Source organism: Salvelinus sp. IW2-2015, unplaced genomic scaffold (genome assembly GCF_002910315.2).
Source record: "Salvelinus sp. IW2-2015 unplaced genomic scaffold, ASM291031v2 Un_scaffold16496, whole genome shotgun sequence".
In the NCBI taxonomy this organism is placed as follows: domain Eukaryota; kingdom Metazoa; phylum Chordata; class Actinopteri; order Salmoniformes; family Salmonidae; genus Salvelinus; species Salvelinus sp. IW2-2015.
The window spans coordinates 371,332-443,420 of NW_019957613.1; positions in this window are offsets into that span (position 1 = coordinate 371,332).

The window sequence follows — 72,089 nt, forward strand, 5'->3', positions numbered from 1 at the left end:
TAGAAAATGACTAAAGTAAAAGTGAGTCACCCAGTAAAATTCTAGTTGAGTAAAAGTCTAAAAGTATTTTGTTTTAAATATACTTAAGTATCAAAAGTAAATGGAAAAGTATAAATTATTTCAAATTACTTATATTATGCAAACCAGAGGAAACCATTACATTTTTTATTTATTTAGGTACAGCAAGGGGCATGCTCCAACACTCAGACACCATTTACAAACAAAGCACGTGTTTAGTGAGTGTGCTAGATCAGAGGCAGTAGAGATGACCAGGGATGTTCTCTTGATAAGTGTGCAAACTAGATCATTTTCCTATCCTGCTAAGCATTCAAAATGTAATGAGTACTTTTGGGTAATTATAATTGTCTTTAGGAATGTAGTGAAGTAAAAGTAAAAGTTGTCAAAAGTATAAATAGTAAAGTACAGATACCCCAAAAACTACTTAAGTAGTACTTTCAAGTATTTTTACTTAAGTACTTTATACAACTGAAAATCTCCCAAAACACAATCTGGTGACGAAACTTATAATTGGTTTTTAGAACTTCAAAGACATCCGAGCCAAAATAAAATGTATCCTGAAAAAAAGAAGCAATTTGTTTTCAATAAGTTGTAATTGCAGTCTGCTCATCAAGTGAAGCCAATCAAAGGGAGGTTTATTACATTTTGAAATTAGTCGATATTATTTTAAAGTTGGTCTACTACCAAGCAGGGAAATTAAATTGTGCAGAGTAAAAAAAAGAAAGCAGTCCTGCTAGATGAGTATGCCCTTGTTCTAGTGATTGGGATCCCCCGCCCCCCAAAAGCCTTTACAGAAATGTTCACATTACGGTTCCATTTGTATTAATCCATTGCTAAACCAGCTAAACCATCGTTGGATAGACCAATATGTTCAATGATTTCCCAATACGGCTGTATTCTGGACTGTTGCTTGCCCTGTGTTTCTCATCATAGTTGGAAACAACAACGTAACAACATTTATTTGACAACTTTAACATACGTATTTGACAGCTTGTACATCTATTTTTCAATACATAATTCGATACAACCAATAATGAATCCATGAGTACATTTCATGGTTGGACAACCGTAGAAACCTGACTGAGCGTCTAATTCTTCAGCATCACATGTTCTTGTTGATTGGTGATTGGTGATTGTTTTGAGGGTGTTGATGAGTCATCCCAAAATTTACAGCTATTGATTATGTATTCCCTGCAAGACGCCTACATACATCACGTTGATCCACCTCCGGAGTCATTAACAAAATCACTTTAGCGCAGTTTTGACAAGCCTCAGTGATTGCCACTAATGAACATAGCACATCACAGATAAATCAAAGCACCGAAAAAGCTATGTTATGCACATCTCTAAGGATGAGCCTGGAAATGGAGGTATAACTTTAGAGAAGGCCCCTTGAAGATCAGAAGCGTATTGGCCAAAACCAGTCACTGTCAGTGACCACAGACCAGGCCAACTGAAAACGAAGAGACTTGTATTAAATCAAGTTTAAAAATAATCCTGGATATTACTAAAATCACCCATCATTAGTTTTATTCAAAATCATTCATCACTATTCAATAGAAATGAAACGTTGCTATTCCTTTGATCTCGAAACTGACTGCAACGGAATATGTTGGCGCAGTGTATGCAGTGTGCAAGTTTAATAAACGCAATCCACCAATGCCCCGGGGAAAATATATAAGCATTTTACATAAGTCAAGCGGGTCGTGAAAATTCCTTGCATTTTGAATGATTAATATTAGGATTCCTCAATGTCACTGTCTCTCATTTGTGTTACTAGCCATCGGTTTCCCAGCCACAGGTCTAACTTGACTGAAGCTTTCCTAATATTGACACTGTATGCCCAAAGATGGAGGGGGTCACAAAAACTCTAGACTCAAACCTTCCCTGTGATCCTTGTAATATAACTTCATTTAAATAGAATTTTGTATTTCCATCCCTCATACATTAATATTTCAGCACCACCCTTGTTGGTTATAAAACATACATTAGTTCAAATATTTGTCCACGTTGTATGACTTGTGTATCGTTTATATTATAGGTCTATCAGAATGCTGGATGTCACTCACTTGAATCCAGAGGTCAGCAGAGGTGTTTTCAGAGGAACAGTATGCTCGTCATATGACTGTTGCAAACCTAGTCTCTTTGCCTTGATAGAATAAGAGAATCAAGTATCTTTGGGATGGAACAAAAAATAATTGTAATAGCTAGAATACAATACAACTGAACACAATTGTATGACTTTAGATGTACGCCATCACAGGAATCTCAATTTCCATGGCAATCCTAACTCTCCTTGGCACTGAATTTGTTGTTGCAAGCATACTACAGTTTGTACCCAGCTGGTCATGCATCTGCAAAGGTGTATTTCCAAACTCAAGCCATTCATCCTAGGCCTCTTCCTGTTGCCTGTCTTTTCTACAAGTAGATAATGAATCATTTTTGATGAGTTATGTTTTATTTTGGCTCTGACAAAGCCCAACAAGTAAACCCCCCCCCCCACCTCAAAACTTTTTAAAATGGAGGCAAACAACGGCACTAGTTCTTTCCCTCTTATCTATCATCTCTGGCTTGGGCTTGCATCATATCATAGCACTCTCATAATTTGCTCTTGAAATGATAATGATTGAGACAATTGACCCTTTTCACTCCATAGAGGCACAAGCCCTGCATGCATTCTCTATTCTTCTTTTGACATCACTCGATCCTGCAGGCCCCTGAATTTCAAATTGGCTCTGGCGCACAAAGGCAGATCCCCCAAAAAGGTGCTTAATGAGACACAAAGGGCTTTACACTACGCTGCTGAGAATATATCTGGCATGTAAAACAGCTACTTTGATGAGCTCAGTCTCTCTCGAACTCGTCTCTCGCTCTCTCCCTTTATTCGACTCCCGTTCTAAACTCTTGGGTCCACACCACTGCTACTTGTCTCATCTCGCAGGGAGCCAGCAGCAATGATTGTCAGATGTTGATAAGCCAAGTGGCGATTTCGAAGAATCATTTGATAATTAACTCATGCATATGATATGTGCTTTATCTCTTAGGGGGGAATTCTGTCCCGAGTTAAGCATGCACAAATGGAACTTCATTCCCTTTGTATGCACTTTTCTCTCTATGCGTATTCTGACCATGAACTTAATCTCTTAGAAAACAAGTAATAGTTTAAACCCACTTTTAGTCGGGTTCTTATGTTGTGTTACTTTGTTAATTAAAAAGTTACAATGGCATTCATTTTGGAGCTCTGGAAACAACCTTGGAGGGTGTCCTTAGTCGCAGTTTCAAATTATGCAGGGGAATAATACAAATGCTTTCTGAGGAAAAAGTCACACATACTGAAGAGCCAACTCCAGAATATCAGCATATTATGGATGCTATGGTATAACCTGCAGTGGTAGAACAGAAGTGATTAGAGTAAGGATAATCGATAACACTTCATTTGAATAGTTCATCTGTAGATGCTCTACAGACTATCAGTAACACTTCACCTATCTATTAACCCTGACCTAAAACCTTACCCTAACCCTTATTCTTAACCGTATTAACAGATAGTATTGGACTATCCAAATAAAGTGTGACTGGATAATTTTGTAAAATCACTCTCCGTAGTATGCAGTGAAGGATGATATATGTTTGCTTGTACCTGAGCCTGTGGATATGTGTGTGAAGTGGTTGCATTGTAACTATCAGCCTCGTTCGCCAAGCTTCTGAATAAAACATTGCAGCTCACCCTCTAGGCTCAGCACCACTTCCATATGAACGCTAACTCTTATTATGCAACTCTGATTTCTAGAACATGTCACATCTCCAAATATAGAAATCTTAATTGCCTTTGCAGAATGGTTCTCTGTGGAAGGCAGTGCAGGACTGTTCTCTAGTTCCTGTCCCATTTACAAAAAAAGAGGCTGACGCTGTAGTAATCTCAGAAATATTTAATTATACTGCAAGTGTGTTTGTGTGTGTGTGAGAGAGAGAGAGAGAGAGAGAGAGAGAGAGAGAGAGAGAGAGAGAGAGAGAGAGAGAGAGAGAGAGAGAGAGAGAGAGAGAGAGAGAGAGAGAGAGAGAGAGAGAGAGAGAGAGAGAGAGAGAGAGAGAGGATTCACAACTGTAACGTTAGGTAATCAGAATTTGAAATCACATTATCGGGAGTCTCGCCCGAGCCGCCAGCCATTGAGCAACCATCTTCTCAGTGTCAGGAAATGCAAACAGCTCCTGATAATGTATTGATACCTTTGATTAAGTCTCTGTATGAGAACGGTCGGCGGCTTCTTTTTCGAGAGCGTGACATTTCATTAAAGGAAAATGGTTCCTCTGAATCCTATAGGGAAGTGTTGACCTGTATTTTAGACATACATTTATTACTTGGGTACTTTCTTTAAATTCATCATAAAAGGCTTGTAGGACTCAGGGGGCTCTGGTAGTTCCTGAAGGTATAACATACTTCCTTTCAAATTTCACATAGGCAATGTCCCATAGGCAATGTGTGAGCTCAGCTTTATCCCCATGAAATGGTGGTAACGCTGACCTTATGTCTTACATGTTGGCAGGGGATCAGGCAGGGATCTGAGGAGACACTGACAAAGAATGAGGTAAACCTTTGTACTTGCATTTGATGATTCAGCCAGGTACTGTATAATCAATGCTGAGTCAATCTAGACAAGCTTACAAAGGAGACTGATACAGGTAATTCGCTGATGTGTAGTTAAGTGCAGATTCCAGAGAAATGGAGATTCTAAGATTTGTGTTGTTTTGTTTTCTGATGTTCAGAGGTCCAAACCTTATTTGGAGAAGACATCGTGTACTCTCTACCCTGTTGTTTCGGGGAAACTCAGTCAGCCCAGCGCTTCCTCCTGCTGTTGCATTCTGGGAGGATCAATATTTCCTGAGTGTGTGCTATAACAGGCCTCATCTTGCGCATAATAAACCTCGGAGCGAATGCCTTTACCGACTGCAGGGATGACATGGTGCATTCAGAATCCACCAGCTCACCAGGAAAGATGTCTCAGCGCAGCGGGTCCGATGCCCGCTCAGATGAGACAGCAGGGTAACGTCTGCGCCACAGGTTGCCCCGAGACAAAAGGTTTCTCGCAGAGTGAAAAGCGCAGCTGCTGTCTCTGTTATTAGCATTGGCTTCCAGCTCTGACTGTTAGCTCTGAAGGTATTTCTTAGGGCGCACTGGTAGTGTGTAGTAGTGTAAAGTGTGCCATTAGTGCTGGAGAGGCTCGGCGCGGCTCTCGTTCAAACACAAAGACAATTTGTAAGGCCATTTTTTTGTGGAAGCCCTGTGATCGTGTGGGTTTTGTGGTTTGCAATTGATTCTGCTTCCTCAAGACGGAGAGCTGGTTACTTGTTTGACTTGGTTTGGGGGATTATCTGGCTTGCAACGGGGAGAGCTCTTTCGTCTGAAAAGGAAAAATCCTTTTTCCCTCGTTTTGTCTATTATTTCTTGTGTTGGGTTCATCCTTAATTAGACGATCAAGTGAGTTATTCCAATCAACTCTGACAGGGTCATTAACTCACTAAACATCACATGATTGCCTGCAGTAGACCAGAACGATCTAGAAGAAACAGAAAATAAACAACCTTACGTTAACTAATTGCGTGTGAAAATTAAACACGCTGTGTCGTAGTCCTTTTTCTACATGCCAAGTGAAACTCAGTAGCAGTAATTGGTTCCCGTGCCCATCATTACCATCATTACCGTTCCATGGAAAAGAAAGAACAAAACAGAGAGATTCCCAACAATTATCTGTCCCTCGTGAACAATGCCTGGAGAAGTACTGAAGCAAGCGAGTGGAGAGGAGACACATATCAAAGAGACCGCGTTTCTCTTTTAGTCATGCAAATGTACCGTCATTTTACAAAAAAGGACGAACCTCAGAGAGAAGAGGAGGATTCTGGGAAGAAAAGCTTGCTATTCTCACAGTATTGTCTTCTGGAACAAGAGATTATTTTTAAGGAGCACAAAACCGTGTTTGTTTTACTAAGAGACAAACTGGTTTTCTGGTGGAAACTCACAGAGGGACAATCCGTGCCACAGACATTTGTCTTGTCTGTTCTCTGTGTCATACTGTATCTCCCACAGCTTCAAAGGAAAATCATTTGATATAAATTGATTCGGTGAGATTAGCTTTTTGTATGGGGCTGTGAATTGATTATTTGATTCATTTTACATGGACTTGGAGAAGAACAGTCAAAACATATTGTCTCAGAAAGGTTCCATCCTGTTTCAAAAACAGTACAGAACTCATTCACTGCCACGGTCACATCAATAGTTTACACTCTCACACTCAGCTCCCCAGAGCCCAAGCACAGCCAGGCTATCAGCCCAATAAAATAGAATGCAGCTCCAATGCACTTGTGAGGACACTGCTGTTTACTCTTCCCCCAGCATTGACGTACATATGAATGAGCCGTACACTATCACCTAACTTGATGTCCCTGGACAACCCTGCCCTTCCTCCCACCCTTCCCTTCACAGCTCACTGATCAAACATTCTCTTCATCTTCCTTTCCCTTCCTCTCTCTTCCCTTTTTATCAGTTTACTCCTCCTCTCTTTTACTCTTTCTTTCCCCCTTTCACTTCTTCCTGATTCTGTGTGTTGGTGTGAGTGTGTGTGCGTGTGTGCGTGTGTGCGTGCATGTGTGTGAATGCATACGTGTGTCGAGAACAAGTAGGTAGCTATTCATCATGCACTCACTGAGTGTGTCACTCCCTGATCTGTTTCACCTGTCCTTGTGCTTGTCTCCACCCCCCTCCAGGTGTCGCCCATCTTCCCCATTATCCCCTGGGTACTTATACCTGTGTAGTCTGTCTGTCTGTGGAAATTCATTTTGTTTGTTCAAACCTATCAGCGGTTTCCCTTGCGCCTGGCTTTGCTATTGTCCCTGTTGTCTAGTTTCCCAGTTTTGACCTTGCCTGCCTGCCTGCCCTGAGCCTGCCCTGAGCCTGCCCTGAGCCTGCCCTGAGCCTGCCTGCTGTCCTGTACCTTTGCCTCTACTCTGGATTACCGACCTCTGCCTGACCTGACCCTGAGCACACCTGCTGTTCCGGTGCCTTACACCCTCTCTGTATTATTGACCCCTGCTTGCCTTGACCTGTCGTTTGCCTGACCCGGTGAAAAGAAAGAACTTGCGTTTCTTCAACACTGTCTGCACCTGGGTCATACCTTAAAAAGTGATAGAGTGGGTACATTGGGAATATGGGACTATTTTAACCTTGCTTAGAGAGTTGTTGACAAAGCACTATAATACATGGAAGTATCCTTGGGTACCTTTTGAACATTCTACAAACATTCACTTTGTATTCATGTCATTTTACATTTGAACAAGTTTAATTGGGGTCATTCCAAGTCAATATTGGGGAAAATGTACTTGCATTTATAATTGTTAGAGAGGAGTAACGAACACACTTCATTGTTAGATTGCCTTCATGTTAATCAACATTTGTGTTAAACAATGTTAATCTAAGATTATTCTTTTTTTGTCCATCTGTGGTCATTCAGAAAACTAAAATTAAAGCTTCAAAGCAGATATCAGGAATTATGCTGCCAACTAGAACTAGATAATCTCACGTCTTACACGTATACTGATCAATGTTCACTACTCTGTATTTTGAATCGTCTCCTAGAATTCCTTAAAGTGCAAATTGCAAATTCCTTGCATTTCTACCTCAAACCAATGCTGTTGACAAAGAAGAGTCCTTTGACTGAGATTCATACTTCTGAAAGCAAGTGGCCCTCGAGTAATCTGAGAGGGCCTCATCTTCAGACATTGTGGACCAGTGACAGTGATTCAACCTTTTGATCACACATGAGCCAGTCTGTAGATTTGACCCCCAAAGACAAGTGGGCATTGAGAGTACAAGTACTGTAATGAACACTTAGAGCTACAAGAAGATATGGCGGAAATATCAATGATTCCTGAAGAACGGGAATGCTTTGCATTTTACATATAAAATTATTAGAAAATTACTGTCCCGACAAGTAACATCCAAAATGCACACCTGATAAAATATGTCCAATCATTGATATTAGTTCAGTATTTGGAATACAATATCTGTTCAATGTTGTATTCAATGTACAGTTGAAGTTGGAAGTTTATATACACTTAGGTTGGAGTCATTAAAACTGGTTTTTCAACCACTCCACAAATTTCTTGTCAACAAACTATAGTTTTGGCAAGTCAGTTAGGACATCTACTTTGTGCATGACACCAGTCATTTTTCAAAAAATTGTTTACAGACAGGTTATTTCACTTATAATTCATTGTATCACAATTCCAGTGGGTCAGAAGTTCACATACACTAATTTGACTGTGCCTTTAAACAGCTCGGAAAATTCCAGAAAATGATGTCATGGCTTTAGAAGCTTCTGATGGGCTAATTGGCATCTCTTTGAGTCAATTGGAGGTGTACCTGTGGATGTATTTTGCAAGTATATACACCATGGGACCCCGCAGCCATCATACCGCTCAGGAAGGAGACGCGTTCTGTCTCCTAGAGATGAATGTACTTTGGTGCGAAAAGTGCAAATCAATCCCAGAACAACAGCAAATGACATTGTGAAGATGCTGGAGGAAACAGGTACAAAACTATCTATATCCACAGTAAAACAAGTCCTACATCGACATAACCTGAAAGGCCGCTCAGCAAGGAAGAAGCCACTGCTCCAAAACTGCCAGAAAAAAAGTCAGACTACGGTAACTGCATAAGGGGACAAAGATAGTAGTTTTTTGAGAAATGTCCTATGGTCTGATGAAATAAAAAAATAACTGTTTGGCCATAATGACCATCGTTATGTTTGGAGGAAAAAGGAGGAAGCTTGCAAGCTGAAGAACACCATCCCAACCGGGGGTGGGATGGGGTGCTTTGCTGCAGGAGTGACCGGTGCACTTCACAAAATAGATGGCATCATGAGGGAGGGAAATTGATGTGGATATATTGAAGCAACATCTCAAGACATCAGTCAGGAAGTTAAAGCTTGGTCGCAAATGGGTCTTCCAAATGGACAATGACCCCAASCATACTTCCAAAGTTGTGGCAAAATTTCTTAAGGATAACAAAGTCAAGGTATTGGAGAGGCCATTACAGAGCCCTGACCTCAATCCTATAGAAAATTTGTGGGCAGAACTGAAAAAGCATGTGTGCGAGCAAAGAGGCTTAAAAACCTGATTCAGTTACACCAGCTCTGTCAGGAGGAATGGCCCAAAATGCACCCAACTTATTGTGGAAGCTTGTGGAAGGCTACTCGAAACATTTGACCCAAGTTTAACAATTTAAAGGCAATGCTACCAAATACTACTTGAGCGTATGTAAACTTCTGACCCACTGGGAATGTGATGAAAAAAAAAACTGAAATAAATCATTCTCTCTACTAATATTCTGACATTTCAAATTCTTAAAATAAAGTGGTGAACCTTACTGACCTAAGACAAGGAATCTTTACTAGAATTAAGGTCATGAATTGTGAAAAACTGAGTTTAAATGTATTTGGCTTAGGTGTATGTAAACTTCCAACTTCAACTGTAGCATTACAGTAGCTGCTTTTCCAGAAAAATGATGTGTGTGTGTACCTCCTTAGCTGTTGTGAGGAATTCAGTGTGGACCACTGCAAATTCCAAGAGTTCACATCAAAGCATTTTCGAGCCCTAAGAGGCTTTTTTAGTGCACAAAAGTACTGAGAGGAAAAGAGGGACAGCTAACTCCAAACACCATTGAGAAATAGTCAGCACCTTTGGCACTTAAAGCCCTGATCCTTTGTAGTTTAATCACAGGTTTGTCTCCCTCTACCCTGTACAGCGATCATAAATCGTATGAGTGTCCATCCACCCATGAGCAAAATTGGACCCATTTTTTCCTGCCAAAACGTCTCCCCGTTGCTTAATAAGTGGAAAATATGCATGAGTGACCACACGTCATCAATTTAATTAGCAGAAAAATACCTGTTGTACTTTTTCAAATGATTGACCACTCACTCGATCTGCCTCTGCAGACAGCCCCTCGCAATGCAGTTTAATTTGAGATGACCAGGCATATGGTTGGAGAGTGTCTCGGAGATATGGTGGGGGGTTGTGTAGTGAAAATGTGCAGCACTACGGGACTTCATAATAACTGAGCAGAACTGAACAGAGCTCCCCTGGGATCCCCACCTAGGTAATTACTTTGTATTCGAGCCCCTAAGATAAGCTACACATTATCACTGTGTTCTGTAAGGAGGAACTGCTTTATGTGAAATTCTCATGAGCCTCCATCAAGGAACAGGCACCTACTGCAGAGGATAGTGAGGTGAGGGAGGCTGTTTGCAAGGCTGTGAAGGTTCCCACTGAAAACAGACTAACACATTAAAATAACTACTACTACTATTATTAAAGTACAATTGTTCAAGGTCTATTTGGAGCTGCATCAAGTGGTCGGCCTAATTACCTTGGTGCCTTCCATCTACAGTAATTATAGATGCCGATTAGTCTACTGAGGTGTAATCACCTTAACATGTGTTTATCTAGTGTACTTGTGTACTGCACTCAAATACCCCTATACTCACTCACTCACCCACACACACATACACACATACACACAATCATGCACACACACAAGTCTAGATGCTACAGTACGCTGTACTACTCAACACATTCTGTGGGTTTCCAAAGTCTTGGCAAAATGCTGTGACACTGATCTGAGCATGATTAAAACAGAGGAACGACGCCCCCCCCCCCCCCACTCCCCTCTCTTGTCCATGCTTCAGCAGTCACATATTCTTTGAAGGAGAGATTTAATTGGATCGCTTCAGAAGGTGCTATCGGATTAACCATGCAGAAAAACTGGGTTTGACTGGTCATGCTTCCATCAGGGCCTCGGATTGCATCTGACAGACAGTGATCCGCCTAATTCCATAGCGACATGATAAAAGGATGAGATACATTAGCTCAAAAAAGCATGTACGTTTTTAATGCGTTCTGAAGGCATCGTAGGTGATTTTGAGATACATTTATGGTATGATGCTGTGCATTACAATAGTTGTCCCTCAGTGGGGAAAAAGAGATCTTCCCATATGAGTGGTGTAGTACATCTGGTACTGTATACAGTATCTGGTAAACCTGAGAAATAGAATATCATTTCATTGAATAAAATGTATTAAACCTGATAAATAAATATAATATAATTGAAAAAACTTGATTAAACCTGAGAAATATAATTGAATTGAATACACTTGATTAACCTGAGATATAGGAGCTATTGTATGAGAGACAGTGTACCACAATCACGATCAATGGACAAAGATGAGTACAGATGATTGAAAAGCCCTCTGCTTATTTAATAAATCAGTACCGCGTTTGTTCGGGCACCGTTGCATAGTCAACAACCTCAACGATACTCAACCTCCAAGCAGCTATAGATTGCCAAAGTTGTGCAAATTGAAAAGCTACTGGGTTGCTATACGATATCCATATTCAAAGGCATTGAGCTTTCTGAAAAGGCAATGATTTTGATATGCAGCTTGCCTTCATTCTAATGCTTTATTTTCAATGACTTAGACCACTGTGATGACACTCAAGGTAGCAATCATTGTGACTGTTTCATGACTCAGTTGCACATCCATTCCTTCATCTTCCGTTGTATTGCTCTGTGCCGTTACCCTGCATTTAAGGTCAGCTATAGAAATTACATTGCCATCCAACATGCTGCTTTTAACAAAATATATTGACATTGGTGGTTGTATGAGTTAATTGTTCATTGGTAGTGTACAGTATATTCGACAGCTAGTAATGAGTCAACTAATACTAACTATTATGCCTTTCCTTAATGCTAACCTTAGCCGTACTGAAACTATATAACCTTAACCAAACCTTTGTTTCTAAACCTAACCTTAATTCATTTGGATCCCTATGCTTAAATTTCCTTTTTGTTCTGCATGTCAAATATGCACTTCCTTAATTTGCCATATTTCAGTCAATTGCTGGCATATCATTGGCCCATATCCATAGTGACAAGGAGCTGAACGTACTGTTGGTCGCAGTTCACAGATTGATGCGTTGATGACACTCTTATGCAGAGAGTGCCAATCATGTCACAGTTCAGCTGTGAAACAATGACAACAATGTGATCTGGCACTCTCAGGCAAGTTGGTAAGCTGCTAAATTCGGTCACATTGTTCCCACGTCGGCTGTATATTGAGGGTGCTTGGATGACTGTTGCCATGGGAACAATTGAGGAAGCTGGCCACCTCTGTTCTCGGTGAAAATGTCCTGTGCGATGCTTGAAAACCAAGGACCAGCCTGCTTTAAGGAACATATTCAGCCGCTCTTGGTGGACAATATGACTTTGTCTGATTTCAGAGATGCTCTCTGTAAAAGTGTGTTGTGTGTCGCTATCATCAAGTTTTAGAGATCAAAGAAGACAAGTTAAAATATTGAGAATTGATGTCATTACTGGAAGAAAATGTATCTCACAGGGTTTTCTTAGTAAGTGCATGTATAAGTGGTCATTGCACGCAAAACAAATTATTTTTGTGTGTGTGTGTGGTGTGTGTGTGTGTGTGTGTGTGTGTGTTGGTGTGTGTGTGTGTGTGTGTGTGTGTGTGTGGTGTGTGTGTGTGTGTGTGTGGTGTGTGTGTGTGTGTGTGTGTGTGTGTGTGTTAGCGTAGTGTGTGGTGTGTGTGTGGGGAGGTTAATGCTTAAGGATGGAGCAACAATAAACGAATATATAATGATTTTCCTTTTAGGAGATGATGAATTGCATTATGAAAAAGTGATGCCTTTGGGAAGCATGAGATATACTGTGTCTCCTTGTCCCCATTGGTTGCTTCGCGTGCGTCGAAGGTAGCCTGATTGGGTACACGGTAATGTATTAAGTACACTACTGACAAATGGTTGTGCACATTGACATCACCCTGTTTTTGCAATGAACCACCTTCCTTCTGGCTGTGATTATAAACTGCCTATGTAATTCAGATTCACAATATGTATAGTTTATGATAATCATGCATCATTCTATTGGTATTATTAAAACAATGTCCTCTCAGCTTAGCGCAGGGAAACTGCTTAGTCAAGAAAACGAGTCTTATATATGATGCAAGTGCCAATGGCCTTTATTTCCTACATAATTATCTGGAGGTATCATTAGGGCTGCCACTCGTATTCACGTTATCAATAGCCTGATCATGGCTTTTCCTCTTGAGTATATTGCATCTGTGCTGAAAATATACGTACATGTGCCTCGACATCAGCTATTATTGACTATTGTGAATATTTATAAATGACACCAAAAAAGTGGATGTCAGTCAAGTTGAATCAAGCGCACCCAGGGACGGAATTAATGATTTGGAGGAACCAGGCAAGTGTGACAGGTTAAAGAAGAATACTAATAGCCTGTTATACATTAAAAAGTATTAGTAAATTCATAGTATGTGAGGATCTTAAAACATCTAAGGTTAAGAGATCATGCATTCAGATATAGTTGATAGATTGATAACATTTATATAATTCTGTTAAAATCCGTCAAGCATACAAAGGGTACGAATTGTGAGAGAATGTGTAAACGTTTATGTGATTACTTTATGTTGTCGTGGATAAAAGTGTTAATCTGTGATCTACTAAATGCTCTTAATCTATGAGCCTGAGATCGATTGCTCTGGTCTCCACTCAAGTTCACGAGAGATTCGCGGTCTTTTTCTCATTGCACTAAACGTTCCAGAGTAAACATTCCGTATTCACGCTCTCGTGATTCTTTTCTACCCTTTTTCAGGTATGTTATTGGTGATTAAAAAGAGTAATTTAAAATGTAATAACTTGCTAACATGTCAAGAGTGTTTAAGGTTTGTTTTAGTAACATATTGAGGAAATTAGTTAAGTTTGGCAGAGAGTAATATGAGCCGTGCTCGGTTGCAGCTAGCTTCGCACTGCTAGGTACTGCTACGTAGCTGCCATTTTATGTAAATTGTGAATGAACCTGTGCACTGTTTAATAAGATATTTTGCCGGCCATTATTTGTGTAATTGTTTTTCAAACACTTTATTGCCTGTTGATAAATTGTGTTTTTGGTTTACTGAGTTAAAGCTTTGCTTGACAGTTATATTGAAAATAGTTATTTGTTTCAGTGATGTACAGTGTATACTGTTATGATTTGAATAAGCCTTTTACCCTACAAAACTCTATTTCCTGTAGATCTGTATTCTGTAAAATGTGTTACTTTTGTAAAATATTGCACTAAACGTTCCATGAGTAAACATTCCGTATACACCTCTCTGTGTATCATTTGCTACCCTTTTTCAGGGGTGTAAACATTTTGGAGCTCCGCTGAGAATGCTGCTCAGATGTCAGTTTCCACATCCTGGTCGCTGATTCCGAGCCAGCTAAATCCCCACATAAAACTCAGGCAGGCTGCGTGAGGAAAGTGTTGCTGTTCGAGGAGGCTGGAGTTGGTGGTTAAGTACGTCACCTGAGGCCATTGATCGACCATCAGAGACAGTAAGGACCATCTAATTCAGAGTCAACTCCTGCACAGTAAAAAGTTCCTCCTGTTCTGTCAACATGACAACGCTTGGAAGAACTACAGGAAGAGGTAGTGAGAGAATTGCGCACCCTGACTAAAGACAAGTTACTAGAGATATGTGATTTCCTTGGAATCATGCAGGGCGGACAGAGGAAGAGATGTTAAAGACAAAATCCGCATAGCATTGATGACTCACATTATGATGTTCCTTGAAAGAGAGGAAAGTTGCAGAGGTTAGAAGTGGTGGCATGGTCGGAATTGTTGCTACTTAAGACAAAATGACAGAGAATGATCAACTGGCATAGATCAGCCCTCAACCCGCATGCCAACTTCAGGGGAGAGTCGAGTGCCCTACTCACCAATGCACAGCCCAGCTCATTAACGTTGGCGCAAGAGAGTTTAAAATTTCTGGTCAGATAGGTGAACCGGGCCAGAAAGATAAACTGGATTTTTTCCAGGCCTTGCCCCATCAGACCGAGAATGGACTTAACAGAGGCTATCCTGAGGTAGAAATAGTAGAGCAGTAGTCAGGGCTATTTCTCCAGGCTCACAGCTACGCAGTTACTTGGAAGGTAAACCCCAGCTAACTCTTACCACACTTAGATGTATCCTGCGTTCCCACTTCCAAGAGAAGAGGTGCAACAGAGCTTTACAAACAGCTAGCTTCAGAAGCACAGCATAGCAAGGAAACCCCTCAAAGCTTTCCTTGATGCGCGTCTTAGATTTGAGGCAAAAAGTACTGTTTGCATCCCAGGAGTCAGAATCAGGGCTTAAGTATGACCCTGCTCTAGTCCAGCGCATGTTTACACACAGTCCTTACAGGTCTCCAGAGTGACAGTATCAGGATAGACATGCAGCCTCTCCTGCTAGATAGCGAAACATCAGATGAGGTTTTGCTAGAGAAGCTTAACATTGCTTGTGCTAATGAGATAGAAAGACGAAACAAAAAGCGGTTTCATGCCCCACAGCCTGCTACAACTGTAAGTGTAGTCCAGTTTGAAGATACGCCATCCACAAAGTGTCCTATGAAGGAAGCCAAAGCTAAGATACCCGCAGAACTGTTAACAGAGTTAGCTGAACTTAAGACAGGTGTAGCTTCTCTAAAAGGTCTCAGTGCAGAGATTGCTCAGATTAAGGAGACATTACAGCAGCCTATGTTTCGGTCACCGCCTTGTGCCTATGCCCCACCTCCAGTTAGGAGGCCAGATAGGGACCCCCAGCCACCTGTGTCCCAGCAGCAGTATTACAGCAACTACAGTCAGTCCCAAGCACCTGACCCTGCGCAGCATCACTATGCACCTAACCGGTATGCCAACCGCTCTGTTCAAGCTCCAAGGAGGTGTTTTATCTGCCAGCAGGCCAGAACAGATGCACGSTGCACACACTGCTTCCGATGTGGGAGTGGAGAACATTTTCAAGCTGGATGTAAAATCCGGGGAGTCAGACCTTCAAGGGAGGCCCCTTTAAACGGGCAAAGGTTACCGCTGAGGGACGAGTGTTAACCGTAGCTACCAAAAAGTCCCAGAAATGTGCAAATTGTGCCAGAGAAGATTCATTTGAGAACCTGAAACAATGTTCATCATGTAAAGAGACACTGTACTGTTCCAAAGTATGTCAAAATCAACATTGGATKAAACATAAGGAAAAATGCACTCACCTGAAAATTAACTCTACCAGTGAAAGGTTTTCCTGCACAGAGGAAAATGCCCACTCCTTACCATCCCTAGCTCAAGGTYGCCACCCCCGTAAGGTCACCTCGCTAGTCGGCAGACAGTGCCTTATTGAGTGTCACCTGAATCGCCACCACCTCCAAGCTCTATGGGACACAGGCTCTCAGGTATCGGTCATTGATGAACAATGGAAAGAGGAATCTCTCCCAAACGCAAGGCTGAGAGATGTTTCAGAAATCCTGGACTCACCTGCTGATCTAAGGTTGACTGCAGCAAATGGGACTGAAATGCCGTACCTGGGATGGATTGAAACAACTTTTCGGCTAGCCTCTGAAACTGACGAAACAAAGGAACTGATCATCCCAGTGCTGGTAATGAAAGGCTGTCACCTATCTCATCCCATTATAGGTTTCAATGTWATCGAGCACATCCTGACAATGACCGAAAAGACTAAACGATACAGTACAATAAAAACAGCTTTCCCAAGCCTCAAAAGAAACAAGGTGAGTGCTTTTATACAGGCTGTTAGCGCAGAACAGACAGATGAATACGCAGTGAAAACCAAGAAAGAGAAGGTTGCTATCCCAAAACACAGTAGCATTCAGATTGAGTGCCGCGTAGCTTCCCAGCCTTTCAAAGAGGACATGACAATGCTTTTCCAGCCAGACCTGAACCCGCAGTGGCCAGACGACCTTGAGTTCTTTGACACACTAGTCAGAGTCAGGAAAGGTGCTTTTCCAGTTATCAGGCTTGATGTCTCTAACCCTACTGACCACGACATTGCCCTGATAGGACGCACAATAATCGGTACAGTACAAACCATTATGACTGTGTTACCTGCCCAAGTCTTTGAAAAAACTGTCACCCCAGCCACAGTGAATCACACCAGCGTTCGAACCCCATGTACTGCTACTGAACAGTGGGATCCACCAGTAGGTTTAACTCACCTAACCGAAGAGCAGAGAGAGGTTGTTAGGCAAATGCTTAGAGAAGAGTGTCACTCCTTCTCCAGATCAGACAATGACATTGGCTGCATTGAATGATTGAAAATGACTATTTCTCTAAAGGACTCTGAACCAGTCAAGCGCACATACATGTCAGTGCCCAGGCCACTGTATCAGGAGATGAAGGGTTACCTTTATGACCTCATAGCCCAGGGCTGGGTTAGGAAGTCAAACTCTTCATATTCTTCACCTGTCGTGTGCGTTCGTAAGAAGGATGGGACCCTCCGGTTGTGTATAGATTACAGAGACCTGAACAGAAAGACACATCCCGACCGCCAGCCCATCCCTCGGGTCCAAGACATCATGGACAGTTTAGGTGGTAATTCCTGGTTCTCCCTCTTAGATCAAGGGACAAGGCGTATCACCAGGGTTCATCTCTGAGAAAGCAGACCACTGACAGCATTTGTGACCCCGTGGGGACTCTATGAGTGGATACGATGCCATTCGGCCTCATGAACGCTCCTGCAGCTTTTCAGCGGTGTATGAGGAGTGTTTGGAAGGGCTCCGGGATACATCTGCATTCTTATCTGGACGACAGGCTGTTTTCAGTAAAACTTTCGCAGCCATGTGAAGATGTGCGAAAAGTTTTGCAGCGTCTCAGAGAGTATGGCATTAAACTCAACCAAGTAAGTGTGATCTCTTTAAAACCCCAGGTCCGTTATTTGGCAAAGTAGTGTCTGCAGAGGGCAGCCGAGTTGACCCAGCCGATTTTGAAGCAGTAAGAGCATTGAAAGAAATCAGACCAGAGACTGTGGGCCAGCTCAGACAAATGCTTGTTTACTCACTTACTAAGAACAGTACATCAAAACTTTTCTAGGAGGGCCAGCTGCCTGTATGACCTCCTGAAAGCAGATTCAGAGAAATTACCTGACCACCCACGGAAAAGCAAAACAAGAAATAAGTATAGTGGGTGCCCTCAACACAAGCCAATCCTGTGCACGCCACTGCATCCGCAAAACAGGACCTTGAACAGCTGATTGAGTGTTTGCTTCACCCACCAGTCTTAGGTTTCCCTGATTCACTCCAGCCATTTTGTTGTACTACATGATGCGTCACACCAAGGCTTGGGGAGGAATTCTTACCAAAAGCAAGATGGGAAGCTTAGGGTCATTGCTTATGGCTCTCAAGACCTTAACAGCAGCTGAGAAGAACTATCATCTACCACTCGGGCAAGCGTAGAATTTCTAGCTCTAAAATGGAGGCAATCACTGATAAGTTTCATGATTATTTTGTACTTATGCTCCGTCCTTTCACTGTATACAGCGATAACAACCGCTCAGGCTACTATACTTGTCTACGACAAAAACTTGAACGCAAACCACTTCCAGGGTGGGTTTCAAGAGACATTGGCTGCATCGATTTCCATTTAGCAAAAAGTACAGGCCAGGCAGAGAGGCAACGGTGATTCGGCTAACTGCGTTAGCTCAAGGATGCCAACTGATACGAGAGTCATCATCGGAATGAGACAACTGTCTCTGAGGAGCTTACCATCTAGACACCAATTGCCGGCCACCGATACAAGCAGTTGAGGTACAGAAAGAGGCTGGAGATTAGTACCTTGGTCCTTCTCAGCTGGCAGCATATGATTCATGTTGCACGCTGAAAGGTGAAGACAACCAACTGGGGACCAACAATCGACCCCCAACAGAGATGGTGATAAGAGAAAGTACAAATCTCTCTTATTCCGGATCTCATCCCGTCCTGTGCTCAATTTCAAACTGTCTGGGTTTCAAACCACCAGTTTAAAGAGCAAAAGGAATTCAGTCAGAAGACAAATTGCCTATTCAGAGAATGGGACAAATTGACAATAGACAGTGATGCGATTCTGTACAGAATCACTACAGCCCCGCAAGCAGTTAGTTCTACCAGAGCAGTACACAAGGTAAAGTGATGGAAGAGTTGCACAATACATGGACACCAAGGACTGACCGCACTGTATCACTAGTTACGTGACGCCTTCTTCTGGCCATATATGCAATCTGACATCGAGCACTATGTGACTAAAACTTGTAGCTGTGTCAAGCAGAAAAAGCCAGCCCATGAAACAAGAGCTCCTCTGACAAACATTGTGACAACACAGCCATTTGAACTGGTATGTATAGACTTCCTTCATCTCGACAGATGCAAAGGGGGATATGAGTACATCCTCGTGATTGTTGATCATTTTACACGTTTCACTCAAGCCTACGCCACCACATCAAAGTCAGGTAAAACTGCTGCAAATCTCATCTTCAATGACTTTGCCCTGAAGTTAGGGTTCCCGTCCCGCATCCACCATGACCAAGGGGGAGAATTTGAAAATCAGTTGTTCCATCAGTTAAAGAAACTCAGTGGCATGGCGGGGTCCAGAACAACAACCTACCACCCGGTGGGGAACGGTCAAGTGGAACGCATGAACAGAACATTGTTGCAAATGTTAAAGACACTAACTGAGACACAAAAGTCAAATTGGAAGGAGTCTCTGAACAAACTGGTTTATGCCTATAACTGCACCCGTTGCGAAGTGACTGGCTATTCACCATTTTATCTTCTGTTTGGGAGATCACCCAGGCTTCCAGTTGATATGCTCTTTGGATTGTGCACAGAGGCAGGTTCCAGTAACCATCGAGACTACGTGGAGAACTGGAAATGAGGGATGGAAGAAGCATACGCCATTGCAAATGAAAATGCTCAGAAAGCCGCTGAAAGAGGTAAGAGGTACTATGACACTAAAGTTAAGAGTTCAGTGCTACAGCCTGGTGAGCGAGTTCTGATTAAAAACCTGACACCAAGAGGAGGACCAGGCAAACTCYGTAACTATTGGGAAGATACAATTCACACAGTAGTGAGACAAATGGGTTCAGACCTGCCGATTTATGAATTGAGACCAGAAAAGGGTAGGGGACGCTCCAGGGTCCTGCACAGAAACCTGCTCATGTCCTGTGACCACTTACCCTTTGAGACACAACCAGAAATGACCAAAGATGACAAAAGTCAGAAAAAAAGGAGACATCAGCCTGCATCACATCCTCTAGATTCTGATGAAGACAGCGGGGATGAATATGACCTTCATCATGAGCCGCTACAGGTTCCCACATCTCCTACAGTAMCTGAGGAGAGGAATGCTGAACCAGCGAGAGAGTGGGAACACAGGCCCCCACCAGTGAAACAGACAGTTGCGGTGCCAGTCCCTGATACACTACCAGCACAGCCTCTTGTTGAAAAGCGGCTGGAGGAGACAACAACAGTTCAAGACCTGCCTGCTGAGGAGATGAACTTGCCTGCTGAAAATTTGCGTGATGATCGTCCACCAAGTGCCTTTCCTTCATTAACTGATGCTGCTGAACCTGAGGAACCAGCCTACCAGCTGCCACAAAGAGAGAGACACCCTCCAAGACGTATCACCTATGATCAGCTTGGTATCCCTTCCTGCTACAGTATCCAGCCACAGCCACAGTTGTTCCCTGTCTACTCTGCACCAGGACTGGTTCCATGGCTGCCATTACTACAGCAATGTTACTTTCAGCCACCTTACATGTATGGGCTTCAGCAAACATGAGGCTACAGAGTTGACATGTTTGACCATGGACTACTGACTGATTTCACAGACTGTCACAAGAGACAATTTGCAGACTATGAATTTAGATCATTAAAATTGATGGACTGTTGATCAATAGTATGAGAAAGGACTGTTTATGTTATATAGCTGGTCAACAGATATGGACTGTGAATAACTTGTTAGTTATATTTGAACTGTGACCCTTGACCTCTGCTCAAGTACTACCTTACGGAAGAGGATTTTCTAGGTCCAGTGCATACAGACTGTTGAAGAAGACAATGTTGGTAATGTTGGGACAACATTTATTTTGTCGGGGAGAGTGTGACAGGTTAAAGGAAATACTAATAGCCTGTTATACATTAAAAAGTATTAGTAAATGCATAGTATGTGAGGATCTTAAAATATCTAAGGTTAAGAAGATCATGCATTCAGTATTAGTTGATAGATTGATAACATTTATATAATTCTGTTAAAATCCGTCAAGCATACAAAGGGTACGAATTGTGAGAGGAATGTGTAAACGTTATGTTGATTACTTTATGTTGTCGTGGATAAAAGTGTTAATCTGTGATCTACTAAATGCTCTTAATCTATGAGCCTGAGATCGATTGCTCTGGTCTCCACTCAAGTTCACGGAGAATTCGCGGTCTTTTTCTCATTGCACTAAACGTTCCATGAGTAAACATTCCGTATCACGCTCTCGTGATTCTTTCTACCCTTTTTCAGGTATGTTATTGATGATTAAAAAGAGTAATTTAAATGTAATAACTTGCTAACATGTCAAGAGTGTTTAAGGTTTGTTTTAGTAACATATTGAGGAAATTAGTTAAGTTTGCAGAGAGTAATATGAGCCGTGCTCGGTTGCAGCTAGCTTCGCACTGCTAGGTACTGCTACGTAGCTGCCATTTTATGTAAATTGTGAATGAACCTGTGCACTGTTAATAAGATATTTTGCGGCATTATTTGTGTAATTGTTTTTCAAACACTTTATTGCCTGTTGATAAATTGTGTTTTGGTTTACTGAGTTAAAGCTTTGCTTGACAGTTATATTGAAAATAGTATTTGTTTCAGTGATGTACAGTGTATACTGTTATGATTTGAATAAGCCTTGTACCCTACAAAACTCTATTTCCTGTAGATCTGTTATTCTGTAAAATGTGTTACTTTTGTAAAATGATTGCACTAAACGTTCCATGAGTAAACATTCCGTATCACGCTCTCGTGATTCTTTCTACCCTTTTTCAGGGGTGTAACACAAAGGCCATTTAACTGTAAAGATGTCTTATATTTTAATGTGCCATCAACACAATCAGTCATGGTGTTTTCATCAGATTGTCAAATAAATCACTTTAAAAGTAAACTACCTTTGCACGTTCATCTAAAATAATTAAATCGTCCAAACAGTGCACCGCCAACTTTCCTTCAATTCAAAAGTGGCTGAAACTATTTCAACGGAGAAAGTATCCGAGTTACTATATGTAACCCATGTACAGTTGAAGTCGGAAGTTTACATACACTTAGGTTGGAGTCATTAAAACTCGTTTTTTCAACCACTCCACAAATTTCTTGTTAACAAACTATAGTTTTGGCAAGTCGGTTAGGACATCTACTTTGTGCAAGACACAAGTATTTTTTCCAACAATTGTTTACAGACAGATTATTTCACTTATAATTCACTGTATTACAATTCCAGTGGGTCAGAAGTTCACATACACTAAGTTGACAGTGCCTTTAAACAGCTTGAAAAATTACAGAAAATGATGTCATTGTTTTAGAAGCTTCTGATAGGCTAATTGACATAATTTAGTCAATTGGAGGTGTACCTGTGGATGTATTTCAAGGCCTACCTTCAAACTCAGTGCCTCTTTGCTTGACATCATGGGAAAATCAAAAGAAATCAGCCAAGACCCCAGACAAAAATTGTAGACCTCCACAAGTCTGGTTCATCATTGGGAGCAAATTCCAAATGACTGAAGGTACCACATTCATCTATACAAACAATAGAACGCAAGTATAAACACCATGGGACCACGCAGCCATCATACTTCTCAGGAAGGAGATGCGTTCTGTCTCCTAGAGATGAACGTGCTTTGGTGCGAAAAGTGCAAATCAATCCCAGAACAACAGCACAGGACCTTGTGAAGATGCTGGAGGAAACAGGTACAAAACTATCTATATCTACAGTAAAACGAGTCCTATTTCGACATAACCTGAAAGGCCGCTCAGCAAGGAAGAAACCACTGCTCCAAAACTGCTATAAAAAATGCCCGACTACGGTTTTCAACTGCACATGGGGACAAATATCATCGTTTTTGGAGAAATGTCCTCTGGTCTGATGAAACAACAATAGAACTGTTTGACCATAATGACCATCGTTATGTTTGGAGGAAAAATGCTTGCAAGCCGAAGAACACCATCCCAACTGTGAAGCACGGGGGTGGCAGCATCATGTTGTGGGGGTGCTTTGCTGCAGGAGGGACTGGTGCGCTTCACAAAATAGATGGTATCATGAGGGAGGAAAATGATGTGGATATATTGAAGCAACATCTCAAGACATCAGTCAGGAAGTTAAAGCTTGGTCGCAAATGGATTTTCCAAATGTATAATGACCCCAAGCATACTGTCAAAGTTGTGGCAAAATGGCTTAAGGACAACAAAGTCAAGGTATTGGAGTGGCCATCACAAAGCCCAGACCTCAATCCTATAGAAAATGTGTGGGCAGAACTGAAAAAGCATGTGTGCGAGCAAGGAGGCCTACAAACCTGACTCAGTTACACCAGCTCTGTCAGGAGGAAAGGGCCAAAATGCACCCAACTTATTGTGGGAAGCTTGTGGAAGGCTACCCGAAACATTTGGCCCAAGTTAAACAATTTAAAGGCAATGCTACCAAATACTAATTGAGTCTATGTATACTTCAGACCCACTGGGAATGTGATGAAAGAAATAAAAGATGAAAGAAATCATTCTCTCTACTATTATTCTGACATCTACTATTATTCTTCACATTCTTTAAAAAAAGTGGTGCTCCTAACTGACCTAAGAAAGGGAATTTTTACTGGGATTAAATTTCAAGAATTGTGAAAAACTGAGTTTAAATGTATTTGTCTAAGGTATATGTTAACTTCCGACTTCAACTGTGTCTGATGCTGTCTGGCCAAAAAGAGTGTGACATGCCATATACTCTTTTTGGCCAGACATTATCAGATTCTGTACATGGGCTACACACACATGTCCTCTGCCTCGCCGACGATGGCAGCATTATCAGCAGCATGGGGTGGGGGGGGCTTCAAGCGGAACCAATTATTTGTAAAAAAAATGTATTACAAGGACTGAGGCAATTCCCTATTCTGCCTAATAACTCATCCACGTATTTAAAACAAAAACAAAAACATATCTGACCTAGGTCTGGGGTGTAAATGAACTGAGCCCTCTCTGTAAATGTCTGTGTCGTAATACCCCAGCATGTCCCATTTCTGAAACCATACAAAATGTCTATGATGAACACAACACATTCACTCTCATTGCGGACTTGCTATTATCGCCAATTGGGGAGATTAAAACAAAACGTGTGGGAACATCATCATGTGTTTTAGAGCTCTCTGACACCCTCATAATACCATTGCAATTAACCTTTTCACCAGCTGGGATATATGACCAATTACAGCTCAGGACGAGTCGTGACAGTAGAACACCAAAGATGTAAAATGGAGGGAAAGCTATAACCACCGGCTTAAGCGAGAGCTTGTTTTTCAGTGACCAGTCTGAACAACATGAGCCCATCACCTATTTTTATGATTCATTTTGATTAGGCTTTCACACTGGATACAGTTAATCACTGAGAAGAACTACTGAGAAATAACTCATGAACCCCATTAGCCAATGGTGTATTATGCATAGGGTCCGCGAGGAGTATGATAAACTCTCCCGTTGGAAATTAGTTTTGATAAAGGTCATATGGTTAAAGACTTCCTGGATGCCTTTCACAAATTTAATTTGCTGCGTCTGATACTGCAGCACTCATTGCACTGTTGCCCGTATTTTGGCTTGTCAGTAGTTGAGGGGAAGGTTGTTAATATGCGTTTTATAGAAGTAACCCAACCCATCAGCATACATTACAATAGACACTCTCCACATCTGAGGAGATATATTTACTATTTACAATCTAGAGCACTTATCATTTGTGCAACTTCTAAGAGTCTTACATGCTGACCACACCGCTCGCGTTGCAAAATAAATGTACACATACATGTTATTCAGTCATTGCACCCACACTGATTGCGCACTGCAAATCCCGCCTCTCCCATCTCCTCATTGGTTTTTAGGAGCATATATCCACGTGGGTGATTGAAAGATGAACTGAGGTCCACACTCCAGTCCAGTTTGTACAGTAGTGGTAATGCTCTTAAAGTTGGTTGCCATATGAAGTCCAAAGAAGAAGAAGAAGCCTGAAGGAGGAGAGATTACTAGAAACAAACTCAGTTTACCCTTCTATCTGTGGATTAATTGTCGGAGTAGAGGACCTTGTGCATTTCAGCTAAAATAACAATCCAATGTTTATAGCCCAGGACAAATTAGCTAGCAACAGCAAGCTAGCTAGCTAAATTGCCATACATGTTTAATACTATTCAACCTGTGCCCAAATGTATATAGTTGGTTCAGAGTTTGTTTTGATATTTCAACCTGCGTGTCCTGTTCGCGTCTGATGGGGATGGACAAAATCAACATGCACGCAATGACGCACGCACGCTAGCGGTCTGGTCAGCATGTTAGATGGACAATGGGTGTTATGGCTGTGATTTAAAACAGGGGACTTTTTTACTATGGGAAATGGAATTCATATAATCTTAAACTGGGAGCATATTAATTTATGTGTCCCTATGGGGCTCAAAGGACCGGGAGAAAGATGGCCACCCAGTGATTGGTGGACCCTGAAATAGGTGCAGATTAAAGGTGTAAGAACACCCCTAGGTCTGCGATTAGAGCAATAATGACTTAATATGAGAGAGATATAGAGAACACAGGTTTATCGCCAAGTCACATAACACACACTATCATTAACCCCCCCCCCCCCCCCCATGCTTTAATGCTATTTTTAAATCATCACTGTATGTCTAATAAATCACTGTATGTGTTTATTTCATGAAAATCAAAATATGTTTTTTATAATTTATTTTCCTGAGCCTTTTTTTACCATTGAAATGCTCAGTCTGATCGTCTGGGTTTACAGATACAATTTTTTATATATTTACATACACATTAAAGTAGGAAAATACATATGTAAATTAAAGATGACTGGTCATTGGTCAGAATAATCAGATCAGATTGTGATGTCAAGATCTGGGCCAAAAACTCCATTCCACCTGAACAGGCTGAAATTCCAGGCATATCTTACACAAAAAGTGCATTATCATAATTTTCACAATTTCAGAGTGTTATTTCGACCTCATAGTGTGGAAATATCATTAAAAAAACAGGAAAATCATGTATTTAACTGCACTGCCCATTTAACACTTTAACTATTCACTGTTTCCTTCAAATCATGCTATTGTTTGTCCTGATGCAGCTTGGTAATAAAACTGTGTTCTGTTTATTTGCCCAATGGGGATGTGGTACTGTATATGGCCAATATACCACTGTTAAGGGCTGTTATTAGGCACAACGCAATGCGGATATACCACAGCTGTCAGCCAGTCAGCATTCAGGGCTCGAACCACCCAGTTTATAATAAAGAATACTACCAACCTCTCATCTTCTCTGTGTATTAGTGAATAACAAACTCCCTCTGGTACATCAGGGCTAGGTGATTCATCTTAGTCCTGTTGTCATGTTTCTAAATGGCGACAACAATTGTCTCATGATGTGATGTGTGAATGGGTCTCATGGCTTCTTGGCTGGGTTTGCACTCCATCTGCCAAGATTAGCTGGCCAACTGAGTTGCTGGGATTCCTCCATGTGTCCCGCAGCTCTTTCCAGAATGGTCTGAGCAGAGAGCCCTTTTCAATCAAAATCAATCACCAGATTTCATGGGAAAAGGTGAAATGTCTCTCATCACTCATTCTCATTTGTATGTTGCCCTTCATCCTCAAATTGACCTTGAAATGCTTGCTTACTAGCCCTTCTGAAAGATGCAGAGTTAGAAAAGAATAGCAACACAAGAAGAATAAAATACACAAGAATTTACATATATACAGGGAGTACCAGTACCAGATCAATGTGCAGGGGTACGAGGTATTTGAGGTAAATATGTACTTATAGACAGGGTAAAGTGACTGGGCATCAGGATAGATAATAATAAGGTATTTGAGGTAGATATGTACATAAAGACAGGGTAAAGTGACTAGGCATCAGGATAGATAAACAGAGGAAAATAAAGCGAGCAGCAGCAGCAGCATATGATGAGTGTGTGTGTGTGTGGTGTGTGTGTGTGTGTGTGTGTGTGTGTGTGTGTGTGTGTGGTGTGTGTGTTGTGTGTGTGTGTGTGATGTGTGTGTGTGTGTGTGTGTGTGTGTGTGTGTGTGTGTGTGTGTGTGTTGTGTGTGTGTGTTGTTTTGGTATGCGTGTGGGGTTTGTGTGAGTGTGTCAGTGTAGTGTTTGTGAGTGAGTATATAGTGTGTATATATAGTCCTGTGAGTGTGCATAGAGTCAGTGCAAGATAGGTTTAATGCAGATAGTCCTGGTAACCATTTAATGAACTATTTAGCAGTCTTATTGCTATTTAGCCATCATGGCTTTGGGGTAGAAGTTGCCAGACGTTAGCAGAGTGAACATGGCTTGGGTAGCTGAAGTCTTTGGCAACTCTCCGGGTCTTCCTCTGACATCGCCTCATATATTGGTCCTGGATGGCAGGGAGCGCGGCCCCAGTGATGTACCGGGCCATCTGCACTACCCTCTGTAGGACCTTGCCATACCAAGTGGCGATGCAGCCAGTCAAGATGATCTCGATGGTGCAGCTGTGGAACTTTTTGAGGATCTGAGTGCCCATGCCAAATCTTTTCAACATCCTGAGGGGGAAGTGAACAAAAAATGTATGAAAATGTATGCACTCACTACTGTAATTCTCTCTTGATAAGAGAATCTGCTACATTACAAAAATGTAAATGTAATGTAAAATGAAGAGGTGCTGTCTTGCCATCTTCACGATCTGGTGTGGGTGGACCATGTTAAGTTCTTAGTGATGTGGACGTCAAGGAAGTTGACGTTCTCGACCCGCTCCACTACAGCCCTGTCGATGTGGATTGGGCGTACTCCCCTCTTTCTCATGTAGTCATGATCATGGTCCTACTGATTTTGAGGGATAGGTTGTCCTGGCACCTCCAGTATTCACTAGTACATTCACTAGTAAGAATAAGAAATATTGTAACAATAAAAAAAAATTGAATCTCAATTGGTGAGAAGTCACATCCACTAGATTCCTCTGAGTTATAATTTATGAAAAGGTATCCTGAAGAGATCATATTCAATTTGTCTGTAGGAATCTATTGGTATCATCAGAAAGATGAATGGTTTGCTTCATCAGGCTTGCTTCCTAACTAAATACTATAGCTTAATTTATCCATATCTCATTTACTGTAATATTGTCTGGGCCAGTACATATGCCTCCTACCTACACAAATGACTCATTTTACAAAATACATTTGCAAGACTATCCACCTCTAATTACCTGGTTCCATTTGCACCTTTGCTTAAGAAACTCAATGTCTTGTCTAATTCCGACATTAATGTATGCCATTTACGTACTTTCATCTACAAATACTCATACCTCCCAGACAGTTTACCTAAACTCTTCAATAGATTCTTCCAGGTTAATTCTGAAATTCATCTATATAACACAAGACACTGCGATAACCTTCACCCTTCCCAGTGCCGCACCTCACATAGTCAATTCTCTATCAGATATAGAGGTACCATACTCAGGAATTCTTATCTTCACATTGCCAAAACATCATTTTCCCTCAATAACGAAGACTGGGGGTCAGCCTGATGACCAAACTACTCAGTAATCTCCTCCATATAGCCCAACTCTCACACTCTCACACACTCACATTACTGATTAATGAATGTATACATTAATAATTAGTAGGTTTTGTTATCTGTTTTAACAAACCTTTTTTATTTTTGTACTTATGTATTGTATGTTGGTTTTGTGTGGTGTGGTTTTCATGTAAACCCTTGGGCTTCTAACCACACCTGCACACCATTTATTATTTCTTTATTAGTTTTATCTGTATTGTTGTTTATCACTTGTTTTCTTTGGTGCAAATACATTAAGCTATTCTTAAACTAAACCACACTGCCAAGTTTCTGACCTCCTCTCTGTAGGCTGTCTCATCGGCATTGGTGATCAGACCTACCACAGTCGTGTTGTCAGCAAACTTGATAATGGTGTTGGAGTCGTGAGTGGCCATGTAACCAAAAGGTTTCTGGCTTGAATCCTGAACCAACTTTGTGAAAAAACTGCTGGTGCCCTTGAGCAAGGCACTTAACACTAACTGCTCCAAAAAGTCTCTCTGGATAAGAGCATCTACTGAAATGTAATTCGTTATTGTCTGCAAGCCCTACCACGAACTCTGGTGTAGTTGGATTTCCTCTTATACTGTGCTTTTGCATGTTTGATGTCTAGTTGGAGTCAAACCACAACTCAGGGTTGGCCCATATTGTACTAGTACAGTAAATGCAACATTTGTCTAATTAGGATAACAAAATCCCGGTAACTTACGAATAATGTACAGTTGAAGTCGGAAGTTTACATACACTTAGGTTGGAGACATTAAAACTAATTTGTCAACCACTCCACAAATTAACAAACTACAAACGGTTAACAAACTATAGTTTTGACAAGTCGGTTAGGACATCTACTTTGTGCATGACACACATATTTTTTCCAACAATTGTTAACAGACAGATTATTTCACTTATTCACTGTATCACATTTCCAGTGGGTCAGAAGTTCACATACACTAAGTTGACTGTGCCTTTAAAAATCTTGGAAAATTCCAGAAAATTATGTCATGGCTTTAGAAGCTTCTGATAGGCTTATTGACATAATTTGAGTCAATTGGAGGTGTACCTGTGGATGTATTTCAAGGCCTACCTTCAAACTCAGTGTCTCTTTGCTTGACATCATGGGAAAATCTAAATAAATCAGCCAAGACCCCAGACAAATATTGTAGACCTCCACAAGTCTGGTTCATCCTTGGGAGCAATTTCCAAATGCCTGAAGGTAGCATGTTCATCTGTATAAACAATAGAACGCAAGTATAAACACCTTGGGACCATGCAGCCGTCATACCGCTCAGGAAGGAGACGCATTCTGTCTCCTAGAGATGAACGTACTTTGGTGTGAAAAGTGCAAATCAATTCCAGAAAAACAGCAAAGGACCTTGTGAAGATGCTGGAGGAAACAGGTACAAAACTATCTATATCTACAGTAAAACTAGTCCAAAATCAACATAATCTGAAAGGCCGCTCAGCAAGGAAGAAGCCACTGCTCCAAAACCACCATAAAAAAGCCAGACTACGGTTTGCAACTGCACATGGGGACAAAGATCGTACTTTTTGGAGAAATGTCCTCTGGTCTGATGAAACAACAATATGACTGTTTGGCCATAATGACCATCGTTATGTTTGGAGGACAAAGGGGGAGGCTTGCAAGCCCAAGAACACCATCCCAAATGTGAATCATGGGGGTGGCAGCATCATGTAGTTGGGGTGCTTTACTGCAGGAGGGTCTGGTGCACTTCACAAAATAGATGGCATAATGAGGGAGGAAAATGATGTGGATATATTGAAGCAACATCTCAAGACATCAGTCAGGAAGTTAAAGCTTGGTCGTAAATGGGTCTTCCAATTGGACAATGACCCCAAGCATACTTCCAAAGTTGTGGCAAAATGGCTTAAGGACAACAAAGTCAAGGTATTGGAGTGGCCATCACAAAGCCCAGACCTCAACCCTATAGAAAGTTTGGGCAGAACTGAAAAAGCATGTGCGAGCAAGGAGGCCTACAAACCTGACTCAGCTACACCAGCTGTGTCAGGAGGAATGGGCCAAAATGCACCCAACTTATTGTGGGAAGCTGGTGGGAGGCTACCCGAAACGTTTGACACAAGTTAAACAATTTAAAGGCAATGCTACCAAATACTAATTGAGTGCATGTAAACTTCTGACCCACGGGGAATGTGATGAATGAAAAAAAGCTTAAATAAAACAATCTCTCTACTATTATTCTGACATCTACTATTATTCTTCACATTCTTAAAAAAAAGTGGTGCTCCTAACTGACCTAAGAAAGGGAATTTTTATTATTCTGACATTTCACATTCTTCAAATAAAGTGGTGATCCTAACTGACCTAAGACAGGGAATCTTTACTAGGATTAAATGTCAAGAATTGTGAAAAGCTGAGTTTAAATGTATTTGGCTAAGGTGTATGTAAACTTCCGACTTCAACTGTGCACGTTTTCGGTTGGAAAATTCCTGGATTCCCTGGATATTCCCTGGGATTTCTGTAAAACCAGGTAATTTTGGGAAGTAACTGGAATTTTAGAACCCTATGGATCATTTTTACAAAACCAAACCCCAGGTAAAGCATTGAATAGGAAATGACGAAAACTTCATCAGGGAAATTCACTGCAGAAAACAATGACATGCAATTGAACTGAATTCATCGGTGGAGATTTGTATACTGCTCACCTTTAATATCAAATAACATTTGTGACTTGCTTCTTAAACAACAGGTGTAGACTAACAGTGAAATGCTTTTTTGGGCAGAACCCCATAGAAAATCTTTGGAGGGAGTTGAAAGTCCGTGTTGCCCAGCAACAGCCCCAAAACATCACTGCTCTAGAGGAGATCTGCATGGAGGAATGGGCCAAAATACCAGCAACAGTGTGTGAAAACCTTGTGAAGACTTGCAGAAAACGTTTGACCTCTGTCATTGCCAACAAAGGGTATATAACAAAGTATTGAGATAAACTTTTGTTATTTACCAAATACTTATTTTCCACCATAATTTGCAAATAAATTCATTAAAAATCCTACAATGTGATTTTCTGGATTTTTTTTCTCATTTTGTCTGTCATAGTTGAAGTGTACCTATGATGAAAATTACAGGCGTCTCTCATCTTTTTAAGTGGGAGAACTTGCACAATTGGTGGCTGACTAAATACTTTTTTGCCCCACTGTAGCTATATACATATAGGTAGGGGAAAACGTGACTAGACAACAGGATAGGTAATAGACTGAGCAGTAGCAGCAGCGTATGTGGAGCAGTAACAGCAGTGTATGTGGTAGGTGTGTGAGTGGTGTCAGTATGCATGTGTGCTCATGTTATGTGTGTATGTAGTGTGTGTAGCAATGCTCATGCCTCGCCCACCTGATGATCTGTCTTTTTCAGTCATCTATTTCCTGTGTCACTTACACCTTGTTAGATTGATTGCGTTCATTTTATTCCTGCGACTCTTTCATACGCATACTCTTTCATTGCGTGTGCCTGTCGTTTTTTCCCGTGAACGTTACGACCCTGGAAATGTTTGTAATGACCTGTCAAACACACCCCAGTAATGGCTGAAATGGGCTTAACAGAATACATTGTATAAAAGTTTGGAGTATCTTCATCCACTGTTTTATGTATTATAATAGTTTTTAAGACCTTTTAACAATTTTGATGATCGTTGGTAGTGTGCGTGTGTGTGTTGGGGTGTCAGTGTAAGTATGTGTGAGTGGGAAATGGAAAGGAAATGGGAAAGGGGGATACCTAGTCAGTTGTACAACTGAGTGCCTTCAACTGATATGTGTCTTCCGCATTTAATCCAGCCCCTCTGAATCAGAGAGGTGCGGGGGCCTGCCTTAATCGACATCCACGTCTTCGGAGTCAGTGCAAGACAGTTAGTTAAAAAAAGGGTCAATGCAGGTAGTCTGGGTAGCCATTTGATTAGCTATTTAGGAGCCTTGTTTACCAGTATTATGGCTTGAAGGTAGAAACTGTTCAGGGTCCTGTTGGTTCCAGACTTGGTGTACTGGTAAATCTTGCCTTGCTGTAGCAGAGAGAATAGTCTATGGCTTGGGTGACTGGAGTCTTTTAATTTTTGGGGGGACTTCCTCTGACACCGCCTGGTATACAGTGCAGTCTGAAAGTATTCAGACGCCTTGACTTTTTCATATTTTGTTACATTAAAGCCGTATTCTAAAATGGATTAAATGTTTTTTTTCCCCCTCATCAATCTACACACAATACCCCATAATAACAAAGCAAAAACAGATTGTTAGAAATGTTTGCAAATGTAATAAAAATACCTTATTTACATAAGTATTCAGACCTTTTGCTATGAGACTTGACATTGAGGGGAAGGGTACCAAAACAATTCTGCAGCATTAAAAGTCCCCAAAAATACAGTGGCCTCCATCATTCTTAAATGGAACAAGTTTGGAACTACCAAGACTCTTCCTAGAGCTGGCTGCCCGGCCAAACTGAGCAGTCGGTGGAGAAGGGCCTTGGTCAGGGAGTTGACCAAGAACCCGATGTTCACTCTGACAGAGCTCCAGAGTTCCTCTGAGGAGATGGGAGAACCTTCCAGAAGGGGAACCATCTCTGCAGTAATCCACCAATCAGGCCTTTATAGTAGAGTGGCCAGACGGAAGCCACTCCTCAGTAAAAGGCACATGACAGCATGCTTGGAGTTTGCCAAAAGGCACCTAAAGGACTCTCAGACCATGAGAAACAAGATTCTCTGGTCTGATGAATCCAAGATTGAACTCTTTGAGCTGAATGCCAAGTGTCAGGTCTGGAGGTAATCTGGCACTATCCCTACGGTGAATTATGGTGGTGGCAGCATCATGCTGTGGAGATGTTTTTCATTGGCAGGGACTGGGATACTAATCAGAACTGAGGGAAAGATGAACGGAGCAAAGTACAGAGAGGTCCTTGATGAAAAGCTGCTCCAGAGCGCTCAGGACCTCAGACTCGGGCGAAGGTTCCCCTTGGCACATAGCCAAGACAAGGCAGGAGTGAATTCGGGACAAGTCTCTGAATGTCCTTGAGTGGCAGAGTCTGGATTTGAGCCCGATTCAACATCTCTGGAGAGATCTGAAAATAGCTGTGCAGCTACGCTCCCCATCCAACCTGACAGAGCTTGAGAGGATCTTCAGAGAAGAATGGTAGAAACTTCCCAAATACAGGTGTGCCAAGCTTGTATTGTCATACCCAAAAAGACTTGAGGCTGTAATCGCTGCCAAAGGTGCTTCATCAAAGTACTGAGTAAAGGGTCTGAATACTCACGTAAATGTGTTATTTCAGCTTTTTATTTTGTATAAATTTGATTAAAACCTGTTTTTGCTTTGTCATTATGGGGTATTGCGTGTAGATTGATATGGGGGAAAAACAATGTAATCAATTTTAGAATAAGGCTGCAACGTAACAAAATGTGGAAAAAGTCAAGGGGCCTGAATAATTTACGAATGCACTGTATAGGTCCTGGATGGCAGGGAGCTCGGGAAAGCTACAATTCTCCTCTCAGCCATCACTTCTGCCATGTGTCGTCTTGATTTGATAATCAATGTAACGCTCTTCGTTGGGAGAAAGAGAGGAGGACCAAAGCGCAGCGTGGTAAGTGTTCATGATGAAACTTTAATAGAACAAACTGAACACTGAAATACAAAACAATAAATTGAACAAACGAAACCCGAAACAGTTCCGTGTGGAACACACAGACACGGAAGACAACCACCCACAAAACACAACAGAAAACAGGCTACCTAAATATGGTTCCCAATCAGAGACAATGACTAACACCTGCCTCTGATTGAGAACCATATCAGGCCAAACGAAAAACCCAACATAGTGTCACGGCTCCTCCTCTGCAGTGCAGGGGGCGGTTCCTCCTGCAGGCAGAGGAGGGTCGTGAGTGATTGGAGCCACCTGGGCTCAGGGTATAAAGCTGTCACTAATCACTTCTCTCTCTCTCTCTCTCTGCTCCTCCAGGTATGCTCATGATTTGTTTGTTCCTTTGTAGTTTTGCCTAGTTTTCACTCAGTCATGTTCACACACACATATTCACGCATCCATGCACTTTACATACACCTTACATCATGATACTTCCACACCTCATTCCTTTTTCTTAGTTTAAGTTAATAGTTTGTTTATAATAAAGAACACTTTTAAATTGGCCTATACCTGTTGTTCGTGTCCCCTCATTTTTGTCACAGGCTATGAGCCGGCTTGTGACAAGAAACACAAAACATAGATAACCCACCCAACTCACACCCTGACCATACTAAAACAAAGAAAATACCAAAGAACTAAGGTCAGAACGTGACAATCAAGTACAATCAGACAGAAATATACACAAATGTGTTGTTTATTCTATGACCTACTGTAGGTAATAGGTTTAGATAAGGTAAATATAATCACACCTTGTAATGTACTCCACAAGAAAGAGTATAGGGCTTTATCCCGGATATGTGGAATATAAAAAAACGACCAAAGCAGAAAACAACACACTGTAAGCCAAAAACAGAGGCATTTTTCTGTCAATTAAGTGTCCAAGAGATTAAGCGATAACAGTATCTAAGCCTCATATCAAAGGTGAGCAGACATGGACAGTGCAGTGCACAATACCATTACACAGCTCTCATCAAAACAGGGTGAGGGCTTTGAAAAGTTGCCGTTTCCGAAAGGAGTAGCCATTGATCTTCTCTTTCCTCTCTCGTTTTTCATTGCTTTTTTTGCGCATCCACTTCTTCAGGATGTGACTGCATTCTCTTGTTCAACACTTTAACTATGTCCCTACATTACAAAAACCGACTTTACAAGCATTACAAAATCAAATAGGTTTGCTCGCAATCATTAAAGAGAATGGAACTTATTTGACAGGATAAACTGGCAAAAGTAATGGAAAATAAACAGTGAAGTCTAGAAAAAGAGGCATGCATAGGCACATAGATAAGGAAGAATATAAAATATTTAAACATGTAATCAGCCAACAGTTAATTGGAAACCGACTAAAAATAATTATTGCTGATGTCTCCAGAGAGTGGTTAACTAACTCCAATCTGAGGCTGATTATTCCTCAAGATGCTTTACTTTGATGTTGCGTGTTGTGAATATGCTTTATATAACTTTTTTCTAATGTGAAACATTGTTATTATGTTTGTCACTGTTTCAAATTGTTGTACAATTATCAATATGAGTGTTTGTTTAATGAATAGCGTGTAAAATTGATTGAAATGGTGATTGCAGAGACACACACCACTCTTACTAGACAAAGAAATAAACAAGCAAGTGTTGGACATTTTTGCAGAATGTACAGTTTTATTTTCCCCTCCAATAATCTTTTTTTTTTAGCATCTTGAATACATCCTTGGAACGCTGCACATGTTTTTACATTGACGAAGGATCATGATTCTATCAGGTGTCCAACGCAATGTCACGTTCTGACCCTAGTTCTTTTGTTATTTCTTTGTTTTAGTGTGGTCAGGGCGGGAGTTGGGTGGGTTATCTATGTTCGTTTTTCTATGTTGGTTTTTTCGTTTGGCCTGGTATGATTCTCAATCAGAGGCAGGTGTCGTGAGTTATCTCTGATTGAAAATCATACTTAGGTAGCCTTTTTTCACCTGGGTTTCGTGGGTGGTTATTTTCTGTTTCAGTGTTTTCACCATTCGGGACTGTTTCGGTTTTCATTTTGTTTCACTTTGTTAGTTTTGTATTTTGTCGTATTCATTCTCATTAAAAGACATTATGGATACGTACCACGCTACATTTTGGTACTCCTCTCTTTCTCCCAACGAAGATCGTTACACCCAACCCAAACAAATCTCTGCATTCATCCGTCATGTTTTAGCCATTGCTCAGATAATATGCTAAGAGGAAGTGCTGAGGGACATAATGTATTCATGTTTATCAGTAATATGTATTAGATGATAATACAATGACTTTTCATTAGATTTATGCAAAGCGCATTGTGCATATATATTTGAGGTTTAACTCTCTTTTAAAATAATAATGGAATGTGTATTCCAACAGGGTACAGATTTAAATGACTCACTCTCCAAACAGAGTTGACTAATTATGTAAATTACCTTGCCTGATTTAAATTTAACTCATTCCGACTCATTTCTTGTAGGCATTCTGCTAATTCCCTCTTGAAGTACAATGTGGTATCTATGTTGCTGTGGAACTTGGCAAAATTTCACACAACCTGTCCATGAGAAAATATGTTGAACATTCCAGAAGTAGGCTAATCATTAAAAATGAACACAACATTCCGAATGCCTGTATGCTTGTAAAATGTGATACCATGAAAGCATAAAGTGATAATAACATTTCACATTGCCCCTAAAATAAATGAAATGAGGAAACTATGAAAATAATTTGTTAAAGAGTGTATTTGGCCGAGACTATGGTATATCCCAAATCTGTCTTGTCTACTACTTACTTAAACTGCATACTTTGAACTTACATTACTACAGACTTTTTTTTTTCTCCTTGAGTATTCCGAGCTTTGCTCTCGGTGTAGATTCCAGCGCAGGGCGCGGCAGATGTTTAGTAGGAATCGTGGTCACAGGCAGGCAATGGTCAAACACACGTAGGAAGTCAAAAACAAACAATACCTCACAACCATACAAACAGAAAGAGCTGAACTAAATAGGGAGCTGATGAGACCAGGTGAGAAACGAACACAGATGAAATCATTGAACAAAAATGAAAGACAGGGTTCACGAACACAAAGAAAAGAACACAAGGTTGACAAAGAAAAGCAGAACCTTACACGTGGGTCTCGAAAGACAAATCTCTTCCTCAATAGTGTGCAGATAATTCTACTATATGATGTCTAAATAATGAATCAAATCCCTGCACTGTATTGTGATGATACGTTAGTTTAAAGCAGTAGGCATTTTAAGTTTGTAGGTATGGGTGTGGTTGGAGGCGTGTCCAACACACAGGTGTCCAACCCACATATGCCAATTTTAATTAGGTTGCAGTTTTTTTTTTTTTGCTACAAATGAGGATTTCAGGCCTCTTTTCACACATATTCCACACTGCTTTGGTGGAAAAAGAGACATTGAACAGTTCAGAGCCCTCTGTTTCCATTGGACATTTTGAATTTCTGTTATTGTTGACTTTATACTTGGGATTGTGTTGTTGTTTTCCCACTTTGGGTTATACATTTCCTTGGACTTCAATTCGGACTCAAACAGGGCAACGTTTTCCGATAGCAATGGAACTTAGGAGTACGAGTGTTTTAATGTTGCATCTTTCCTACAACAGCCGAAGATGTAACGTTTTTACCAAAAACACCACTCAGAAAGAAAATTCGATAAGTGTGTCAATACGGATAGAATCAAAAGGCAGCTTTGCTCTCGGATCAACTTTCACCATTTATATCTTACCGTAACATATTATTCTACAATACGGACAATGGATCAGCTCCTAGAGAGATACGGTATTATCACAAATATACAGTTGAAGTAGGAAGTTCACATACAAATAGGTTGGAGACATTAAAATTTCTTGTTAACAAACTATAGTTTTGGCAAGTCAGTTAGGACGTCTACTTGTGGATGACACAAGTCATTTTTCCAACAATTGTTTACAGACAAGTTATTTCACTTATAATTAATTGTATCACAATTCCAGTGGGTCAGAAGTTCACATACACTAAGTTGACTGTGCCTTTAAACAGCTTGGAAAATTCCAGAAAATWATGTCATGGCTTTAGAAGCTTCTGATGGGCTAATTGACATAATTTGAGTCAATGTACCTGTGGATGTATTTCAAGGCCTACCTTCAAACTCAGTGCCTCTTTGCTTGACATCATGGGAAAATCAAAAGAAATCAGCCAAGACCTCATAAAAAAATTGTAGACCTCCACAAGTCTGGTTCATCCTTGGGAGCAATTTCCAAATGCCTGAAGGTACCACGTTCATCTGTACAAAAAATAGTATGCAAGTATAAACACCATGGGACCACACAGCCATCATACCGCTCAGGAAGGAGACGCATTCTGTCTCCTAGAGATGAACGTACTTTGGTGTGAAAAGTGCAAATCAATTCCAGAACAACAGCAAAGGACCTTGTGAAGATGCTGGAGGAAACAGGTACAAAAGTATCTATATCCACAGTAAAATGAGTCCTATATCGACACAACTTGAAAGGCCGATCAGCAAGGAAGAAACCACTGCTCCAAAACCACCCAAAAAAGACCTACGGTTTGCAACTGCACATTGGGACAACGATGATAGTTCTTGGAGAAATGTCTTCTGGTCTGATGAAACAAAAATAGAACTGTTTGGCCATAATGACCATYGTTATGTTTGGAGGAAAAAGGGGGAGGCTTGCAAGCCCAAGAACACCATCCCAACCATAAAGCATGGGGGTGGCAGCATAATGTTGTGGGTGTGCTTTGCTGCAGGAGGGACTGGTGCACTTCACAAAATAGATGGCATAATGAGGGAGGGAAATTTATGTGGATATATTGAAGCAACATCTCAGGACATCAGTCAGGAAGTTAAAGTTTGGTCGCAAATGGGTCTTCCAAATGGACAGTGACCCCAAGCATACTTCCAAAGTTGTGACAAAATGGTTTAAGGACAACAAATCCAAGGTATTGGAGTGGCCATCACAAATCCCTGACCTCAATCCTATAGACAATTTGTGGGCAGAACTGAAAAAGCATGTGCGAGCAAGGAGGCCTACAAACTTGACTCAGTTACACAAGCTCTGTCAGGAGGAATGGGCCAAAATTCACCCAACTTATTGTGGGAAGCTTGTGGAAGGCTACCCGAAACGTTTGACCCAAGTAACAAAATTTTAAGTCAATGCTACCAAATACTAATTGAGTGTATGTAAACTTCTGACCCACTGGGAATGTGATGAAATAAATAAAAGCTGAAATAAATCATTCTCTCTACTATTATTCTGACATTTCACATTCTTAAAATAAAGTGGTGCTCCTAACTGACCTAAGACAGGGAAGTTTTACTAGGATTAAATGTCAGGAATTGTGAAAAACGAAGTTTAAATGTATTTGGCTTAGGTGTATGTAAACTTCCGACTTCAACTGTAGCTGCCAATATTGACGTGGCTTATAGTAATGTTTAGCCTAACTTCTAATAATGCACAAAATTATTGATTTGGCACATCATTGCACACGTGTTATCCCACATATCATGAAATATATTGAGTCAAAAATGAAACAGTCTGCAACTAGCACAATAGAACTCAATTGAATGAACATGAACATGAAATTGACTTCAATATGATTTAAATATGTAGCCTAATGTATTTTTCCCAATGCAGTCATCCTGGTTTATATTTAAAGCATCATTTTATCCTTTGCTTGTTTGTAACAAGTTAAATAATATTGTTCCCAGACACTTCTGCCCAAATGTTCAAAGAGTCTGGCACGTTTAACTTGGCCTTCGTTAGCCAATACAGAAAGCCGGGAAAAACTCCCAGCCATAAGCATTTGCTTAATCTACCAACCAATTATCTCCCACAACACCTTCCCACTAACCCTCCCTCATATGCTATCAAACCACAAGCACAGAGCCATGTCGTATGATTTGTTAAAATTAAATGACAAACATTTTACTCAGTAGGTGACATCCATAGAATTCTAGGATCACTCCCACTAAGGCCATCTTTGAGTGGTTGATATCCCAGGCTTATATGTGCTGTGTGCAATAGCCTGTGGGCGAGGTTACAATTGCAAAGACATTGGCGTCTTTGTATTTGTAGTCAACCTCTTTATAACATTATCAGTGGTCACAGAGAGACAGATCAACATATTGATTCTATGTTTAGCGGAGATCTTCTGTGTATAAACTGACGTGGAAGGGCAAAATATCTAACGATCCACTTAGCCTTTCTAGGAGTGGTCTGAGGCAGTAAGAAGTGTTTTCAAGTGGGAAACTCAGAGCTCATCTTTCTATGAGTTTTCAAGTAAAACATTTCAGAGTTTGAGTTGTCTTGAACACGGCATGAGTTCTGACTTCTCACACATGCTGAACTCTGATGTCACCTACTAAGGAAATTACCTCGATAATAGCAGTTAGTGTAAAAACAAAAAATCCATCTATGAATATGTTTTTTGAACACTCTAATGTGTTTACAAGCATGATAGCTGTACTTTTAGTTTATGGTTGTCACAGCTTGCTGACCAATAGCCAATTTGCGTTTCTCAACTAGTTCAAATCATGTGAATGCATGCAACTTCCCAACTGGTAATTACCACCTTCCCTCTTGGTTATGAATGCAGAGTGAGGTTTTAAAATTATATTAGGGATAGGCATCCCTCTAGCGGGACACCAGTCGACAACATCCGGTAAAATTAAAGGGAGCGCAATTCAAATAAATAATTGTAAAATTCAACATTTATGAACCTACAAGTATCTTATATCTTTTAAAAGCTGAAATTCTTGTTTAACACTTCTTGAGAATACAGGGGGTGCTATTTTCCCATTAGCATAATTTGCTCTACAGATTAAACTGCCTCTTATTCAATTATTGCTCTTACTATATGCATATAAATAATACCATTGGAAAGAAAACAATCTCTAGTTTCTAAAACCGTTTCAATTTTGTCTCTGAGTGATACAGAAGTCATTTGACAGCACTTTCCATGACCAAGAAGAAAAAAGCAAGATGTGTATGCCAGCTTCAACGCTCTGCCTATATATGGTCGTGCCCCCTATGACCCGAAACACACCTCATTGGCCTTTCTCTGGGTGTCAAGAGGAAGTCAGAGGAAAAATATCTTGTTTATCTGGGACTGACGTGAAATGAGAGCTAATTCTTTGGCGTGACCGACAACTTCYGGTTCTCTAAATCGTGCGACTTGTAGCTGCGATTGTCTTCTGTTGTGCGGCCATTAWGGATGAAAACTATCTCCGTCTCGAAGTTTGTTTGATACATGTGACCAGATCATCGTAATGTATGTTTTTTCAATATAGTTTAATCAGATTATTTGAATTTYTTCGGGAGTTTTGCGGTGTTCCGTTGTCTGATTTTATTATCGTTTGAGAGATCCGTGCCACTCGACCAGTACCTATGCTAAATGGAGTGGGAAAGGAACAATTCTGAACGGAACCAACGACTCATCTTGACAAAGGACACTTTGATCAACATTCTGATGAACGATCAGCAAAAGTAAGTCCCAATTTACGATGTTATTTCATATCTGTCGTGCTGGTCGTGGGCGCCCAGCYGATTCTGCCTGGTATAGCTATGCTAATTTAGCGCTACATTTTGTTTTCGYTATAAAACATTTAATAAATCTGAAATATTGTTTGGATTCACCAGATGTTGGGCTTTCAATATCTGTACRCTGTGTATTTTTCTGAAATGTTTTAAGATGAGTAATTAGTTATATGACGTTGGTCTCTGTAATTGTTCTGGCTGGGTCRGCACTATTTCAGATTGCAGCTGCAATGTAGAACTGTGATTTATACCTGAAAAATGCACATTTTTCAAAAAAAAACTATGCTATACCATAAATATGTTATCAGACTGTCATCTTATGAAGTTGTTTCTTGGTTAGTGGCTATATATATTTTTATTTAGTCGAATTAGTGATAGCTACTGACGCAGGGAAAAACTGTTGGGAGTAAAAAAATGGTGTCCTTTGCTAACGTGGTTAGCTAATAGATTTACATATTGTGTCTTCCCTGTAAAACATTTAAAAAATCTGAAATGGTGGCTTTATTCACAAGATCTGTATCTTTCATCTGGTGTCTTGGACTTGTGATTTAATGATATTTAGATGCTACAATTTACTTGTGACGCTATGCTAGCTATGCTACTCAGTGGGGGGGGAGTGGGGGGTGCTCCCGGATCAGGGTTGGTGACTCGTGAAAGGTTTTAATCTAACTCCGTTGTCCGATTTACAATAGGCTTTAGAGCTCAAGCATTCCATGCGATTGTCTGAGGACAGTGCCCCACATCAACATATTTTTCAACCAGCACAGGCTTCATAAAATCACAAATAGCGATTAAATAAATTACTTACTTTTGAAGATCTTCCCCTGTTTGCAATCCCAAGGGTCCCAGCTACAAAATGAATGGTCATTGTTTTAGATAAAGTCCTTCTTTATTTCACAAAAAAGTCTGTTTAGTTGGCGCCATCGATTTCAGTAATCCACTTGTTCAACAGGCAGACAAAGGAGTCCAATTAGCTACCGCTAAATTTCATCCAAACAAGTCAAACAACGTTTCAATTTAATCCTCAGGTACCCAAAAATGTAAATAAACTATAATATTTCATATGGAAAGTAGTATGTTCAATAGGAAAGTAAAATTAGTAAGCACGCGTCCTCTTCCTTGAGCGCCGAAAGACTGATATTGTTATGGTGCTCTCTTCACTAAAACTCAAAATTCTTGCTTGTTTTTCAAGAAACAAGCCTGAAAAATGTCAAAAGTATTTTTTCAAGTTATTGGAAGCCATAGGAATTGCAATATGCGAGCCGGAATCACATAGTACCCATAGCTTTCCATTGTAAGAGCCTGGGACCTAAAAACAAAACAAAAAATCTGGTTGGTTTTTCTTCTGATTTTTTCCTGCCATATCAATTCTGTTATAGACTCAGACATTATTTTAACAGTTTTAGAAACATCAGAGGGTTTTATATCCAATGCTAGCTTCTGGGCCTGAGTAACAGGCAGTTTACTTTGGGCATGTCAGTCAGGCGGAAATTCAGGAAACTAGACCCTATCCCAGAGAGGTTCAATAGTCTTCCAATTAAGAAAATAATGAGACCAACAATATTAATTGTGTTTCTTAACTTCAAATAAAATTGTTTTGAAGTGCAGTGTAATGCTTTTACCCTTAGTGTGAAGATGGAAATGTAGCCTCCATTGTCTGAAGGAAATTTCTCATCCATATCATAATCCCAAAGCCATGGTTTAAAAGCTTTCCCTAGTGGTTTAGATTAAGTAAACACACCCAACGGCGGCCAATTAGTCGCTAGCATCTTTCAGCTACACATAAAAAGCACCCCAGATGCTGTTCAGAATCACCATTGATTGGTGGTGAACAATTTGCTGCAAATTGCTCTGAATGACAAACATCAAAGAGAAAGAAATATGTGGTTTCGAGCTGGAAAAGTAGCAGTAACTGTAAAAGTAATTTTAAATTTTAAATTTGATTGTGTGACTCACCCAAACTCATATAGTTTTCAGAGCCAATGTTATTTAAGCCAAAACAAAATGGCCACCCACTGCAATTCTTTCTCTGAGTTTAACATTGTACTTGTGGGGAAAGCTTTCTCACTTCCTGGTATCATTGTACATTAATGTTACATTAAGGTAATTTCCATTTCCTCTTGCCTTCTAGGCAGAGTTGCACAGAAAAAGCCATATCTCAGACTGGCCAATAAAAATAAAAGATCAAGAACACAAAACAGACACTGGACAGAGGAACTCTGCCTAGAAGGCCAGCATCCCGGAGTCGCCTCTGAGACTGGTGTTTTGCGGGTACTATTTAATGAAGCTGCCAGTTGAGGTCTTGTGAGGCGTCTGTTTCTCAAACTAGACACTAATTGTACTTGTCCTCTTGCTCAGTTGTGTACCGGGGCCTCCGACTCCTCTTTCTATACTGGTTAGAGCCAGTTTGCGCTGTTCTGTGAAGGGAGTAGTACACATCGTTGTACGAGATCTTCAGTTTCTTGGCAATTTCTCGCTTGGAATAGCCTTCAATTCTCAGAACAAGAATAGACTGACGCGTTTCAGAAGAAAGTTCCTTGTTTCTGGCAATTTTGAGCCTGTAATCGAACCGACAAACGCTGATGCTCCAGATACTCAACTAGTCTAAAGAAGCCCAGTTTTATTGCTTCTTTAATCAGAACAACAGTTTTCATCTGAGCTAACATATTTGCAAAAGGGTTTTCTCATCAATTAGCCTTTTAAAATGATAAACTTGGATTAGTTAACACAACGTGCCATTGGAACACAGGAGTGATGGTTGCTGATAATGGGCCACTGTATGCCTATGCAGATATTGCGTAAGAAAATCTGCCTTTTCCAGCTACAATAGTTGTTTACAACATTAACAATGTCTACACTGTATTTCTGATCAATCTTATGTTATTTTAATGGACAACAAAGCAAGGCCATTTCTAAGTGACCCCAAACCTTTGAACGGTAGTGTACATTTTGTTTACCAGATCAGTAACAGAATTTCTGAATGTCTGCAGTTGAATTGTCAACAATGGGAAATCATAGTAGTCACAAACCACAGTTGTGTCCACAAGCTTGGACAGTACAGCACAGTAAAGTACAGCAAAGAAAAGTACAGTATAGTTCAGTACAGCACAATAGAGTACAGTACAGTAAAGTAGAATACAGTACTGTAGAGTAGAGTAGAGCACTACAGTTGAACTATACTGTACTCTACTGTCATGTGTTGTACTGTACTCTACTCTACTGTACGCTACTGAGCTCTACTGTGCTGTACTTTATATTTTTTATTTATTTTACCCTTATTTTACCAGGTAAGTTGACTAAGAACACTTTCTCATTTACAGCAACGACCCTGGGCACTACTTTGATGTCCTAACTTGTAAAACCATAGTCGTCTATGATTGGTTCAGATTTGATCTGGACCCAAATATGTAAAGGAGGATATTGCATATAAATACCTTTTGTGTAGCTATTTAGGATACATCACCATGAAGAAAATGACATAATTATGCACTTCTGTGTAGTAGAAGATCAAGGACCCATGATGACATTTCGTTACTGCAATTCCGTTACCAGGTGTAAATCCATTTCACTTACTAAGTCAATATGTCATGTCTTACACCCCATTCTTTCTGCAGACATTGTTGAAGCTTAATTCGGAGCAGATATTTAAGAGTGTGGACACCAAAAACACTTTTACTGGAATTCTTCCGGTGAATGTGTTTTTGTCAAATGTTCAGTGGAAATTGATAACAGTCATTCTTCTGTACAGAGTTGGATGGTTTGTTAAACTTCAAAATCAATGTTTTTTGTTTGGTGGACATTTTAAGTGAAAAACCTGCATCTCAGTGCAATTCCATTTTCGTGAAATTGCCATCATCCCTTTAAGTAATTAGCTCAATTATGTGTATCCACATTATTGCTCATAATTTGACCATTTATATTATTACAGCAACTTGTATCCATTTCTGGCGGTAAATTAGATATACAATCGAAGGAAACAGGTGGTTTTTGTTGAATTTATGGGAAAGTCATATATTCATTGGTGAGCATGCTTCAAGGACATTGTGATTCCCTTGTGTGCACAGTCATAAACTCACATACATACAGGTTGGTAGGTCTACTGTTCATATATTCAAGGCTCCCACATAAAACAGAAGAGATGTGTTCAGAGTGGACAGGTTCCATTTGTATTGCATCAATATTGCTTTTGAACTTTTCTTTGTTAGTCGCAGGCACACCTAGCAATACGTCAAGGAATGCACATGCTTGGTGACATACCAACTCATAATTAACAGCAAAAATCAGTTTTGAGACACTCAAACAGTTCACAGAGCAATTACGTCTGCTGTGTTGGAGTGCAGGATTTCACTTTAGAAGAGTGCTACCAAGTGCGACGCTGTCCCTTTGTTTGGACTTGACATTTGCGTGAACTCAATGGTAACGCTTCGCTGCCTTATTCAGGAATTATTTTGCGCATGTTAATGACTGACCTTAAATGGCTGACCATAAAGAACAAGGCCTCTCAAACTCATCCCCCTTGAGAAGCTGAAGGACGATCACTCTATGTTTCTACACTAAGGTTGAAGTAGTCTGACGTTGTGAGCTGTGTAGATTCCTATATGTATTCAGGTGCACCGGGTGACGTTTTGCTTATTAGGGCACAAGCTATGAAGGTTTCACAGCTTTTAGATTTTCTGGGCTGCTTTCAACACGGGGAACATTTAAAAGACGCAATTTCAGTTTGTAGGTTGATGTTCATTTTAAACACAGAATTTGAATGTGTTTAACATGGTTCCATATAGCAGCTTTGAACTTAAATATTGACCTTTCATTCATGGTGGTGCTCTCACTTTCATTTAATTGTTCCTCTCAGTATTTATATTTATATTTCTTCTCAAATTCAACTTCAACATTGACACGTTTTAATGCACAATATGAGAACATTCCATGTTGAGAATACGTTTGAGGAAAGTGCGGACAGAGGCTGAATCCCAAATCACCCCCGTCCCCTCGCCCTTCAATGTCTGCCTTCACGCAAATGCAGTCGCCACATGCACAAGTGTCCCAAAGAGGAGGGAGTGAAAATGATGGAGGGTGTAGGGGCTAAATAAATACTCGAAGTGGTATTCCATAATGCACCGCGTTATTTCACACAAAAGAACGGAGAGGCATGCCTAGTTATGAGCCATTTGTTTGTGTCTGATTTCGAGACGTGACACATGTCACATTTGAAATACCTCTGAAATGTTTAACTGTTACTGAGGCTTCTATCTTGTAAAACGACAGGGGGAATGTTGTCATTAAAATTCCATGCTCGTTTTCATTATTTCAATGTGGAACATGAATTGTATCATTCAAGTCACGTCCCGAAGTTGATGGGTTTATTTTATCCCCTCGCCACGCCACTCATGAAGTAACCCTCGGAGTTTCGTCAGCAACACGTGACAACGGAGGTGCTTCCGAGTTAGCTGGTAGGGGTGAGAGATTGGATTGGGATTCACCAACACTGACATCATTATGTTTTTATTCAGTTTACTGAATACATGAATAGACAGTATACCTGATAACAGTAGTACTGTAGATTCAAATAAATCATCTGCATCCAGGGGAGATATGCAAAGGCCTGCTTTGTTAATATTGCAGGCCAACACTTCCCCTAGAAACACATAGTAAGGGATGGGCATAAACATGCTAGTAGAACCATAATTCATGAATGCAATCAAGCACACTGGGAGGGGAACAAAATGGCTGCCGTGAAAAATGGAGAACCACAAGGTGAGCATAGAGAATGATAGAGGCCTCTAGTTGCCAAAAGGCCGTATTAGCATGGGCAGCGCCATTAAGGGCTTCCACCATTTTAATGTAGTCAACTGGGTGGGACTTCAAACTTCATTGGCTGATCCCTCCTGGTGACCTTGTTGGAGTCATCCCGAGGGATCGGCCAATCGTGAAGAAAAATTGACTACTTCAAAATGGAGATTGCCTCAATGGCGCTGCCCATGCGCTCACAGACGTTATAATGGGAACTACATAGGGATGTTTTCTCTACGGGTGAGACAGAACCTTTTAGGACCAATGTGTTATGAAATGTAAGTTGTCAAATTAATTAAAATGGATTATTAATTGTACAAATAATATATTTCATTATACTTTTTATGTTATTATTTAGTGAATGAAGTAAGACACACAGTAATGGGGAATAAAATACAACACAATGATACAACATGCATCATTTATTTGGATATGGCCTTTTTTTTACCCAGAGGTCAACATAGTATCTGCTGCTGCTTGTCCTGAAATCTGCTTCTTTCTGTAAGCTGCACATTCACATTCATTAAACAACTCAATGTTTCTTAAACTTCTCTGCGCACGGATCCCTTTTACGGGATCACTTTCCTAAACAACCCCTAGAATTGCAGGGCGCCAAATGCAAAAATATTACAAAAAATATTTATAATCATGCAATCACAAGTGAAATATACCAAAACACAGCTTAGCTTGTTGTTAATCCACCTATCGTGTCAGATTTTGAAAATATACTTTACAGCGAAAGAAAAGAAAAAAAACGCCATTTGGGTTGCGCGTCATGTTCAGAAAACCAAAGCCTTGTTCCGTTCGACAAATTCCAAAAAGTATCCGTAATGGTCGTAGAAACATGTCAAATGTTTTTTTAAATCAATCCTCAGGTTGTTTTTAACAAACATAATCGATAATATTTCAACTGGACCATAACCTATTCAATAAGAGAGAAAAGCAAAATGGAGAGCTCCCCTCTGGCGCACAGGCACTATTCAGAGGACACCTGACTACTTTTGAAAAATCTCGTTAATTTTTCAAAATAAAAGCCTGAAACGATGTCTAAAGCCTGGTCACAGCCTGAGGAAGCCATTGGAAAAGGAATATGGTTGATACCCCTTTAAATGGAAGAAAGACTGGCCAGGAAACACAGAATAAAAAATATATATATCACGTCCGGGTTATATTTTCTCAGGTTTTCGCCTGCAGAATCAGTTTTGTTATACTCAGAGACAATATTTTGACAGTTTTGGAAACTTTGGAGTGTTTTCTATCCTAATCTGTAAATTATATGCATATTCTACGATCTGGACCTGAGAAATAGTCAGTTTACCTTGGGAACGTTCTTTAAAAAAAATATATATATATGACCCCTAGCGTCAAGAGGTTTTAAAAACTAATATTTCAAGTGGAAAATAAATAGGGAAATCCCTATTACCTGAAAAATGTATTAAATGGTTGTTGACATTTCCATCCTTAAAATATTTCAAATATTAGTCTTTTGCGAGAGTCTATGACATTTTCGCATGAAAAATCCAATTAAATACTTATACCTAAAACTATATATATTTCAAATATTTCATGCATGTATGTTTCGGATAATTCAGTTTTGTATGCAATTTTCAAGAAATATATTGCGATTGAATACCAGCCAAAGTTGGTATGCCACTTCATTTCCACACTTCCTAATCTATCCACAGCACCCCCCAAAAAGGAAATGTATTAATGGTCACAATAAGGATTTAACTTACTTAGTGGCATGTCTAGGGTTTAAAATTGCTACTGTGGTAAAGCCAGTGTCAGTGTCTAGCCTCTCTCTAAAGCAATAGTGGGAATTCTGTCAGGGAAGTGGAACTGATGCTTTTATCTCGCACTGTTTGTTTCTGGTACAGCGGTTAAGTCAATATTGCTTTGTAGCACAGGTACCCAAAGACAGGGCTATTCAGGTTGGCTTTGATAGTGACTCTTTCCTGTGCCCTGCCATTCCATTCCACACCAACCTTCCCTGCACACAACTCAGTCTACCGTTGAATAAGGGAAGGTAGGGAGGGTAGCTGGGCATTCTCACACTGCTGCATGCCTTTTTTCCACCCTCTCCTTTCAGTTTCTCATTCAGCTAAGGCAGAATAGCTTGTTATCAGTGTGGCCATGCGTCCAGACATGGTGCCCGCTCCCAATCTGTTCTCTCTTAAAGGTTTCATGGACTTTTCAAGAAGTCAGTCCTTTACTTTGTCTGTCTGCATCTCTCTCTCTCTCCTTTTCTCTCTCTCTCTCTCTCTCTCTCTCTCTCTCTCTCTCTCTCTCTCTCTCTCTCTCTCTCTCTCTCTCTCTCTCTCTCTCTCTCTCTCTCTCTCTCTCTCTCATAAGGAGCTCTTGAGTTATTGCACACTCTCTCTCTCTCTGGCATAAGGAGTTCTTGAGTTATTGCAAGTATTTAATCTTAGTGGGTAGAAACAGGAAGTACAACTTCAAAGATGTGAAAATACAAACTTGGATTGTTATACAGTCCCACAGTACACCAACTTTTATGATTAATAATGTTGGGCGTACCTTACTTCATCCATCAACCACCAGAAGAGGTTCTAAGTGTTGTTTGTCTTTCTCCATGTCAGGCAGAACAAAATAAGATATCAGTGAGTTCTGAATTAATGCGGATCCATTACAGATCATTAGTCATTGATGAGAAATTGCAAGACTATTTTCAGTGTGAGTGGGCAGACTGGTTGTCTGTGAGGTGAATTAAGTGGAACTGAATTAACTGCAGTAAAACGTATAATATCCTCACTGATGGGTGGAAAGACTTAAAGGACTGATGTAAGCAGTCAAAATGCAATCAAAATAGCTCCAGAGCCATGGATGGAGCGCTATCTATACAGGATGGCTCTGAATGGCTCCATGTGAATACAAGACCATAGTGCTTGCAGGATAATAATATCAACAGATATCAACAAATCCCTGAAAGAGGGCATATAGATCCGAAGGGAACGCAACTGTGGATGTTATTTTTTGCCTGTGTTTTTACCCTTCATAATGAGAGAGTTAGAGTCATTTTGGATGGACTTTCCGCTTCTTTCAGAAACAATCAAAGCTTAAACCGACCAAGTTGTGAACTACTTTCGATTTGCTCCAAATGTCAACATACAAAATTGCCTTGCAAAATTAACCAGGATAAAGACGTATAAGAAATATGTTACGGTATGCGCAACAAATATCCACACCACTTGAAATATCTACGAGTTCCATGTAATGACATTGCTTTGAGAGCTGTTCTGTTAATTAGCACTTTGTGAACATTATCTTATTGCCATGATTCCTTCAGGTGGCTCAAAATACTGTCAAAAAAACATACTGTAGGTCTTTCTATAGTGGGTCTTTAGATATATCAAAGCAGCCATGCATAATGACCATACCTGAGGCCATCATGGGAACTCCCTTGTCAATAATTGCCTTGCATTGGCAGTATCTTAAGCCCTGACAGTGGTCCAAACACCAACTGATAAATCCAGCCGATAAGCGGGCCATTTCTCTTCAGGGCAACCTATTATAATACCATATTGCAGGCTGAGTCGGTGGCTAGTCCTATTCCTACTCAGAGCCATGAGAGTCCATGTCCAGTGTCGAATACTACTCACGTTTTAATTATGTGGGGCTGGAGTGGACTGCAAACCGATTATTCCCCCCCTTAATTTTGGGCATAATCAATGCTAGGGGGATGACAATGCCAACAAACAAATTGTCTCCCGTTCTTGCAAATCAAGTGGAAAGCCTGAAACTGATTGGGATTGAAATGTTGTTATATATTGGCTAGACTGGAATTGCTATAAGGCTTTGTAGCTGTCGGTCATACAAGTTGCTCCACAAATGCTTACTGGTACATGTAGTCATTAATACTTCCTGTTTTATATACAATGTAGCTAAGCTGTAACTGGGCAGTCTATTTCTGGTTGCCTGTCTGGAGTTATATATCCACCGATATAGCACATGTGGTAGTACTACATACAGTACTTCATCATGCCCTTCCGCCAACACCTAAGTATCTCTGCATTCAGTGATCCATCAACAGCATACTGTGGAAAGATATTGAATGTCTTGACTGTGATGTATGATGACTCACCTAGAGATTGTATGACAGGCCTTACCTGTGACCCACCTGCGGAATTCAACTTGTGATCCATTAACTATGATATTTGTGCTATGTGCAAGGTTGCTGATTCTTCTTCTTGATAGGAAATTAATGGATTGTGTTGTTTAGAAGGATTCACCAAAACAAATGTTTCATATGTTCGATTTTTCTCAGCTGGTTACTAGGCACTTTCACTGCCCTTATGCCCATTGACAAACCAACCTTGTGATTTTTCCTTTGCTTATGTCTCAATAGTCAGCTTCCCTTCCACGTCTCCATTTCCTGGTTCCCACTGATCTGAAAGTTCTAGATTGGCCAAAGCAAAGTGGTATCTGTAATACCACCAATTTCAAATGAGTGTTCACCAGGGTGAAGAGACAGCCAATCAAAGACAAGTTAAAGTGAAGGTCACTGTCTTTCTAGTGACTTTGCGTCTTCCTCACCTACGAAGTGTTTCACCCTAGACCTTTGGTATATGCAAGGTGCATGAGATGAGAAATGATTAGGTCTGTGATGGCGGCTAATTGGTGGAATGGCTTCAGTCTCGCTCATGAAGACCTAATGAAAGCAAAGTAATGATCCAGTGGCGTGATGGCATTTCAATTCCCTCTCTGCATTAAACCGAGCATCTATCATGAACTCTACAGGCCTTTTTTGGGGACTTGTTTGATGCTTCCTCAACCTGATGCTCCTTTTAATGTCACTTTAGTACATTGATTAACAGTTGTGCTGAATCCCTTAAAGAGCCACTGAACACGCCGATTGGCAAGTGTGTTTCTCTATTGCTCATTGGAAAAACAGATTTCAGTCGTGGAGGTGTGTTTCCTGACCGATTCCATGTTTCGTTAATGATGTTTGTCCCCCATGAGACACTGTAGACGGGTAAGCCTATTTCACTTCCTCAAAATCCCCAGAATTAATTTAAGATAACTCAAGAAATGTGTAATAAATACTGAAGATTTTGCAGAGGATGTTTTAGTTGCACAATTTAACTTTTAGGGTATTTGATCCAGTATTTCTCAAGTTAAGTGTGCGACGTGTTGTTTTATGTAAACAGTAGGAGCTGCTGGGCATGTCTGTCTCACTGTCTATGCTATTGGGTAGAGATCAATCACTGCAGCGGTTCACCCCATGTTAGTGGGCAAATGGACATCATCAAACCAAAATCCAACCTTTAATTACCCGTTGTGATGCATGGATGTTCCAAACTCCGTTTTAGACGACACTGACTTTATCACCAAAATTATCCTATGTGCACTTTGTAGTCAATTTTTGACACTAGAATAAATTATTCTGACTCATATCGATGCCACATAGGCCGTTTGTGTGTGACGACTGATCCAATAATACATGTTGGCCATATTATGCATTTATATATCCCTTCTACTGTGTCAGCAAATAACAACATATTTTGTATTTATTTAACTAGGCAAGCCAGGGGCAGAACAGCAGATTTTTATCTTATCAGCTCGGGGATTTGATCTAGCAGCCTTCTGGTTACTAGTCCAACGCTCTAACCACTAGGCTACCTGCCACCGCAATATATATTATTTAACACAAATGTTACAAGCTTTCCTCTACTCTCCACCTCAGCGCATCACCATCTCAGTGCAAGAGGTCAGATTTATGGTCAGATTTGCCAAATGGAGTGTGAGGGAGAGCTTTGTATGTGTCTCCGTGTGTGGAGTAAAGGTGGTCTAGAGTTTTTTTCCCCTCTGGTTGCACATTTAACATGCTGACAGATTTAAGTTTCCCTGCATTAAAGTTCCCAGCCACTAGGAGCGCCACTTCTGCGTGAGCGTTTTCCTGTTTTCTTATGGCCGTATTCAGCTCGTTGAGTGCAGTCTTAGTGCCAGCATCGGTGTGTGGTGGTCTAAATAGACAGCTACGAAGAATATAGATGAAAACGCTCTAGGTAGATAGTGTGGTCTACAGCTTACTCACACCCTAGAAGTGTACAAAAGGTAGGATGACTTACAGTTGCATATCACCACAACCCGCAGGATAACATTTTTGTAACTGTTATTTTAGAATTGGAACATGTGAGCCAAAGGCTCTCAATCTTTTACGTGATGTATCTTTAAATTGAACTGGGCATGATATATTGCACAGGATCAAGCAAGAACGCTTTCATATTAGTTCTGAAAACATTTCTCAAAGGTGTTTTAGCTGTGCTGTCTTGTATCACAAAACAGTATGATAAATGTTCCATGAGTGTTGCAATGTTGACCTTTATCGGTTGGAGAGGAGAAAGGTACCAGCCAAGTATCCAAGACGTTTTCATTTACCCCCGTCTTGCACCAATCGTTTTCAACAGTGCTTGTTGAATGACACGAGGAGACAGTCACCATGCTATTAAGCTTTGCCCATTCTCAGCCTATATCTGTAAGTGTCACTGTGGAATCCCATCAGACACTTGTCATGCCATATCAAGTCTACGTTCAGTCAGCGCAGGTAATACAGCAGTCATGTTTACCTGTATTACCAGTAACATACAGCCAGATCAGCTCTCAGTGGCTAATAATATAGAGATAGAATCAATGGACATGGAAGTACTTATCTTTCATTCCCCCAGGCGCTGGCTTTTGTTGAACTTTTCTGGAATTGTGTCTCTTGTGGACGTTTGTTAGGGAGAACTGTGGCCTTAACTGTGCTTTGTGTTCACTCCGTGGCTCACTACGGAAATGGAAACACTGTCACCAGAGCTGAAAAGGTTCATCTACACAGACAGAGTGGGCAGAAGATGGACTTTGGAGTTTACCGGCTGCTATTTGTCACACTAAGCCTTGCTTTAGACAAGGCAACTGGACTCGTTGATCCAGTTAAATTAACTGTCAACATAAATGCCGCAGTGGGGAAAAAATAAATAAAAGCACCCGCAAAAAGGGTTCCTATTGGAGAGGGAAGGTCGAAACTGTAGCACAGGAGGGAGGAGAGACAGCTCGCAACGATGAGCTGTGTGAAACAACACCTCAAGGGATAAAACCCTGAAGAACTTGACCTCATGTCCCCAGGGATTTACTTAGGTCTTGTTTTCCAAGCCGTCATATACAGTAAGGAGCGTATTTGGAGCAGCAACCATTCCAGTCAGCACACCGACCGGGACGTGTGGTTAATTTCACAGAAACAATATGTCAGACTGAATGCTTACAAACATTTCAAACAGATGGTAGGGCTGGCGGGCCATATTTTCATATAGAAAAAAAAGTTGGCCGAATAATATCTTAGCACATTTCCACTGCGGCAGGAGCGGCTCCCATTCATCACATTATGAAGGGAGTAAACAGAAAAATGTTTCCTCGGGATATAAAAACAGACAGGAAAGCAATCCTCATGCCTGTAAATGAGCTGTAATGCAGTGTAAGAAACAGGTGCGTCACCATCTAAATCAACTGTAATTGGATGTGCAGTGGTCTAGAGGGCTTAGACATTTTCCTTTTTATTTGACTTATGTTCAACTTAAGTATAAGGTATAAGGGGTAGTTTAGGGGGATACTATCCCTGGCCTAACTTTTGAGGTGAGCAGGGGGTGGACATAAAGGACATAAACTCTGCTGAAAATAATATTACATTTTCAATCCATCCAGAACATTTTAGCTCATAGGATTACATTAGTTAAAACATTTTACAATGATCGATCATACTTACAATGACCATAATTCATACAAATGTGGTGGTAATGCATTTATTTGTAAAACATATTTGAGTAATTGACATTAGAGAGTTTAATAGTCACATGTACAGGGTTGCAGAGGTACTTACAGGGTACAGTGGAATTCCAACAATGCAGGAAAAAGTGAAAATATACAATACAAATATAATACAAATAGGTAGTAATAGAAATACAAATAATAATATATACATATTAACAACTCATGCAATGATGTCCATTGGGGTGGGGGAAGGCTACATTTCTGCTGAGGAGGGGAAATGTCCATAGGGGGAGCAGAAGGGGGAGGGATGGTAGGAAGGCCAGGGGAGACATAGGCTGAGCGCTTTGAGGTTCGCAGTGGTGGAGTTGCCGTACCAGGCTGTAATGCAGCCCGACAGGATAGCCTTGATGGTGCTCCTGCAGAACACTATGAGGTCCCTCGAGGACAGGCCAAATGTATTCAACATCCTGAAGTTGAAGAGTCGCTGCCGCGCCTTCTTCACCACGGTATCCGTGTGGTTTGACCACTTCAGTTCTTCTGAGATGTGTATGCCGAGGAACTTGATGTTTTTGACCATGTCCACAGCAGTCAGGAAGTCCAGGACACAGTTGCAGAGGGAGGACTTCAGTCCCAGGACCGTGAGCTTTGGGATATTTATCCATGGAACCTTGTCTATGGAACATCTCTTGGTAGCATCTACTCTGAGTACAAATATAGAGGGAAATATATGTTTTTTAGACACAACCATTTTCACATCAATGAACGTTTTCACAAATTGAAAATGTCTCTGACAACGCCTCCCCATGTTGTGAACATTAATCCTCAGAGGCAATGTTATTGTTTTCACATCTAATAATACCAAACCACACTTTTTTTCTACTATTATAACTGGTCAGAGAGCATGTTTTGGAGGTGGAGCCGTTAGACGTGGATGACAGCAAAGTAATCTTGGGGGAACACAAGGCTCTTAGAAACAGTACGCTCAGAGAAGACAAGTACAGTTAATTAAAGACATATACAGTATACAGTTTAGCAGGTTAAAGACTAAGCTACCTTTATTGGGGATATGCATAATAGTTTTTCTTCTTGCACTGTTTCAACACAGTAAATGTTGTGAAATCATAAATGAATGACTGGTCTATCTAGTGTCTGGAAGACTTTGTAGCCTAGATTCCATGTGTAGTCTTTTGGATTGGAGTTCCGTCTCTCCTTTAGCCTCCTGCACCCCTGTTCCACAAGGAGTGTTGGGGTCCAGCAGCTTCACCTCTCTATCTGTCCAGCTCGCCTGGACCGCACCAATGCCTCCCTGAATAAGAAAGAAGGTGGGGATGGTTGCCGTCATATTGTAGGCCTGAGCCTTTTGTGCTGAGCCTTTTGTGGGCAAAAACTCATGGATATGCGTATGCCGGACATACACTGAGTGTGCAAAACATTAACAACACCTGCTCTTTCCATGACCTAGACTGACCAGGTGAATCCAGGTGAAAGCTATGATCGCTCGTTGATGTCACCTGCTAAATCCAGTTCAATCCGGGTAGATGAAGGGGAGGAGACAGGTTAAAGAATGATTTTTAAGCCTTGAGACAACTGAGCCATGGATTCAGAGGGTGAATGGGCAAGACGAAATATTTAAGTGGTTTGAACAGGGTATGGTAGTACATGCCAGGCACACTGGTTTGAGTGTGTCAAGAACTGCAACGCTGCTGTATTTTTCATGTTCAACAGTTTCCCGTGTGTATCAAGAATAGTCCACCACCAAAGGACATCCAGCCAACTTGACACAACTGTGGGAAGCATTGGAGTCAACATGGGCCTAGCATCCCTGTGTAACGCTTTCGACACATTGTAGAGTTCATGCCCCAACGAATTTAGGCTGTTCTGAGGGCAAAGGGGGGTGCAACACAATAATAGGAAGTTGTTCATGTCAAAGCACATGTTGCGGCGCCATCACCATCCCAATGTCTCAATATCACATGTTCGTAAGCTTTTTGTTTCTCGCCCCAGCCTAAATAAGCTGATTTACAAGCAGCTGTCCAAATTCCACTTTTACTGTGTAATTATTGACAGGTAACACTTTACTTTGATTGCAGGAACAGTCCCTATGGTGATTACACTCGTTGAAATACTCTTTAAAGTATTATATCTTACGCAACGGCTCCTTTAATTTCGACTGACCGTTATACAATGAACAAAATTGCCTGTGGTAATGGTGTATAGCAGATGAAAGCTGAAGGCAGCATCTGAGAATCCCCATTACAGCGTGGTGGTTTGTGTTCTCTTACTTGTGATCATTTATTTAGCATCACTGAGAGAGCATGAGACACGGAGAGGAAAGAAAAAAAACCACACAGATCAGAGACCTCGGTTGTCAAATTCATGTCAGTTGCAAAGAAAAGCGGGAAACAAAGACAGAAAAGGTTTCCAAACAATAGCCTCAGCCTGCCCAGAAATCTACTTTGTTCTCCTCTTCTGGAGCGACTTTGAACGACTGCAAAGTTACTTTTACCCTCAGAGGGAAAAACAAATGTGTAAACATTCCGCCACAATGCAATTTTTGCTTTTGCAGCTTGACAGTAATGTATTAGTGTTGATAAAAACCTATAGGGTTACATTGATGGTTGTCTGAGTACAAGTAATTTCCGAGAGAGCGTACCCACAGATTTTCATTTGGCTAGGGTAAGCAGTAAAACAGAGCAGGGGTTGACTAGGTCTCAAATTGTATGCAGCAGTCTCATAAATGAAGGGAAATTGTGTTGGTTTCTCAGCTGATATGCAGAATTGAGGTGAAGGGCACGGACTGAGCAGCCGAATCCTCATCCCCGTCTTTGCCGCCGGAATGGATTGGTGTTTTTATCCCATCATGATCTATGAGCCCAGTGGGCTATGTTATGCAAAAACAAAGCTGGTGAGATTGGAAGGGGAAAGCACACGATTTACGGGCAATGTTTATGCAAACACACAAAGAACTTGGAAATGGCCCCTACGGACATTAAGGATATAGTTGTTTGTGCAATGCAAATGTAACTGATGCTATCGTGGTGCAGGCTTGTGTTAAGTCCAGGTACAGTACATTAAGTCTGACATTCGACCTCTACAATCGCACCTTTGCCGTGTGCGTAATAAGGCCGTAATACACAGAATACATCCAGTGTTTTCTGAACAGTGGTTTATATTTATACATAAACCTGCAAACCAAAGCAGAATACGGAACAGAATTGTTAATAGGGGGGCGCTGTTTTCACTTTGGAAAAAATCGTGCCCAAATGAAACGGCCTCGTACTCTTTTCTAGATCATACAATATGCATATTATTACTATTGGATAGAAAACACTCAGAAGTTTCTAAAACTGTTTGAATTATATCTGTGAGTAAAACAGAACTCATTTTGCAGCAAACCTCCATACAGGAAGTGAAAAATCTGAAAACGAGGCTCTGTTTCAGGGCCTGCCTATTCAACTTGCTTTTATTTATCGATATGCATGCACTTCATACGCCTTCCGCTAGATGTCAACAGGCCGTGGAAGGTGGAATGGGGTGTCTAGCTTGATCTGAGGCCGAACAAGAGCTTTTGGAGTGACAGGTCCAGAATTTTCTTTGTCTTTGAAGGCGCGCGGCGGAGCTCGACATTGTCTTCTGAAAAGCGTTCGGTTTACACGGCGAATATCTCCGGCTCTGATTTTATTTGATACATATGATAATAACATCATAAAGTAGGTTTTTTTCAACCGAGTTTTATCAGTTTATTCAACGTTTATTGGGACTTTTGGAGTTTTCCGTTCTTTGCGTCAAGAGAGGATGGGAATGTTAGCAACCTTGGCTAGCATTGTGGCGCGAATTCGACAGAAGAAATGGACATTCTAAAACCAAACAACGATTTATTCTTACTTTTGCTAGACAGCAAAAGTAAGAAAACATTTATGATGTTATTTCGTATTTCTGTGTAAAATGTTGACTCCTATTCTCCGCCGTGTTGGTGAGTGCTGTCTCACAATAACGCAAGCTGTATGTTATGGTAAAGTTATTTTAAAAAATCTAACACAGCGGTTGCATTAAGAACCAGTGTATCTTTCATTTGCCATACAACAAGTATTTTTTTATGTAAAGTTTATGATGAGTTCTTTGGTCAGATTAGGTGAGTGTCCAAAATATCTCCGGACATTCTGGGAAAATGTTGCTACGTATTCACAATGTATAACCACGATTTGCAGCTCTAAATATGCACATTTTCGAACAAAACATAAATGTATTGTATAACATGATGTTATAAGACTGTCATCTGATGAAGTTGTCCAAAGGTTAGTGATTAATTTTATATATTTTGCTGGTTTTTGCGAAAGCTACCTTTGCGGTGAATAAATGCGTTTGTGTGTTTGGCTTTTGTGGTAAGCTAATATAATTCTATATTGTGTTTTCGCTGTAAAACACTTAAAAGATCGGAAATATTGGCTGGATTCACAAGATGTTTATCTTTTATTTGCTGTACACCATGTATTTTTCATAAATGTTTTATTATGAGTATTTAGGTATTTCACGTTGCTCTCTGTAATTATTCTGGCTGCTTTGGTGCTATTTTTGATGGTAGCTGCAATGTAAAACTATGATTTATACCTCAAATATGCACATTTTCGAACAAAACATAAATGTATTGTATAACATGTTATAAGACTGTCATCTGATGAAGTTGTTTCTTGGTTAGTGACTAATTTTATCTCTATTTTGTCGGTTTTGTGAAAGCTACCTATGCGGTGGAAACATGGTGAAAATATGTGGTTGTGTGTTTGGCTATTGTGGTTAGCTAATAAAAATACATATTGTGTTTTCGCTGTCAAACATTTTAAAAATCGGCAATGATGGCTGGATTCACAAGATGTTTATCTTTCATTTGCTGTATTGGACTTGTGATTTCATGAAAATTATATTATATGATATCCCTGTCCCGTTAGGCTAGGCTATGCTAGTCAGCTTTTTTGATGAGGAGGATCCCGGATCCGGGAGAGAGAAGCGGTAGAGGTTTTAACCTGCGGCCCGCTCACAATTATGCAAAGAGTCAACCCTAGTGATTATGGAGGAGGATCAGTATAGTGCAGTACCAAGAGAAGTGTGGAGGAAGAAATGGGAGTTTTTTCTCATTACTGTACTACTACTCAGGCACCATACAGTACATGTCTAGGTACTTTGGAAGTGAGCACACTCTCCCAGCACCAAGCCAATCTGTATGGGGATACCCGCTGTTCTGAGATCAGGTGCTCCACTGTTCTCAGCCTTGCCTTCACACACATAACTGGCTGCCTATAGGGATTTTCAAAGACCTCATTCAAAGAGAAGCAAGCTGAGACTGTATGTAGCCCTAATACAGATCCAATCTCACCCATCCCACATGGTCAAACAGAGGCTATAAAACTTCAGTCAAGATACTGTACATACAGTAGGTCACCCTGTACAAAATAAATGCAATAACTAATTTAAAAAGACATGAGGAGAACGTTCAATCATGAACTCACATCTAGTAACTAAAACTGGGTTTTCTAATTGTTACTGCTTGCTACTTACTTCTCTTGCTTATTAGTTGTTGGTAGTTTCTGAAATGGATGCGTGTCAGAACAAACCTCTTTTCTAGTGCTCTGAATGAGATATCAACATGTGCTACTCGACTTATGTTTACTTCTCTGAAATGAGTCTAAATCGAGGCTTGAGAAAGCACTCAATTAGGATTTGTCGCAATCCTGGAAATTGCACTTTAAATGTCACTACAACAGATAATCCCGAGAGATTCAAGATAATCATAATAATTGATGCGAAGGAACCATCAAAAGGCTCCAAACGTACTTGTTCTGCCTCAGTGCTATTATGACACTTTTTCAAAGGCATTAGTGAATTAGATTAGATGCGACAGGGGAATAGAATAAGGAAACTGATGAAAAGTCTCAGTTGTGCCAGAGCAGAGAAGACAGCGGCCATATTGGTTTGCTCTATAAATTATGTTTATTGTGAGGGTTTACGGTACAATGTTCTTATTTGGGTTGGAAGGTATCTTAAAGGCAATGGGCCGATAAAAAAATGGAAATCCATTAAGACCCAGTTGAGCAATATGGAGATCGGGTTCAGTGGATTATACCTCAGTGACACACTTCGACCATAAAGTGTAACACTAGGAGGTGACCCACAACTAGTGCAATAGATGGTAACTCCTACCTCTCATCACACTTTGACGTGTGTACAAGTTGAGTGTAGATCAGTGGACTGAGATACAGTAACCCAGAGGACAGTGAAGGAGTAGCTCTCCACTGTTGCAGTTAAGTTAGACTCCATTAGTTCTGTATAGCAGGGTTGGGGGAATCTCAGTGGCTAATTTGATCGGTGAGATTACAAGGTCCCGTGTACTACATCATTTTAAAGCTCATTTCTGTGACACTGCAAGGGCCTGCAATGACTACGCTACATTATATTGCCCTCTGCTTGTCTATCAATTCCTCCTGTTCCAAGTCCCAGAGATTAGATGAGCCCCCATTGAACACGGGTCCGGACTATCAGGACGAGAAAATGGCGAGACACAGGCTGCGTTTAAATTACTCTTTGAATGGTTGGGGATTCATCATGCCGGGGTGGTGGTGGTGAGCGAGGGGGCCTCGGTGGATGCTAGCACTAATGATGAATGGGACTACGAGCGTCTCAAAGTCCTCTGAGTTTACTGGCTAGGTCGGGCTCCGCCTCAGGCTCAGAAGGAAGGACACACTGCTTATGTAATTGGACAGCTGAGAAAACACTGAGAATGAATGTGTGATGTTATGAAACTGCAAGCTTTTGAGATAATTATACTACTACCCTTTGTAAACTTTGATAGTGAATCTATTGCACCAAACTTTTGTGGATTGAGGCACCAAGAGTCAAATCTGGTTTACGGGCTGTGTTTATGCCGTTGGGCTGTAGATTTGGTTTCATTAGATTAAATCAGTGAGTTACATATTGAAAGGTTCCTGCAGAGCGAGGACATTTGAATAACAAAATAATGTGTTTGTATGGTATCATTGTATCATAAGCCAACTGTCATGTTGGCATGAATGATCAGGAGACAAGTGCAGGAATGCGTAATATGGGTTTTTATTTTACCCAAATTACAGTGTACAGTGTAAAGGCACGGGATGAAGACCAAACAAACACGTACACAAAACACAGGGTTGAAACCCAAACAAAAGAGCGAGGAGTACCTCGAATAAATACACACACAAGGATTAACACACAGGATGAATCATCTGCGCAATCCACAAGGGCACGAAAGCCACACAGCACAGGTACACACGACCAAAGGACAACAATAATCGACCACACCATGGTGAAAAAGGGCACATATATGTAACAGTTTAACTTTAGTCTGTTCCCTCGCCCCGACCCGGGCGCGAACCAGGGACCCTCTGCACACATCAACAACAGTCACCCACGAAGCATCATTACCCATCGCTCCCCAAAAGCCGCGGCCTTTGCAGAGCAAGGGGAACCACTACTTCAAGGTCTCAAAGCGAGTGACGTCACCTATTGAAACGCTATTAGCGCGCACCACCGCTAACTAGCTAGGAATTTCACATCGGTTACATATATACAAATAGTCAGTGGGAATAGGGGCCAGGTGTGCGCAATGAAAGAACCAGAGGGATCCGTGACAGTATCCCCCCGATCACAGGAACGTAGTGCGGGTCGATCAGGACACAATGCAGCTGCCGAAGTTGCGGCGGCGTCGGACAGACCGGTAGCGTCGGACGGATCGGTTGTGGCGTCGGACGGGCCAGTTGCAACTGCCGAAGTTGCGGCGGTGCCGGACGGACCAGTCGCAGCGTCATCGGACTGGCCATTTCCGCTGTCTCCCTCAATGGTCGATTATTCTGTCATGTTGGTATGAAGAGATTCGGGAGACAGACGCAGGAATGCGTAATAGTTTTTTTTATTAAGCCCCAAATTACAGTGTGCCATGTAAAGGCACGGGGACGAAGACCAAACAAACACGTAACAAAAACACAGGGTTGAAACCCAAACAAAAGAGCGAGGAGTACCTCAAATAACACCTGCGCACAATGATTAACACACGAGACCCGTAATCATCTGATCTATCCACAAGGGCACGACAGCACAAAACACACAACACAGGTACTCACACGCACCAACGGCCATTGTAACATTAATCGACCCGACAATGGTGAACGAAGGGCATATTTATAAAATTACTAATCAATGGGAATAGGGGCCAGGTGTGCGTAATGAAAGTTCTGGAGGGATCCGTGACACCAACCATAAAAGCGAACCAATTGAAGTGTTTTTAGCAAACATATCATACAAAAACATTCATTGAAATATATTCCTGGAATAGCAAAAAATGTATTAAATTTATTTCAGTAATTACAATGTAGCCTGTACAAAACCAAATAACCTCCTTATGAACATTTCTGGTTTGATTAATTTCCTGCCATTAGACACCACAAATTAATTCACAAAAGTGTTCATGCTACAAAACACCCAGGCAGCTGAATGGGGATTTATAAATATGCCTCAATTACTAATTGATTTGTTCAGATCTAGAATCAGATTAGTTACCACTTCAGCAGCTCCTCTTTGTGTGGGCACCTGTGCTAATATCAGTTTACCCTGTCAGTCGCCAGCGAGAATGCCAATAACAACTTCTGACTTCTGTTGTCTATTGCCGAATTGCCTCAGAGGGCATATTAATCTTGACATAATCTTTGTGCCATCTTGTTGTTGGGGATGTTTCACGCCATTGAGCTGGAGATGTTTTACATAGCACACTTATCTTAGAGACTCCAGGGTTTGACAGAGTACACTGAACAAAAATATAAACGCAACATGCAACAATTGTCACGATTTTACTGAGTTGAACTTCATATAAGGAAATCAGTCAATTGAAATCAATTTATAAGGCCCTAATCTATGGATTTCATATGACTGGGCAGGGGCGCAGCCATGGGTGGGCCTGGAACATTAAATGATCTGGGAACAGCTCTAGTGGACATTCCTGCAGTCAGCATTCCAAATTGCATGCCCCCTCAAAACTTGAGGCATCTGTGACACTGTGTTTTGTGACAAAACAGCACATTTTAGAGTGGCCTTTTATTGTCCCTAGAACAAGGTTCTGTGTAATGATCATTCTGTTTAATCAGCTTCTTAATATGCCACATCTGTGAAAAGGTTGTCACGCCCTGACCTTAGAGATCCTTTTTATGTCTCCATTTTGGTTTGGTCAGGGTGTGAGTTGGGGTGGGTATTCTATGTTCTATTATTTGTATTTCTATGTTTTGGCCGGGTAGGGTTCTCAATCAGAGACAGCTCACCACGCTGCACCTTGGTCCTCTTCTTACAACAGCCGTGACAGATGTAAAGAAATTAGTGCACAAAATTTGAGAGAAATACATTTTTTCTGCATATAGACCATTTCTTAGATCTTTTATTTCAGGTCATGAAAAATGGAACCAACACTTTACATTATTATAATTTGTGTTCAGTATAGTTCCCTCATTCTTGATCAGACTTAGTCATTGATCTGGCTCTTTACCACCACAGCATGGTTGGATTCTAAGAATCAGTAGACTATAGTACACTATAGTACATCTACACGTTACCCAAGCCCCATTTTGTCAGTCTTTTGTTGAACAATATTTTCTTTGTAGCTGTTTTACTTAATGCCATCATTAAACTCTTGGGTCCTGTGGCCAAATGATAATGTGAACTCTGACAACATCCATTTCGTCTACCCTCCAAGCTGATGAATAGCTTAAGGTCAAACCATCAAATTAGTGGCTTCCATTACTCCCAAGACACTAATGGTGTCTTTATGAAAGAAGCGATATGTAATCTTTCAAAAAGCTTTCTAGGATTAAACAATGAAACATTTCCCCCTGTAGATGAAATATGAGGGCTCGCCGAATTGAAAATGAATTTAGAGGCAGCTATCTGAATCAAGAAAGAACGCTCCTCCTTTCAAAGATTGGAGTGTGTGTGTGCGTGCGTGCCTGGGTTCATTTGAGGTTTTTGTGTTTGGCTAAAACACATTAAAGAGAGAGACACAGATTCTGAGAGTGACCGTTTAATTAAAAGTTGATTGGAACCAGACACCAAGACCAAAGTTGTGTATTTTTCCGCAAATAATTAGGGAAGGGGAAGGGGGATACCTAGTCAGTTGCACAACTGCATGCATTCAACCAAAATGTATCTTCTGTATTTAACCCCTCTGAATCAGATTAGCGACATTAATGGCGTTTGAGTATAGGAGGCCCGGGAGGCGTTTGCTGGTCTGGAGTTGAACCAAGACTATGGGACATCAAACAGCTTGGCGTCACAGTAAAACCTCCTGGACAGCCCTGGTAGTCCATCACGAGGTCGCCACCCGAATCTATCTCTGTCACTCTGACGTCTGAGGGAGAGAGGTGATGGGCTGGGGTCTGCACTTTTAAAAGTATTTTGTTTAGCCCAACAGTCAGTTGACCTCCTAACTCAGGTGACTGAGATGTCCGTCACATGACTCCCTCCATTGCAATCCAAAGTGACCTACTCAGAACTATGCACTATTGTCCTCCATCAGATTAACATTAGCTTATACCTTGACATAAATACTTATCCACAGCAAGAATAGATGAATACAACGAAGACTAAAATGTATGAGAAGGAAATCTGAACTAGAGCCTGAAAGAGCTACAGTACTGTACAAGTCATACTCAATTATAGTATTCCCCAATGCATTACACAAAGGGAAACATTTTGTATATATCAACACATGGAAACAGAATTATGTTTTTACACATTTTTTATTTATGTCTTTATAGTAAAAGGCCATTTACAGAAAATTGTATTTTTTTTCTGAATTCCATCGCACTAAGTTTAAGCAACAGCTGGGACCCAATGAACGAAACATACGAGGGACTAATTTAGGTGGAATATCATATGAATTCTCAGATGCAATTTGGGGAGTATGGGCAATTAACAGACTAATTAGAAGGCCCAGGGAGAACATGCTAATCAGGGGAAAGGAGTTTTCACAATGGACTTTTCAATGGGGACATGACCTATTGTGAACGTGTGAAAGTAATAAAGTTCACTTTGTGTTTACTAAATTAATGTGGCATGAACAGTTGCTTAAAAACATGTTAAAGCTGACAGGTTAAGTTCCAATGTCTATAATAGCGTACCATTTATAATGTATGGTCGATATTGCTTCAATGTAATTGCTATTTGTGGATATTTAAACCGATGCACAGATCCTTTTTCAGTAAGGTGTGCAGCACAGGCTTTAGACTTACAGCAGACTACCAATCAATGTGATAACAATATGTACTCTCTCACTCTACTGGAAGAGAGAGAACAGATAAAACACATCTCAAAGTCTCCGCGAGTTTCTCCGGTGCCCAAAGACTGCATGTCTTTCTTCTCAATTTAGTATCAGAAGAGTGGAAAATCATTTTTTTAAATGGGGGACATGAAAGGGGGCTTGTGCTCTCCATAGATGTCCATCTATCCATTCACCAATGAATAAAGCGTCAAGGCCAGGGTTTTAAAGCCTTTTGAATTTTCCAATTTTCTTCCATATATCTGTTTCATGTGTCTTCCTAGCCAAGGGTCATAGTGCCCAGCCAAGGCTTTATTTTACAAACACTCCACTGAGCTTTTAACATCCACCTTGTGGCTCTCTCATGCAAAAGGCACATTTGATGGCTTTTTGATGGAAAGGTTTTGTGTTTGATCCATAGACACTCATTCGCAGTTAAGGTGTTTTGGTGCAACAATAGCGTGTTCTTTGAGTGTTGAACATGAAAGACGTAGATCAGTTACCTGTTACCTTCAGACAGAAATGACTTGGGACTAAAAACATATTTTAGTCCCATGGTGATCCATAAGCATTGTAGTGACCTGCTGGTATTAGGATACAGTGATAAGGCATCTAAACTGAACATATTACAAAAACAAATGTATTGACTTAAACTGTTCTGAATGAGGAGAGAGGAGCNGATATTGCTTCAATGTAATTGCTATTTGTGGATCTTTAAACCGAGGCACAGATCCTTTTTTCAGTAAGGTGTGCAACACAGGCTTTAGACTTACAGCAGACTGCCAATCAATGTGATGACAATATGTCCACTCTCACTCTACTGAAAGAGAGAGAACAGATAAAACACATCTCAAACTCCCCCACGAGTTTCTCAGGTGCCCAAAGACTGCAAGTCTTTCTTCTCAATTTAGTCTCAGAAGAGTGGAAAATCTATATATATATTTTTAATGGGGGACATGAAAGGGGGATTGTGCTAACCATAGATGTCCATCTATCCATTCACCAATGAATAAAGCTTCAAGGCCAGGGTTTTAAAGCCTTTTGAATTTCTTCTTCCATATATCTGTGTCTTCCTAGCCAAGGGTCGGAGTGTCCAGCCAAGGCTTTATTTTACAAACACTCCACTGAGCTTTTAACATCCACCTTGTGGCTCTCTCATGCAAAAGGCACATTTGGTGGCTTTTTGATGGAAAGGTTTTTGTGTTTGATCCATAGACACTCATTCATTTAAGGTGTTTTGGTGGAACAATTGTGTGTTCTTTGAGTATTGAACATCAACTTCACAGAAAAATGACATAGGACTATGGCATATCTAAGTCCAACGGTGATCCATAAACATTGCACTGACCTGCTGGTATTAGGATGCAGTGATAAGGCATCTGAACTGAACATATGACAAAAACAAGTTCAGTGTCTTCAACTGTTCTGAACGAGGAGAGAGGGAGAGCAAGATAGAGAGAGAGAGAGAGACGTGGGTGGGTGAGTGGGAGGGAGGGAGGGAGAGAGTGTGAGTGCGAGAATGTGTGGCACTTTTTCACACAATCCAAGAAGATTGCATTATTGTCAAACCGTAATAAGTGCTGAGAGTGGGAACTGCTGTAAAGTACTGTGAATAATGCTTGCATCGCCGCATTGAATCAGGGGACCTGAATGCACGTGGTTTGTCTGATAACTCCCAAGGTCAGCCTTACTGCATTTTCACCGAACACTGTGCTTGGAACAGAGTTTAACAATGACGAGGCATCATTCATCCTCAGTGATTCAATATACCTGAATATTCTCTGAATCCTAATGTACAATCCTAACGTATTCAAATGACCCTGTTGGCATGGGATGACCACGTCCAGTCCACGTGGATCCTTAGATGAGAAGATACAGCAATTGGGTCAGGTTCCCTCTTCCTGGCCTCGGACAACTCGCTGCTGTGTAGAGAGTATAATCTCACACTACATCCCAAATGGCACCCTATTCTCCATTTAGTGCACTTCTTCTGACAAAAGCCCAGAGCAAAAGTAGTGCTCTACAGAGGAAATAGGTTGCCATTTGGGACGCGTATCATGTATGAGGTATCCAATTAGAGTCTCAGGGAGAGCCTTCTTATCCATTGAAAAGGTCTGCCTCTCTAAGCTCTCGAAGTGATTATCACGAGCAGCACGCAAATACTTCGTATCGCTGCCATGGAGGTAGCTGACCCTGACCAATATCTTTTTGTAAAGACAGGATTTGTGAACTATGATGTTGGCAAACTAATGACAGATATCATTCACTTTGACACTGTAAACATGCCAGTGCCTCATCCACTGACAACTGTAATGACTCTACCAGCTGGCATCAGTTGAGCTCACTCGGTTAAATACATCTGTGATGTGTGATGAGTGTGAGGTATATGATGGAGACATCTGTCAAGGAAGTGTGTGTTCAAGGGAAAGGTGTCAGACTAAGTTGGAAATCCTAGGGAAAAAAACATGCATCTCAGGAATATATATTTTTTTGATTAATGGAAGTTCACAAGGTATTTTAAGTGAATAACCTTAGTCCTAGAGTTATGAAACTCAAAATCAACAAAAAGTGAGACAAGGTTTTTCCAGGACACCGACGAAATGCGTTGAACCAGGAATGCATCTAGGGTTCTCAGCACTCCAGTGGGATCTGAAGAGCTTTGAGGACATTATTGTGACTTGGACATGATTATTGTGACTAGGACATGATCTTGCACTGTACTGTCACATGCAGTAGAACTTGGAATTTAGAGTATATACAGGAGACATAGTGATTAAAATGGAGAGGGGCATAACTTGCAGTGAATTAATCCGAGTTGAAAAGACACTCGGCTACATCTTTTTGGAATTCTATTCCGGTCCCTTTTCCCTCTTAAGTTTTAATCAAGCTTTCAAGTTTGAGCTCCTGGGTCACTTTACTTCTGAATTAATACTGCGCTGAAGCATCTTGTCTTTTATTAGACATCAATATCTAATGTTAACCAGATGGAACTTATTTTATCATCTGGCAGATTCAGGCTTCATCTCCCTAAATTTATTCAGATCATTAAGCACTGGGGACACAATTATGCAGACAGGTATGTGTGTGTAAGAGTTAATTGACTGGTTTAAAAGGGGTAAGTGTGCAGAAAAATGCTATCTGCTTGGCTACTCATAATCAGTCAATTGTCCACATGGGGAAGTCTACATACTCTGTAAATAATGTCAATTCACTGGACATAGCATTTATCTTTATTCATTCTGGTATGCTCTATTTACGAATGAGAAAGAAAATCCTGAAAGTGATATACTGACTGTATACTGACAGATTCTGTGGAAGTCTCACACACACCACGCTACCAAATTGAAACGCCCTCAGCAGCGTTCATTCAGATAGTGATATAACATACTTTATTGTACCGCCATTGCTGCTGCCTCCTGTCTGTTTATTACTGTGGGATTCACTATACTGTTGCATGAACATGCACAGTCATAGGTTGCTAAGGACGACAGAGAGGGAGAGAGGGAGAGAGCTAGATAGAGGGCTAACAGGGAGAGAGCTAGAGAGAGAGACAGAGGGAGAGAACAAAGGATGAGACAGAGGAAAAGGGAGCGAGAGGGCAAGAAAGGGAGAGAGCAAAAGAGGAGGAAGAGACAGAGAAGGGAAGAGATTAGAGAGCATTACACAGGTCTGGATAAAGCCTCGGGGTGACCTACCTCTACCTCTGTCACGACGGCGGTGTGAAGGTGCAGAGGCTTGCAACACGTCTGCAGTGATATGACACCTATTCCATAATACGACTGGACAGACAGGAAATACTGTACCATGCTATACAAAGCTGAGGGGTGAGCTTAGTCTGCTCTATCGGCTACTCCATATGCTTCCCAACTGTACGCTTTGGTGTATTGACAGAGATGATGAATTCTGTTTATATCACCAACAGAAAATGTATGAAGTAGTGTCTCTAATTGTCACAGGCTTGGGGGGTAGTTGGTTGCTTTGTAATAGCTTAAGCTTCTTTGTATTATTTCCCAACAAGGAACGTTATGTTTATTGATGTAGCCTCTGGGTGAATCCATTTGAATTCAATCACTTTTTGACAGCATCCTTTTGATTGAAACAAAACTTTCCATACATGTTTGCCCATGGAAGAAGCAATCAAGAAGTGGTTTACCTGCATGCCAAAACATTCAGGAGAGAAAGGTGCTCAAAGTTGACCCATTTTGCATACCCCACCATGCCATGAGACATCCATGTGCTTATCACTGGAAAAGATAAACAGTTGAGATTTATGTCATTTAAATATGGAAAAGTATTAGGGTCAAGTGAAGATACATTTTTTCGAAACGGTGAACGGTGGTGTTACTTGGAACATAGTACTTTAAAAAAGTTGCAATATTTTGAGAATAACGTGGCAATATTTCAAGAATAAAGTCAAAATAATTTTGGGGGAATAAAGTGGCAATATGTCGAGAATAAACGAAACATTTAATTTAGAGAATAAAGTCGACAATGTCAGTTATTTTTCAAGATTAAAGTATGGGATTTGGTTATTAATTGCATGTCTCCCTGGCTCCCTGTTGCTGTATGCGCCACCCGTGAAATGCCTGAGTTAGATGACTGGTGAAACTATACTTCAGAATTGGCTTTAGTAACAAGGAAATCCTTGCTCTTTCAGCAAATAATAACCAATCATATTGTAGGTATTAGGACCTGGAAGAGGTTGTGCCATAGAGTGGGTATTTTTAGAAGGAGGAACCACACAGGTGGATGAGGAATTTCATCCAAGTCCGTGTGGCTACATACATAGGTAGAAACGCGTGGGTTGTGTGTGCAGGTGTGTGTGTGTGTGTGTGGATGTAGAGGGGGTCTAATACAACCGTTTAAACAGGCGCCACTGCGCTGCGCACTCATGCACACGCACACGCACACACACGGTATCCCCAAAGCAATATCATTCTAACGGCCATGGTGCGTTTTCAGACTCCGAAGAGACATGAGTTGCATGCATCAGTCCCTGTCATGGTGCCCTTCGAACTCGCTACAATGTTATCCTCAATCCCGTGCGTATGCCAACACCTTGTATAGTACCCTATAAAGTAACAGCTAAGCAAGCAGCCTATATGTCGTAACTAAAGGTTAAATGACAAATTTGGGCCTAATGGCATGTTGTTTTTTGTACACTTCCAAAGAATTTGCCTCATTATAGGCCTATGCTTAATATTTAGATTTAGATATATTTTATTTTAATATGGCTCCCCATTAACTGACAACAATGGTGACAGCTAATCTTCCAACGCTTAACGAAAAAGACATTACAGATAAAATATT